This window comes from Anastrepha obliqua, chromosome 3 (assembly GCF_027943255.1).
Source record: "Anastrepha obliqua isolate idAnaObli1 chromosome 3, idAnaObli1_1.0, whole genome shotgun sequence".
Lineage (NCBI taxonomy): Eukaryota > Metazoa > Arthropoda > Insecta > Diptera > Tephritidae > Anastrepha > Anastrepha obliqua.
The window spans coordinates 121,702,344-121,774,432 of NC_072894.1; the positions used below are offsets into that span (position 1 = coordinate 121,702,344).

The 72,089-nt window shown below is 36.2% G+C and overlaps 1 protein-coding gene across 1 annotated transcript; it reads left to right on the forward strand.

The window, feature by feature from the left end:
* The first annotated feature begins 311 nt into the window (after positions 1 to 311).
* On the forward strand, positions 312 to 46,990 carry LOC129241456 (mitogen-activated protein kinase kinase kinase 13). Its single transcript, XM_054877784.1, has 7 exons — positions 312 to 1,047; positions 36,434 to 36,886; positions 39,236 to 39,427; positions 39,498 to 40,151; positions 40,224 to 40,386; positions 44,865 to 45,850; positions 46,006 to 46,990. Exons 1-7 carry the CDS (start codon positions 980 to 982, stop codon positions 46,511 to 46,513), a joined length of 3,024 nt encoding a protein of 1,007 aa, XP_054733759.1. The 5' UTR covers positions 312 to 979; the 3' UTR covers positions 46,514 to 46,990.
* Positions 46,991 to 72,089: the final 25,099 nt, after the last annotated feature.

Sequence of the window (72,089 nt, forward strand, 5' to 3'; positions counted from 1 at the left end):
CACGCCGCTTTTTATAACCTGCCACCAGTAGAAACGAAACCGAGCGTTGGCTGTTCTCCCGCTCAACCGAAGCACGAAACATATAATATCTTAGATACGTCTAGATAGTAACGCGTCAACCCCGGCTCCCAACGAACGATGAGGTGGAAGCAGCAGTGATACCACAATAGCGCAGATACCAAAAGCCAATGGCAAAAGCCAAGCAATTAAACGGCTCACATACATATAAAGGCAAAGAAATATTATATATCACATGCAAAAAATGTTATGCATAAAAAAAAAATAAAAATAAAAAATTATGTATCGTATATTAATACATATGTATGTGTGTACAAAAATAAGAAATAAATAAATACTCGTAATACAAGTGCAAAAAATTACAACTCTCCTATGAAAATAAATACCAACTTTGCCAGCAACAACATATCAACAAAGTGTTCGCAACTAAAAGTACAAATACCAATATATGTTTAATACATATGTACATACATACATACATACAGCAAATACATACTCAAGCTTTGAAGCATCATTAAAGTGGTTCTCACATCGCTTCAACGAATGTATGTTCCAGTCTAAAATTTATTTCAACCAAAAAAATAAAAGTACTAAAAAATGTTTGTTGCTGTATATCCCAACAAAAATGACACTTACTTAAAATTTAACAATGAAGAATCACAAAAAATACTAAAAATGTCACTTTAGAAAACAAGAGTACGTGTCTGCTGAAGAGAAACCACACCTTCAATAAATAAAATATATTTAACATTTCTCCTTCACATTCCAACAACTATAAAAGGCTTATTAACAAAAAACAAAAAACCAACCCACAGCTGCACGGGAACCCACGATAAGGCAAAGAAAAAAATCTCTCGCATACAATTTCAAGCAGAGAATATCGCATATATACATACTCGTACATATACATATATATTTTAATAACGGAAGCAGCCCCAACAACGTGCGAGTTTTGCTCAAAATGGTATTCTACATATCGTTTTTTGGCAAAAACATCGACCCACCGGACAAAGCGGCCAACGAAAAGAGGTGAGTGGAGCCTGCTCGAATAAGTTGCGATCGAACGCAACAGTAGTAGCAGAAGTCCTGTGTCATTACCCTCAATGAATTGCTAATTTTTATAGCACATATGCACACATACTTCTTTATAAATACAATGCAATAGGTATGTATATGAATGTATGCATGTGGTGGGGCGCTAAATATTGCAAACTACGTAATTCAATTAAAAACAAAAAAATTTGCTCGTAAAAGAGATTCCCGAAAACCACAATCCCCCGTCACAAAAAAATAGCAGAAAACAATTGCGACTTTTGTCTGCGACACAAGCGACATATTACAGGGTCAAAGTCCGTAAAAACGTTAAATTTAACTCGGGCTTATTTTTTTTTTTATTATTATTTATTGTTGTGATTCTTATTGTCTTATAAATGCGTTCATCTGTACATATTAGGGTGGTTAATACTCTTCAAAAATTAAAATCTACACTTTGTTAAAAGGATAAGAAGCAGGAGAAAGCTTGTCGCAGGATATTCCTTTGACAACTAGAGCACTTAAGCGAGTTTAATATTTCATTCGCCGTGCACACATCTAAAATTCTTATTATTTTAATCGATATTTTCTAAAATTTCGTAACGCAAAGTCTTAAGCAAATTATGAGAATTGATATTCAGTCTAAAACATTCATGGCGCGCTTTACGAAACGGTGTTCAGTGACGGAGCTCGCTTCTTTTTTATAGAATTTGGCAGCTAGCAAAGTTGTCACATGCGGAGTGACATTAAGTCACATGGACTCCTCAAAAATCGAAACACCTAAGCAATGACTGTTTATTGCGATTAGAGACATCATATTTTTCTTATTTTAAGTTCTTCTTTTAGAATAGCTCATGGGAACCTGTTAAGGCACACCTGTGTGCTATGGCTATTTCTATATAAATTTTCCAAGCACTACAGCAATATTACTCATAGCACCTAAGACCTCTAGAGAGAATTTAAAGGATAGGGAAAGACTTGCCAGATTTTTTTAAGAATCATAATAGTTTGTCAAGGGAAATAAAATCTAGTTCGTTTAATACACTCGTCCCGATATTGTACAATTAAAGGCCGACGAAACCAGGGTAGTGGCAGAGAAAATGCTCTGTACTATTCTCATCCTCCCAATAATATGTACACAATACTATATAAATACAAATAATATGTCCTCCCTATGAACTTTGGCGCGTAATTAGTCTTATCACTCCTTTGCTTGAGCAAATTTCGGCCACCCTGTCAGGTCTTTTCATCATTTTGCAGTGTTAATCCTGCAGCGAAGGCTCTCATTAACTTTATTAATAAATACTTTAATGTTAACGACTTCATTTCTCCCGTCCAGTAGGACGCCCAAAAGTACCACAGTTTTCCAATTCATCACTCAGTTCGTCGCTTTCAGTACCTAGTGCTCTAGCATCCACGTAAGTTCAAGCTCACTCCACCTTGCGGCAGAGTTTAACTCTAACTTAAGTTACTGGACTATTTTTGAAAAGGTTCGAACGGTTCCTAAGGCTTTTAGAGCAGCTTGGCTGTCACTGAATATCCTGATTTTTTGTTCTCCAGTCTTACTACTTTCAGTATTGGTGCTATGCTTTTGTTATTTTATACAATAGTTTGGGTAACAACTATTTCATGTTCAAAACTGATAGTGGTAGTCAGAACAGACTAGTGCCAACGCCCTTAAAATATGTTTAGTCCAAGCATCTTCTCGTGGTGGTTGCCAATGATAACATATCCGATGAAGCGTCTCTTGGAGTGTGTGAGAGAAAGATTCTCTGAAAGATTTTTGTACCTATGCACGCTAGTGACGGCAAGTACCGCAGACGATGGTAAGTAAAAAAGTAAAAAAAAAGTTTAGTTTTGAAGTTTTTGTTTTAGATGTTCTTCAGTAGAGTTTGTCTGCTTTAAATTTATATCCTAGTCTTTCAATTTCCATCAAAAATAATATCCAAAATTTTAGTACGATGCATTCCTCCTTGGACCGTGTTAACCCATCTTCGGCCGCTACAAGAATTCGACATCATTTTTCCATTTCCTTTTTAGTCAGTCCTATAGCCATAATCAAGAAAAATTAAAAAAAAAAAAAAATTCTGACCATCGGTGTTTTAGATATGGACTGGTCGAAAAATCGACCACTGGCCAAAAACCGTCAAATATATTAAAAAAAATACCACATTTATGAAAATAATTTAGCGCACGAAGTAAATTTATTTCATTTTATTTCAAATACAAATATCATAATCTTCAAAACATTTAGTATGTAAAGGAATATTGCATTTTTTGCAAGTAAAAATAATATGTTTCTTGCAAAATTTACACCGCCAAAATTTGTTTTCAATGCTTCTCATGACGGCGTGTACCCTTTCATTGATCCGAGGTAGGTTCGATGGACCTTCATCTCCATGTTCGTTTTCATACTCGTCCTCGACCTTGTCGTAATTCAATAATTCTGTTGTGACTTTTTTCTATAATTTGCCACCGCATTATCATGCCACCGCATCCACACCACTCATGCCATGATTATACTCTTGAATAACTTTTGGCTGCGGGATAGTGATACAGTACAATCGTGATAGTCCGACATTTCTTAATCCGTCACGTTCGGTAATCCGACAACCTCATAACGTCTATGGATGCAATTGGCATTATTTTATTTTGATCAGTCGTACCATAGCAGCAGAGGGGGATTGTGTTTTGTTTCCCGGTCACAACGTATTTGTCATTAAATTTGAACGACGCCAGTTCTCTCGCGATTTCTGACGGTGTTGATGTGATTTTTTTCTGTCTTTTCGTGTCATTAAATGGAACCTTCGGTAGTCCGGAATATTTGATAATCCGACAACGAGTCGGTCCCGTATGTGTCGGACTATCACGATTGGACTGTAGTTTGTTTTTTCTTCAGACAATATCTTTTAGTGCTAATAATTGGATTGACTGTGGAGCTATTAGTTATAACATTGACTACAGCATTATCATTCCATCGAACAGTAAATATTTCTTGCTGATGATCAAGTAGTTGGTCAAATATTTCTCGTATTTCTTTTTTTAAATTTCTCAAAGGAGAATCGCCCATTCTATTTTCGCGTATAGTACCAGTTGCAAAAAATCGACGTTCGTTCAGAAGGCACATTAGATGGTATGAAGAGAAAAAAATTATCACAGAAAATGATGTGGCACTCAGGGTCAGATACGTTGGCAAGCAAGTCTAAGACTGTTTGTGCGCCTAGACCAATAGTTTTATCGTGAGGGGTTGCTGCTCACCCGTACAATGAACTAGAAAATAAGTACCCACTTTCAGAGCACAATCACCATGTTTTAATCCCAAACCGGATTGGCTTTCCCTTGATAAACATTTTGCAGGAGTGGCATCTAAAGTATGGAATCATCTGTTCGTCTATAGAGAGATTATGGCTAAAGACTCGAAACTGCATAAACTTTTTGTTGAGAGCGTCAGTAATAAGACGAACTTTCGCAAAACGGTCTGCTGCGTTTAAATTCGTGTTGTCAGCGAGATGGAAAAACTGCTTAATTTTTTTAAACCAATTACGGCTCATAGCCTGCTTCACAATTGGAACTCCCATGTCGGTCGAACAGACCAGTGGTCAATGTGTGCCAAAGTATGGTACCCCGATAGGTACAATATTCCAATAAACCTACGTATTTCGATTGGCGTGATGTTAATTGGAGCATTGTGTTGGTTTGCATACTCATTTGTGAAAGTGGTAATATTTGTGATCAAAAAACAATGCAAAGAGATCATAGGGGGATTTTGAGCCTACAAAATAGTGCAATGATACATACGTATACAAAAAGGATTGATTGCTTACCAATTTCAGAAAACATTTCTTCCAATTTGATTGCTTCCACATTTATTGCGGTCATTGTGTATTGAAAATCGCCATATGGGATGGGCAAAATCCGATTTACTCAAGCGAAAAACTCTAGAACTAAAAATCTTAGCGGAATGCCAACATTCCGCCGCTGCATCCCTTTTAGGATAGTTCCGCCCTAGTTCGATATTAGACGAATGAGAACTAGTTCGATTTGTAGGTATTTTCTAATAGTCCCGTACCATCCAATATAGGACAGGTTCGATTTTGGAGGTAAGGTACTAGTGCTGAACTAGAATTTTGGTTCACTAGTAGTGATTTTCCCTGCAGGGGTAGTACCTGCAGTTCCTGGCCAGCGGCCGATTTCTCGACCACTAAAGTTTACGTCCATGAAACAGTAAAAATTATTGCAACATCGATATGTTACTTTTTTGATTCTCTTAATTTCATCTTTTCTCTTCACAATAAATTAGTAACAATTATTTGTTTTTTTTTTGTTTTTCATTATTTTTTCATCTGCACAAAAACACGTAAAAATAGTGATAATTTCATTCTTTTACAAAAATCTGCCCTGAACCTTTTTTTCTTAAAAAATTATGCTCTGGAAATTAACTAAATTCCAAATTTAAAACTTGTGAAAACTGATCAATAAATTTACATTTAGTTTCTGAGATATTGGAGTCCGAAGTTAGTGGTCGAAAAATCGACCAGCTGCCGGAAATGGGTTAAGGTCCGGCTTCCCTTGCATTTTGAGGTGTAAATTTCTATGCCTGTTGCAGATGGACACTTCTACTGTCTGATTCCGCCTGAAAAAGGCAAATGTTTTCTGAGCTTTCTTCTAAAATAGATACATGTGTTACATTAAAGATTCATAAAAATATCTCGAAATACAAATTTTTAGCCAATCTAAATCGTCATACAAGTATTAGAGAAAATCACAATAACTGCAGGTATTCATTTCGAAAAACACATATAAAAATAGTTTACTATTTTAGCAATTTTGTTATATAAATCGAGTGTTGAAGTATTCTAAAAAAGGAATTTTCCTATAATATTTGACCCATCTTAGTGCGTTTACACACTTAGGGTGAACAAGAGAACACGGCCTTAAATATTCTTACATTCCATTTGCATCATATTTCTTACAAAAAGCACTCGTTAAGCACTCCTCCTCTAACCCTATCGATGTACTACTGTTTGAAGCAGTGCCGGAAGTAATTTTCTGTTAGTTTCTTCAAGACGCGTGTCGCTTTCTCTCTCACAGTTTCCAGCTTCAACGGATCTCAATTTTTTTTTTGTTTTAATACAGTTTTCACAATACGTCGCATGACGTAAGATCGGATGATCCGATGGCTGCTTATTCATGACGATCTATTGTAATACCGGAATGCTCTACTTTTCTTGAAACCTGCGACAAAGTCAAATGTGCTGGCGCATTGTCTTGCTCCCTTGTTATATGTACTTAAAAGTTTTCCTGCGTAACAAAAAAATATCAAATGCTAACGAATGATGGCTGTTCTGATTGGTTTAAAGAAGCGAGAGGAACTGCATTCGAAAGGGAAGACGCTAAACAGCTGTCGCTGGTGTTTGACTCATGCGTACTTCTTCCACAGCAGCTTCAGTCGTCTTATTTAACAACCATACCTCCTATTAAGCACAAATAATTTCTTCTATGACAGCCTACACCGAGTTATAGGTCTCCGTATTACTGAGAAATTTTTAATTTCCCTTTGCAGCTGCCGCTTGGATTATACGCTTCTAGATGTGATGCTCCCCAGAGGCCTGTCTGGAATGTGGTTATGTATGATTATGAAAGCATGCGTTAAAGCGCACTGTTAATGCCGACTGGCTTTCCTTGGCGTTTAGTAAAAATCAACTGTTCACTGATCATGTAATTATTTTTTGTACATTTTTTGCTACACACTTTCTAGTCTAACTACATACTTCCCTGCCTTAGCTTATTAATAATTCTTACTTTGTTGTGTTCTAATTGGCTTAATCGAAGGTCAAAGTAAATGCTCGACACAACATTAGCATTTAATAATAATGATTTTTTACGCTCACTTTTAGAATAAATCTGTTACGTTAGCAATATTGAATTGTGACCATTGAACTTTTTGTATAATTGACGCCATAGTAGAACCGACATCTAAATAGGCGCTATAAAATTAAATCGGTTCTGGTTCGTTACATTTTATGAGATTTATTAATAAAGGGAAAGAGAGGATTTATGTAGTGTTATTAACGTTTTGTAGTCCACGTTTTCTAATTTGGACTTTCTCTTTAATATCCGTCTTGTATATTCAATAGTCACTTTTTCAATATGGATAATTTTTGTTTTTGAAACAAGTTTCTATCAAAATGTCAGAAACATCATCAAAACACCCACTAATACTATAACATCTCGGCTAAAGCCCACTCCGGGACCTAAAATTATTACATCAGAATGGAGCCATGTATGTGTCTACTGCCAGGAGCCAGGTGCCTGCGTCTAGGATCTTCTCCTGTGGGCGCATGGAGACTCCACGCCTTCCATAATAACCATTTCTTTCTCAGTGTTTTTGGAGTGAATGGCATATCAGAATTTTGCGATAGTGTGAAACTTACAAGCTATTGTCTTGTTTTCGTCATGATTGCGGCTGCAAACGCCCTTAATACGTCCCCTTTGACGCTGGACGAGCACATGTCCTGCACAAGTCCGATCTTAGATCCTTGCGAGCTCGATCTTTGCTAAATCGAATGCCGTGCATGTCCACATGCTCTGCGTTTTCTATTGAATTAGGGAGTAGAGGCTGTCTGTAAGCTGGAAGAGATGTGGATACTCCATCCGTGACCGGTGATTAGTTGAGTGAGGTAATAATCAATGTCGTCATGTCTTCTATTCACCCACTTCTCCAGGTTCGGGTTAAGTCTGTACGTCCAACGGCCTTTGGTAAACGCTTTTCATCTTCTTTGCCACTCGGTCATGGATCGTGGTCTTTCTATAGCTTTTTGTGCCGTCGGTTTTGCTCCTTGTACACCGTATACGCTCTTGCGTGGATATCTACCGGTATCTTTCCGGATACAGATACTTATGTAGTATGTAGGTAGGTACAACTGCTGTAAAGCCTGATAGTTGGACCGCGTAATCCTAATAATTATCGCGAAACATTTTTGGAACTCTATTTTCGGTATACATAGCTATCAGAGCCGCCTTCAATTTTTCCATTACTTTCTCTCGGCTGTTAGCACGCGTTCCCCGTACTGGTTTTTTGTCTCACGCTCTCCACTCACTTTCTTGATGTTTGAATTGCATGTCGTACTCCTAAACCCCTGCCTAGTCCCCAGTAATGATGCGTTTGATGTATGTCGGATTCAGCCTTGGAAATCATATCTTTGACGATATCAACGCGGTCCCTTATTTGTATGAAATTCAAGTTCTTTGAGACCAACTTTGCACCAACACGGCGCAAACCCAAATCATTAACTACAATGTCCTGAACGCCTCCATAAGCAATGCTCATGACCTCTGACAATAATCTGCCACAACAGCAACAAACTCTGCCAGCTCTCTGATGGCTAATTTCAGGTTATTGATCAACTTTTCCTTCCTTTTATTGATATTTTCATCAGTTTTCGATGTCGGCGGCCTGCGACTACGTTCCCTCTACGTCATCCTCGATGTACTGACGATCAGTATCATTACCGAAACAGTTTCAAAACATTTTTAAGGTTTACGACAACATTTAATTCAAACTCGTTGTTGCTAAACTTAAAAAAAAAAATCCGAAACACGTGCAGAGGTAGATTTACTCAAGGCGGCGCAACTTTTACAAATGTCAAGCAATTTTTGCAAAATTTTGCTTGGAATGTTAATCACAGATGTGGCAACCTAACAAACCTCAGCTAAATCGTCATCTGGAGCTTTTCGGGAGCTTTTTGATCAAGTAATTCAATAACAAGTGCGTGAGAATTTTATCAAAAGAGTCACTTAATTGACTTTTGCATAATTAAAAATATGCCATATGAAAATCTGACAATAAAATCATGTTTAGAGCTATCTTCAGACCATTCACCATTAATTATGACCTTACTTGGACCTATTGAAATAAAACAATCTCTGGGCCTATATAATTCTAGCACGAATTGGACTAATGCTTGCCAAATATTAGAGCAAAAACTCAAAATAAATATATCACTGAAAACTCAAGATGAAATTGACGCCGCTATTGTATATTTCAATGATAGCGTAATACAAGTAGTTGCTTCCTCTACACCCACACCGAAAATGACAAATAAAGAAAATATCCCAACTTACATTAAAGAGAAAATCGGCGAAAAAAGAAAACTCCGCAAAACATGGTAAACGACCAGACATCCAGCAGATAAGACCAAACTTAATAAAGCGACAAATGAGCTAAAAGCATTACTTACAAAACACAAGGAGAGTAAACTTCGAAATTATATGGCTAACCTGGGAACAGCAGCATCTACAAATTACTCCTTATGGAAAGCAACGAAACACATTAATGGCGCTATAATACATAAACCTCCCATCAAAACAGAAGCCGACACATGGACAAAAACAAGCAAAGAAAAAGCTGACACCCTAGCCAGACACTTCTTAGACACATTTACAAGCAAAATGGATAATCAAAACATTAACATTAAATCTGATAACATAATAAACGTTCCGCAAATCAAAACAAGAAAGACCACCATAAGCGAAATTAAAAATCAAATAAAACAGCTAAGCGATAAAAAAGCTCCAGGATATGATTTAATAAATGGAAAAATTTTAAAAAAGTTACCTGAAACAGCATTGCAATTCATAAGAAATATATTCAATTGCATGTTAGAGACTGAATACTTCTCACGACTATGGAAAATTGCTCAAATTACCGCCATACCCAAACCAGGAAAAGATGCCACCAAAACTGCCTCATATCGACCCATCAGCCTATTGCCAATTCTTTCAAAAGTGTTTGAAAAAATATTGTTCGACCGACTAGAACCAATTTTGACAGCAAAAAAAGTGATACCAAGCCATCAATTCGGATTTAGACGGCAACACTCAACAATCCAACAAATCCACAGGGTTACTAACAAAATACTTAACGATATGAATGACAAAAAATATTGTGTAGCTGTATACTTAGACATTGCAAAAGCCTTTGATAAAGTTTGGAATAAAGGACTTTTGCATAAGCTCAAACGAATCTTTCCACAAAACTACTTTGAACTTTTGAAGAACTACATAACTGATCGAAAATTTTATATAAGATATGAAGACGAATATTCCGATATTCTACCAATGACAGCTGGAGTACCGCAAGGCAGTGTATTAGGTCCTCTCTTATATCTAATATACACCGCAGATGTGCCAACTCCGACAACAGATAATACAATGATAGCAACGTTCGCGGATGATACTGTATTAATGGCATCAAACAATGACGAAAAACTGGCGACCTTTACACTTCAAAAATTAATAAACAATACAGTAAATTGGTTTGACGAATGGGGTATAGAAGTTAATAAAGACAAAACTATACAAGTTATATATACAAACAAAAATACATCAAAATATAATCTAACCTTAAAAAACAACAAAATAAAAATCTGCCCAGCAGCAAAATATCTTGGAATAACTATTGACGAAAAACTAACATGGAAGCAGCATATCATTAACAAAAGAAATCAAATCAAGAATAAGTACCGGCAATTAAGGTGGCTAATAGGACGAGCATCAAAACTATCACTGTATAATAAAGTGACTATATACAAAACAATTATTACTCCTATCTGGAAATACGGAATAGAAATATGGGGAACGGCTAAAAACACAAATATTCAGCTCATACAGCGAACACAATCCAAAATATTACGAAATATAACAAATGCTGGTTGGTTTATTCCCAATGAAGCCATACATCGTGAATTAAATGTAGATACTATCCAAGAAACAATCACAAAATGTAGCACTAAGCATATACAGCGACTGTCAGTCCACCAAAACGAAGAAATGCGGAAAATAGCACCGGCAGAAAATACCAAACGAAGATTAAAGCGACTCACACCGACTGATCTAACTATAAGATTTACAGTGTGATCGCAAAAAACAATAATAATAATAACAGATTCTTCTTACATTGGTAAAAGAACTTAATAGACCCTAATTGTACAAAAATTACATATTGTTAATATAAAACAGACTGTAATAAATAAAGGGAGATATAAAAAAAAAAAGAAAAAAGAGTCATAAATCAAAAAATCATTTTTTCCAACAAGTTTTAGAAATAATCCCAGAATCTTTTTCATATGATTATTTAAAGGCATTGCTTCCCGATAACCATGTTTTATTTTTCTAAAATATGTTATGAGGAAAAAAAACTGAGCCTTACTTGTTTAGGCCGAGGATGAAAGCAAAATAAGCAACGATTTCAAAAAAAAAAAATTATATTAATAATGCAAAACAAAGGTATACCAGTTTCCATCGCAACATTTTCCGTTCATACATATTTAAAAATAACAAAGAGAGTTGAAACTCTACATTAAATATTTAAATAAAATAAATATTTACATAACGCACACATGCATACGCATGTATGGACCATAACAATTTACAAATTTTATGTTTTACGATCACGCTATCATAGGCTATCACGTCAGAGTTTTGAGAAAAATTTACTCAGAGTCATCTTTAAGTCAGATATGAGAATTTATAGGTGTGTGAAAAAAAACTAGAAACGAAGCGAGGCTTCTGCTCTTTATCCAGATGAGAATAGTAATAGTAAAACCTCCATTTTCTTTGACTTCCGTAAACACTATTTGATGTCTTAGTCATCGTGTCGGACGTTCATAGTTTTATATTGACATTTGCTTGCTGTTAAAAACTTATGACGCTTTATTCCCTAATTTCAGCAACTCTTTGTTTATCCGCCATCAATTCTGAAAACTGAAATGAAAAATTTAATTTTTTGACGAACATTTCTTCTAATACATATGTGACATGGTATAGAACTTCTGACGGCGTACCAAATCTACCGAAACCAACTTAACTCTTTTTGGTGAAAGAAGCAATATTCTCTAGAGCAGAGTTGGGCGTAGTGCACTAAATAATTAATGCAATACGCGGATGAAGATTTAGTGATAATGAAACCCTTACTTGAACTACCATTAAAAAATTAGTCAAAGTGCGATTTAGTGGTTGTGCAAAAAGTCCAGCCTTGCTCTAGAAAGCTGACTTGCAGCATTGAACAATCACTCACTGGTCCCACTTGTTAGCGGAGCAGGTATTTTAGGTATTTTAAAGCCAAATTGTTAATAGTATTCGAAATTGTAGAAAAACTTAAGGTTATTTCGGCCGCCATAGCCGAATGGGTTGTTGCGTGACTACCATTCGGAGTTCAGAGAGGTAGGTTCGAATATCGGTGAAAGACCAAAATGAAGAAAAAGTTTTTTCTAATAGCGCTCGCCCCTCGGCAGGCAATGGCAAACCTCCGAATGTATTTCTGCCATGAAAAAGCTCCTCATAAAAAATATCTGATGTTCGGAGTCGGCTTGAAACTGTAGATCCCTCCATTTGTGGAACAATATATATACAGGCCCTTATTATGAGCAACATTCGATCTTCGACTGTAGTCGAAAGTGCTGATCGAACGAATTTTCATTTGGTATTATGGTGCTCATTCGGTGAAGAATAGGACTATTGTGAATTTCGATCGCTCGACGCATTTACAATAGATAATTTTTTCTCAGCTGATACAGCAAATCAAAATAAAAGAAAAACCGATTTTATTGAAATTCTTTGCTAACAACATTTTTAAAAGTTAAAAAAAGTATTTTTTGTGAAAATGAGTACAACGGAGTTGTGGTTCGACGATTTATCGGACGATGAAAGATTAGCGGAACTAGCTAGAAGTATAAAGCAGTTGAGGGGCGCATCCAACTCCCTAGAAATGGCTTCCACTGAGTACGTTTAGAATTTTCAAAATGTGTTGACGTACTTAATATTACAGAAATTTCCTTACAGATTTTTAAAGAACTTTAGATTATCTAAAGAGGCGTTTATGAACCTACTGCCTAGTACAGAAAACCAGTTGCAGCAGTGCACCCGAGCCAAATCCATTCCAAATATTTTAAAGCTAGCCACAGTTCTGCGATTTTATGATCAGGGATCGTACCAATTGAGTATTGGTATGCTAGGACTTGCTCAACCCACTGTGTCTGTTGTGATATCGGAAATAATATCCTGGAAAATTATACAGGGTTGGCCATATTAAACTGACCCATGTGATTATTAAAAAAATATGGAAAAAGAAACATTTTTTTGTGTTTCATTGTGAAAAACATTTAATTTAGTTCAAGGAGATTCGTTTACATCACTTTTTGAATATGATATCGCGCAAGTGGTCGCCCTTAGCTCGTATAGCGTAATGTGCCCGTTTTTCGGCGTTTTCCATAGTTTTGGCCAGCGTCTCGGCCGATATGGCGGCTATTTCCCGTCGGATATTGGCCTTAAGTGCGCCTAGTGTCTTTGGCATGTTGACGTAAACCTTAGATTTCAAATTACATTAAAAAGTTATAGGGTTACTCAATGGGTCAGTTTAATATGGCCAACCCTGTATTTGCCAAAGATGGAAACAATTTAGTAGTACAGAAGCTGATCTATAACAAAGAAAAGCACATTTTTATAGCAAATACAGCATAAGAGATGAAATCTCTTGAATATTATAGAAAAATCTAAAAAGTATTAAATAGAAACCTTTATGCCACAGTTTCTGTTTTATTTTTGTTATAAATTTTCTTTATTCAATTATTCGTCATTCGAAAAAAATATGTATTTCAGTTCCTCTACGTATTTCAGCCCATACCTGCCAAGGGAAAATAAAAGTGTATTTCTATAAACATCACAAAAAAAAAAAACCATTATTAACCTTAATCCATTTTGCTGCCGTTCTAACTGCCAAGCAATTCAGCTCCGCTGTAAATTCCTTCCATTTTTTTGCTGCTGGAACTTTGGTGCAAATCCCTTTTGCGAATTGTGGATTCTCTTCCATTAATGAAACTAGCCTTTCTAATTGCTGTTTGGTACTCACGACTTTCGACCTGCATAAAATTAACAAAATTAGTATATATTTATTATTTGGTTACTATAAAACCATAACGCAAACAACTTACACTTTAACAAGTTTTCCCACAATACGCAACACAATCGAAAGCAAAATTGCATTCGACTCTAAATTCGGTATTCAACGAAAAATTCGACAAGGCTGCACCGCTCATAATACCAAATTGACATTCGATTTTCGATCTTCGACAACTCAACGACCAACCATATATATAGAGTGGGCTATGTAAAATTTGCTGTTTGAATCGGCTATAAAAAAACTAATCAATATTTTTTCAAACTTTTTTTTTATTTTGAAGATTGAACATTGTCATTTATGAATGAAAAATAATATCGTTCAAATGACTGCCACGACTGGCTTTACAGTAGGCCATTCGATCAAGCCAATTTTTAAGCACATTTTCGATTGTTTGGGCTCCAATTTCATGAATGGCAACTTCGATTTCGTGTTTTAAAGCATTTCGTGTTTAAAAACCGCACCAAACAGTGACTCGTTGTGGATGCATTTGCTTCTCTACAGTAACGTGTGCATTTTCTGAGCCCCAAATCCGACAATTTTGCTTATTGACGTAGCCACCGATGTGAAAATCAGAAAAGAAGAAGAAGACTCACCACTTTGGAAATAGGTTTTCAATATTTCCCAATTTTGTTCAAGCGTATAGCGTTCCATTTCGTAAATGTCAAACCTTTAAGTAAATTATGAACACATTTGACATGCCATTTGTATTACCATTCTCAAAAAAATAGGTGGTTCAAAAAGCAAACGCTATATGGCCCACCCTGTACTAGCGCTATTTGCAGCGCATAGGAATTGAGCACCCCTGTCTTTCATTTAATTTGAATGGGCTTAGCTTCATTTGTGAATTTTATGTTGCAGACATAGTGGCAGCGAAGCCGAAGACAAGTTTCGCTACTGCTCAGTAGCTCAGAGCAGTGGCAAAAAATTTTAAGTGCCCTCTGTAGTTGGAGTAGTAAAAAGAACTTAGAATCGACCGTAGCGCTATTTGCGAAATTATTCATGTGTACATATTTTAGCAGATAGGCGAGTGATAATGCGAAAACAACAAAGGTTTGAAAATCTTGAAAATACAGGCTAGCGACTCTGGAAAGACCTAAAGAAATGTCCCAAATATATATATCAAAATGGAAATGTTTCGAAACCACTGTGATTACTTATACTTATACTTGTACTTGTACTTTTTACTATTAAAAAAATATTCGAAAGATGTTTTCACAGCTCCTAAAGGGTGATTTTTTAAGAGCTATAGGAATGTTTTTCAAAAAAACGCACGTAAAATTCAGAAAAATTCATGAAATTTTTATTTAAATCGATAGTACAGTCCATATAATTTAATGTTTGAAGATTATTTCATGCAAATGTTGACCGCGACTGCGCTTCAAATGGTCCATCCGCTTAGTCCAATTTTGGCATACTCTTTCCAATGTTTCGGCCGGTATCTCACTAATTGAAACAGGCTTGTCTGAATAGGCATGAGCTTTAACATAGCCCCACAAAAAATAATCTAAAGGCGTTATATCGCACGATCTGGGTGGCCAATGACAGGTCCCGAACGTGAAATAAAATGTTCACCGAACTCGCCTCTCAACAAGTCCATTGTTACGTGTGCTGTGAGGCATGTGGCACCGTCTTGCTGAAACCACATGTCATGCAAGTCAAGCTCTTGCATTTTCGGAAAAAATTAGGTATCATTTCACGGTAGCGCTCACCATTTACAGGTACGTTACGATTCGCAGCATCTTTGAAGAAGTACGGTCCAATGATACCTCCAGCCCGTAAGCCGCACCAAACTGTGACCTTTTCTGGATACATTGGTAGCTCTTGCAATTCTTCTGGCTGATCTTCACTCCAAAATCGACAATTCTGTTTATTTACGTACCCATTGATCCAAAAATGAGCTGCGCCGCTGAACACAATTTTTCGATAAAAAAGTGGACAATTTTCCAAGAGTCCATTCGCCAAAAATTCTGCGTTGCGGTAGGTCATTCGGCTTCAATTCTTGCACCAGCTGTATTTTGAAAGGCTTCACACCTAAATCCTTTCGCAAAATTTACCACGTTGTTGAGTAACACAGGTCCAATTGCTGCGAACGGCGACGAATCGATAATTGATGGTCATCATTAACACTGGCCGATACAGCTGCGATATTTTCTTCAGTTCGCACTCTACGTAAGCGTGTTGGTGGTTTGATGTCTCATAATATAAATTTGGTTCTAAGTTTAGTCACAGTAGCTCGAATAGCCGCTTCAGTGGGTCGATTAAACTGACCATAAAATGGAGGGAGCGCGCATTTTTATAATAAAATTCAATGATTTGTAAGCGTTGTTCGTTTGTAAGACGATTCATGGTTAAATTATAGACCAAACTGAAGTTGTTTGACAGTGAAACAAAACACGAAACGTGCGTGAGCTGTTTAAACCTACTGTTCAAAAAGATAATAGCTAAAAAATCACCCGTTAGTTAACATCATGATTCAAAAATGTATTATGAATTATTGAATATGGCTAACATCTATGTTTCCTTTTAAGAATTATCTGATTCTTAGTCATAGAAGTTCTCAAAGCCAAGCAACCTTTAAGACTATAAAGACAATCCGGATTTGTATGGGAGGAAGACGCAATTTTTGTCATCATTTGAACTGAACTTCCATGTACAGAATAAAAGTTGGATATCTTCTTAACTGCGGTTGTAATTAAATGAAGTCCCCCTAGATTGACAAAATCTGCCACTGTGTGGCGACCTCTTTTAAACTACTTTCCATTTATTTGTATGCGCGTTGCTTTCTTCCATCGCTTTTTGCGTTTGTAAAATTGTTTGTTCATTTGATTTATCTTTTAGTTTCTGATAATTTAAAAATCATTGTTAAATACTTATGAATGCAATAAATACAATTACGTTTCTAAAACATTTCTACTTCACTTCATACTTAATATTCGTGTTTTTGGTACGTGAATACTTTTGCATGTTCATACACATCCACACACATTTACTTACGCGTACATTTGTATGTAACCTCCTACTCGCCAGTCGAAAGTTTTGTTGATAAAATGCCAAACCGCTTGCTCACCTTAAACGAAATGTACTAGCAAGTTTTCTTATAAAAATGAAATGATGTACTTTGAAATGCTCAATGTTATATTACGCCACAATATATGGCACCTGTTCCTGTCCAGCTCGCTGTCAATCTGTGTACGCTATGCAAAGTGGAAAAGAAAAAGAGCATCCAGCGGATTAATGCTTTTGAAAATAGTTGCTTGCTGATAAGAGCTTTTAGAACCTAGCAAATAAATTAGTATTTGAGCTGTTAGCTAACACTTGGAAGGTCTAACAATAGTCAAGCGCAAAATAACAAAATAGCAAATAATAAAAATGTACAAAGCAAATGCTGACATATACAAAATACAAGTGTGTGTAGGTGCTTACTTCACCTGTCGCTTTTCTGTGTTGTTGTGATGTGCGAGTAAATTGAGTTTTTACTCGCATTGTTCAATTCCAGCATGCATATCTACATGCATGCCTGTTCATATACATACATATTCACTCCACCTTATCTTATCGCAAAAAATTGTTTCCTCCTCGCAGCCCCGCCAACAACACGCGTCGATTTCGTCACAGGCTCTAAACAATACATAAGCCAAAAATAACAATAACGTAAAAAATGCTCAGTTCACGCCACCATGCACGATTTGTTTTTTTTTTGTTTTTTATAAACTGGTATAATTTATAACTTGTATGCCATGTTGTTGTTTATTTACTTTTTGCGCTTTTCGGGTAATTTTTATATTTGTTAAAAAAAAAAAAAAATGGGGCGCACACTTGCAGAAGCAAAATAAAAATATGTAAGTATGTATGTGCATACATACAAATGTGAACATATCTATCAGTGTGCAGCAATATAAATCGCGTATAAAAATGCGAATACAATTACATATTATTATGTGTATGTATGTATGCATGCATGGTGGCCATAACTGAATGGGTTTTGTCTGATTACCATTCGGTTCCATGCGAAGCGAACGGATTTGACCCATTCGCTTGGTTGTGAGTTCGATGCTCACCATAGAAGTTAAAGGTCAAAAAGTGTTTTCTAATAACGGTAGACCTTCTGGAGAAGAGCCTCGATCAAACAACTAGGATGTAAGCAAGTATTACTACGTTCCCAGTTGAGTCTACGCTAGGGACACAAAACGCATTTCCAACCGGCCAAAAGCTTTCACTTGCACAGCGTTCCCTAAAAATGTATGAGGCATGTTTTGATCTGCTACAATAACAACAAAAGAAGATACTACAAAGCAATGAATCTATCTGTATAGGTACGATTGCTATGGAATAAAGATTTCTTTCACAAGTCTGTCTAAAAATCAAGCGGAATCACTTTTTCTGTGTTCAAAAATAGTTTGTAATATTGAGATTAAGGTCTCCCTCTAACCACTAATGAATGAATAACTTAAGGTGTCCCGGTGATCTAGAGCTCGAAAATTTAGGGTTGGTTGGTTTAAGTGGTGATTCTTCCAGAATCCAACTAGCGCTTCCGCACTATTTTGTTGCCACATCCTCGTTACCAACTTGTTTACCAGTTATTTACAGCATGGCTATGTCCAGTCTGCGCGGTTTAGGAACCTTATCAGGTTGTTGACATCTAAGCGAGACAGCTGTTCCAGACTCTCGAACAACGGTTTACTCAGGCTTAACATTCTGTCCTTCCATAGGGCAGGGCATTCGCAGAGGAAATGGAAGATTGTTGCCTTTTTCTCCGGCTTTTTACAACTGTGACAGTATGTGTTGTGAGGGATACCCAGTTTGGCTGCTTGTTCTCCCATAGACCAAAAGCCAGTTATGACTGCCGTTAGTCTCCAGGCGTCCCGTCGTTTCATGTTGATCAATGTTGACGATTGCTTAAGGTTGTAGGTGGGCCATAACGTTCTGCTAATTTTGCATTTTGTCTGGTCTCTCCATCTACAATCTGCGATTCGTAGGTATTTTAGGGAAATTGTACTCTTGACTGCACCTAGTGGTGTGAATACCGATTCTGCAAGAGCGTTATTCATGGTAGATCCACTTCTTCACATTTCATCCGCTTTTTCATTACCTTCGATGCTCCGATGTCCCGGGACCCAGATTAAGGTAACTTTATGGTTTTCGCTCAAGGTGGTGAGGCTATTCCTGCTTTGCTCCACCACTTTAGAGGTTGTTGTAGCCGAGTCCAGTGCCTGGATTGCAGCTTGGCTATCCGAAAGAATAGCGATACTGCCCTTAAAAGAGGGATCTGCAATTAGTAGCCTACAAGCTTTCCCAATTGCCAGTACTTCCGCCTGAAAGACACTGAAAGCATTAGGGAGACGCACAGATCTTTCAATTTTAAGTCTATGAGAATATATACCAGCTCCAACACCGCAATCCATTTTACTGCCATCTATATAGACTGTAGTGTCGAACTTGTTTAGTGAGAATCCCTTATTCCATTCTTTCCTAGATGGAAAGAGATTGACAAAATTTCTGCTGAATGTCACCGTCGGGACGATGTAGTCCGTCCTCTTCGAGGTATACTGGGCTTGTCACAGTAGTAGACCAGCATGGCCATGAGCTTTTTCCTTCCAGCGACCCGCTTCATTTAACCTAAATGCACTCATTGTTGCCATCTTCTTAATATGTAGTTCTACCGGAATAACGTGTGTCAGCGCGTTCAGGGCCTCCCTAGGACATGATCTGATCACACCGACTGTTATTGCACAGGCTGATCTTTGTATTCTGCTAAGTAATTTGATGTTGTATTCTCTCTCTAGAGCTTTCCACCAAACTACAGAGCCATACGTTAAAATTGGTCGTATAACCGCCTTATACAACCATAATGTATACTTGGGTTGAAGACCCCATCTTCTTCCCAGCATACGTGTACAGGCATATAAAGCGATTTCTGCATTCTTTACCCGTTCTTCAATGTTTAATTTCCAGCTAAGTTTGGAGTCCAGAATTACCCTTAAGTACTTTGCAGTGGGTGAAAGTGAGAGGGTTTGTCCGTTAATGCTTGGTAGAGTAAAAATTGGTACCTTATATCTGGTCGTAAATAGCATGAGTTCTAAATTTAGGGTATTTTCAGGAATTTTTTTTTACAATAAAAAAAATGAAAAACGATATTTAAAATTTTTAGGCTTTTTATTCTTTTACACATAAAAATGTAAAAAACTAAATTTCTTAATTTTAATAATTTTAATGTGACCCCCGAAAAATTGGACCTGAACGGTATTGTAGTACATTTTGGGCTTCTATTTATCTGAAACACAAAAACCAAAAAAAATTATTAATCAATATGACTGCAGCTATGTCCCGCTACTAGAATAAAAAATTGACAAAATGGCGCGGTTTTGAATTTGACACTCTAAAAATTGGGTTTTTTCAGTTTTTTAATAAAAAAAAAACGAAATAATTGAAATACTCGTAAGTATATGATTCTAGTACGGGCGATAGCCATTGATGTTGTGAACAACATATTAAAATTTCAGACGATTCGATTGAATAGTGTGCTTTTTTTTACAACGCCAGGCCGAAAAAAGTCGTTTCGAGATAAATGAGTTTAAAGTTTGAGGTACAGAAGTGCGCGGACCGCTCTGTATCTAGTTAATGGGCTGTAAAAGCTATAATATTGGGAATTCCTGGATGAAAATTTCACAGTATATTCTTAAGGTACTATACTTTCGAAATATCGAAAAAACAAAGAATCGATTTTTTGAACTTTCTAGACTACCTTAAAAACGAATATCATGCGGAATCTTTCAAAGGAGTGCAACTTACAATAATTTTGTGACTGATCTGACAGCTATTTGAAACACCACCTAATGAACATTTTTGTGCAAAGTGAATTTCTTGTGCTCTTTAAATATTAGTTTGGGGGAAAAAGAGATCCATTATTTTCTCCGTACATAGCTGTAGTGATCGATAGCTCGTAAAGAACCGATCAGACATTTCACACTAAAAAAAATTATTCTGCTTTTTTTGTTTGTTGCATTCAGTTGTGAGTTACAAAGTGTTAACAATGGATGCCAACAAAACGACATTCTAAAGGATTTCTTTGATAAAGGCTAAAACACAAGCCACTTTGAATGCCACTGAAATTGTGAATGGTGTTTATGATGCTGTCACAGTAAGCTAATTACGTCCGATTTGGGCTTCGTCGATTCCGTTCAGGAGTATTTGATGTTAAAGAAAATATCGGAAAATGTCAACACAATCACAGAAATAATCGAAGTTGAAAGCATATTAGTCATCGTATCCTCGCCCAGGAGCTAAAGAAGCGTAAAAATTTTACGCAAAAATAAAATTTGGAAAAAATCGTTTTCCCCAAACAAATATTGTATTATATTATTTTTGGTTGAAAAAAAAAAATCCAACATGCAAAGAAAACAAGGCCTAAAAAGTTGTATACTCGTAGATCTACTGTTGGTTTATTACCGCCACAAGTACTCGTACCGTTGAATGCTCTACCCACCCATTTTAAGTATCCAGAAAATAAGTGATAGGAATTCGGACGATCAGCGAGTAAAGATGTGCAAACTTAGAGGGGCTAAAGTGGGTTCAGTTTTGATAATTACAAAGAAATTTTGAGTCCTTTCGTAAATGTAGACGAAACATGAGCTGATTGCAATAAACCAGGAATCAAGAAATACTCACGATAGTGAATTTCTTTTGGTAAATTAAAGCGGAAGCGTCTCTCAGCCAACAAGGTCTACGGTAAAAATAGGAAAGTTTATTAAAATATTTTGTCGGCTGTGGGAATTTTATAAATTTATATATATTTTCTTTCATATTTTTTTTATTTGTTTACCAAACACACAACCAAAAAGTTATTTTACAGTGTGCGAACTTATGGCTACTATTCTTAATAATAACATAGTGTAAGTTCACATAAAGGTAATGTTTATGGAGTTAGCAGAGGGACTTAGTAGGATATAAAATATGAAATATAAAGAATGTTAAAGTTATGAAAGTATAGAAATAGAAGAGAAGAGAAAAGTTAAAAAGAAAGATAGACGTACATATTAGCAACTATTGGCAACAAAGTAATGTATCAGTTCACTTCTAAAGCGCGGTGTACTTCTGATAATTTTGATTTTCAGTGTTAGTAGGTTCCCAAAGACAGCAAGGGCAAAGGACTGACGTTATGATCGTTCCCACGACAGTCGGTTCTATGTTATCGAAACGACCCGGATTTATATCCGGCCAAGGACTGTCACTTCAGCAGCATTTCCCATATACATATGTATGGGGAAGGTTTATGCTGCTACAACAACAACAACTGATGTTCTGATACTAGGCAACTATATTTCATACTAAGTAAGTTAAGAGATCGAGTCGGTTTTGCAAATTAAAATCGGTCCATAAGGTATTTGGGCTCCAGAGGAGTAATGACTTTGTGGAGAAGTGTTAAATATTTTATCTTTCGCAAACCGTATAGAGAATATTAGTTTAGAAAAAGCGAACTGCTGCTCGTGGCGTTTTATACAATACTCGTATTTAGCAATATTGTTAAACAAAAATAAATAAAAATATTGTTGTAAAAGATATTAAGCTTACTACGACATAGACTATCACAATCGGCATACAGTTCGCAACCATAAAGCAACGTTGGTATTAAGAACGTTTTTGCTAAAAGCAGTCGATTTTTCACTGGGGTAAAATGCTGAGTAGTCCATTATGATCGTAGCATACCATAGACTTCCCTATAGATGTGGCTATTCTAATTTCTAATTTCTATACTAGTCTTCTCTACAAATTTCAATTTCAATAAATTCAAAAAAAATGGAACAATTGTTACATATAAATTTATTTAAAATATAATAACAGAATTCTCAGTTGGTCGAATGCAAATACAATGTAATGCTACTGCTGTATTTTGGAATTTTATACTCTAGCGAAAGCAGCAATGCGGTGACACAAATATGCAAAGTGAGCGTTCCCAAGACAGTTGCATCTACGTTTCTGGAACGCAATTGTCATAGCTCAAATTATTTTTATCGATCGACTGTTTTGGTCACACATACATGTTAGGCCGGGTCGATTTGTGGGGAGACAAAAAAATCGCCCATTGCTCTGTGAAAATCATATTCTAGGGATCAAAATAAGAAACTTTGCCGAGGGTACCATACCTCTAAAACGAATTCTTATGTCCCCCAATTAAGGAAAAAATTAATAAAGGCCAAAAATGGTGATATTTTGAAATGATTGTATGGGGAACCCCCCAGGGGAGTTCCAGGGGGTGTGCCACTGGCATGGGTGGATCGGCCGTCCAAAGTTAGTGGGGGTGGGTCATACATTTGGACTCGATTGGAGCACTCTAAATGGGTCAAAGTGGGATTTTTCGTTCGACCCAAATTGGGGGACATCAGAATTCATTTTTTAGGTATAGTTCCTTCGGGAAAGTTTCTTATTTTGATCCCTAGAATACGATTTTCACAGAGCAATGAGCGATTTTTAAATCGACCCGCCCTAATACATGTAATTGAGTATGTAATTCATGTAATTTCTGCAACTTTCGATACGTTTCACAAAAGCTTTGACAACATATATCTATATTTATCCCATTTCAGAAAACCCCAAAAAAAAATAAAATAAAATTTTTTTTTTATCTGTAGTGTGCCCAATGGCCAACACTTCGACATAAAAGATCTCTTGCATCCTACTACATGTTGTATATATATATGTAATATGTATATATATGTATATATATATATATATACGTACACCCTTTTTGGGTGTTTGGCCGAGCTCCTCCTCCTAATTGTGGTGTGCGTCTTGATGTTGTTCCACAAATGGAGGGACCTACAGTTTCAAGCCGACTCCGAACGGCAGATATTTTTATGAGAAGCTTTTTCATGGCAGAAATACACTCGGAGGCTTGCCATTGCTTGCCGAGGGGCGACCGCTATTAGAAAAATGTTTTTCTTAATTGTGTAGAAGTAGTTAAAACAAGTCCTACAAGGCACTACCACCATTAAATGTATTACACCAGGTTCTATTTAACCTAAGTAGATGTTCTCTGTTTGTTGAGAGCCAAATTCTTTCAGTAAATGTTCCGCCTTGAGTTGAAATTTTTAAATATCTGCAACGGGAGTATTTCTAATTTCATTCGGATCTATTTGATCTCGATGGAAGATGTTCAGTCTTATCTTTGCCAAGGCAATACTGTTGCACAAGACCTGCTCTGTGGTTTCACCATCCTTCAGACAGTGTCTACACTCTGTCTCATTCCAAATCTGAATTTTTGAGAGATGATATTAAATAATAGTGACCTGTTAGAAAACCTACTATTTTCCCGATGCCTACTTTAAGCGTGTTTGTAAAATGTCTTATAAGCCTTTTGTCTTGACGGAGTTCTTATACGACTTCTCAATGGGTAATTCTTTGAATATTCTCCCACTATAGTATTTACTCTACACTTAGCTTCTGCCCAGCTGACACATGCGCAGTATGGTTCTGGAGCGTGCAAATCTACTGCCGACCCCGTCCTAGACAGTTCATCAGCAATTTTGTTACCTTTCTTATATTTATATATACTTATATTATTTACTTTTATTTATAAAATCATGGGCATCTTTGTTAAAATCTTCACCGAAGATTGCTAAGAAAAATTAGTGTTTCGAATGTTTTCCTATATATGTAGTACCTTAAGTATAAGTAAAGTATTCTAAAAGTATCATTCCGTTTTATTAGTTTACTTAAAAATTAGTTAAAATTATATTTTAAAAAATTATTTCACGAAAAAGTCTTAAGCTATGAAAAACAAAGTACTTCAAGAAATTTCTTTCAATTTATTTACTTTCCACCTCTCTAAAAGAATTTGCAAATAAAGAAGAAAACAAATATTGGGCTAGTAAAACTATAATTTACTTAAACGGTGTTTTTTTGTATTTTTTTTTTTCTTTTTTGGAAATTTCAAATTGCTCCTGAGAACACTAAACACGTTTCTGTGATCAAAAGATGCTGCAGATGCTGTTACAGAAATAAATGAATTCTTGTTGCTTGCGTGGCTAAATGTCAGCTATTTAAAACTGGGCTCTTTCGATGCTTTCGTGGCAGCAAAGGGCTCTATTCAGACGCCGTAGCGGAGTGGGTTGATGCGAGACAACCATTCCGAAGTGCGCAGGTTCAGATCTCCGTGCATTAAACAACAAATGATAGAAAAAGTTTTGACGTGATAACGTCTTATAATTCGATTTAGCCGGCTGCACGCACGAAAAAATGTGTCGTTACCTTGCTCATTGCCGTTACCTTGAATGAACTGCAAGCAAAAGCGCGGAACGAACGACAAAGCAAACGAAAGGCAACGTTCGACATCTTGCTCTCTCCTATTTAAGTGAGCGTATATATGTATGTATATGCGCATATGTACATATATAAATTCACATACTTGTATTTGCATATGCCTTCTTCCTGTGTGCATGGTAATGAACCATTTCTCTGTTGAGAATAGGACGATGATAGGAAAAGTAGGAAATGTAAGGGAGTGTTTCGAGTGTAAAGTGTCTTGAAAAAGGCAAATCGATGATGTTGCCTCTTAGTGTTGTTGACTTATTAACGTCTGATGCACAATCGAAATTGAACATATCTTTCATGAATTTGATAAATGTTTCGTCATTTTTCACGTTTGTGTAAATGTAACTTGACCTATTCCAATGTAATTCCATTTACCTCCTCCTGTATATCCATAAAAAATATCTATCAAACAAATAAAATTTAAATTTTGTTTTGAAAATTGCAACCTTTACATCAGTATTTTCTTATGACGTTGTCACCTTAAACTATCGTCAGTAAACCGACTTTACAGATAACCTCTTTTTTTTATCATAGCGATCGCACTTCGCCAGGCAATGGCAACCTCCAAGTGTATTTCAACCATGAAAAAGCTCCTCATAAAAACATTTCGTTTGCAAATTTTCCCGAAGCTGTGAAATTTTCGCACAAACGAATGAATCGTAGGAATTTATTGGACTCTAGCAACGTTACTGCCCTCATTGTCAGTATTTATGTGTATGCTGCCAATCAGAATTGCACGCTCTATCAACCTTTTTTCGAGTGCAGCGAATGATAGCATTTTTTTCTCTGACCTTATTTTCACCTCATTCTCTTCTTTTGACGACATCGAAAGCAACCAGACGCAATATCAATCAAGTGAAATCTCGTTTAAGACTTCTTGTGCCGCACTAAATATAGTTGTAATTAAATTAAAACTGATCTCAGTATTTATTTAATAAATTATATCGAAATGTAATATAGCTCTCCAAAAACTTTTTGAGTTTTTTGGGAAGCTGACTCGCATACAAACTACCACAAATTCAAATGTTTTATCTCATTGGAGAGTTGTATGAAGCAAAAAAGAAACACAAACGTTACAAAAAGGTACATATCTACATATTAGATATTAATAAATTTTAATATTCTATATATATATCCAGGGCTTAACATTCACGAGTACAAACAAACATATTTTTTCGGAGAACACTTGCTATCGCTATTTTATTAAAAGTATATTTTTTACTAAAGTACGCCCTCATTAAATGTCAATGTGATCAGAAATAAAAGAATTAAATGAAGCGAGGGCAATTTTTTCTTTTTTCCTTATCATTTATTATTTACTTATGTATATTATATTCCATACCCACTCTGCTTTTACTCTTCTCTCCATAGCTTTTGGTGGTTCCCCAGAGGACTATTTTTTCAGCAATTGCGCACTTATCGGTAGACGAATTACACAAATATTAAGTAGGCTTTAGTTTTGGTGCATACACATGTACATAAATACATTTTTGACTAAAAATTCGATATTAGGGCTTAGAGTATGAATATATTGTACATATCTATGAATGCTAGTTTGCTTGCGCAGAACAGCCAGCAGGGAAGAAGTATTCAATCTAACTTGAGCTCGGATTTTTGTCGCCTTCAAATTACTTAACCCTTAACTATCCACAATGCTTTGGTAACGTACCTGACTAGTAGTGTCCGACTAACAGGGCCAAATGAATGAAAATTTGAATGCAACAGAAGTACTTATCGTTTAATATTAAACTTCCATTACATGTTTTTTTTTATATTTAACGTGTACGAGGGGTACCTTTTATGTGTCGGGATTTGGCAACCCTGGTGTTGCAATCTGGCAACTGACAGCTGTATCGCAAAGTTTGACATTTTTTGGCTTTTACGTACTCAGAACGTTTTGAAATACCAGCGTTATTTGTGTTGTTTACAGTAACTTAAAAGATTCATCTCGGTCCAAAAATGGAATTAAATCGTGAACATTTTCGTGCGATTATTTTTTACAACTTTCGACGTGGATTAACTCAGCAACATTGCATGGATGAACTTAATTCATTTTTTGGCGATGAAGCTCCATCAAGGACCAGTGTTTATCGATGGTATGGTGAATTCAATCGTGGTCGTAGTTCACTCCAAGACGAATTTCGTGAAGGTCGTCCAAAATCAATTGTTGTTCCGAAAACCATTGATGCTGTGCGCGAACTGATATTGCAAGATCGTCATGTAACCTATCGTGAGATTGAGACAATCTTAGCCATTAGTGGGACCAGCATACATTCAATATTGCATAAACATTTGACTGTCAAAAAAATTTGTTCGCGTTGGATCCCACACAATTTGTCAATCGCTCAAAAAAAGGCTCGTGTCGATTGGTCGAAGGAAATGCTCAAAAAATACGATCGCGGGGCTTCTAAACACGTCTGTGGCATCGTGAAAGGTTATGATTCATAGATTTACGCGTATGAGCCCGAAAGTAAACAGCAGTCGACTGTATGGGTGTTTCAAGATGAGCCAAATTCAAGAAAAGTTGTTCGCGTACGAAGCACTTCCAAGCAAAACCGAATTGAAAGCTTGTAATGACTACATAGTAGATATACTTATTTAATACATATGTAAATACTCCTTTCTGTTTGTTGTTGTTCCCGCAATGCGTATTTAACCGATTCGTCAAAAACCGCAAATTTCCAGATATCCACGCATATTTTGAGCTCGGTGCATTCTCTCACATTGTCCCTGAGGCGAGTACTTCAAGGAAAAAATCAAGATCTGGGAGAGGCTATCAAATTGGCTGATGCAGCGAAACAAATTTTGATGGAAAGAAGAGAAAACGCTGAGGGTGAGTTTAAACAAATTTTCAAAAGCGTGAGCAAAATTAGCGAACAATATGAAATTGAATTGCGAAAGCCAAGGATTGCGTCGAAACAGACCCAACGTTCCAACGTACAAACTGATTCAGCTGAAGATTATTTCCGCATAACAATCTACATACCGTATATTGATTCGTTTCTGGTACAATTGCAATCTCGATTCTTAAATCACCGCAATATTTTATCAAATTTCGCTTGCCTTTTTCCCAACAAAATGCAAATTTTCGAGGAAGAGTCCTGCGCTCAACTATTTCAACCATACTGTTCAATTTTGCACGACGATTCCCGTGAAATCTGGGTGAACGAAGTACAACTCTGGCGGAAGCTAATTGCGGGAAAGGAAATAAAAAACTCACTTGAAGCACTCGATATTTGTAATGAAGATGCGTTTCCAAATGTTAACCAGATGCTACGCGTGATGGCAGTTTTGCCTGTGACAACAGCGACGAATGAACGATCCTTCTCAACTTTGCGACGACTGAAAACGTATTTGAGATCAACAATGTCTGAAGATCGCCTGAACGGCTTAGCCTCACTCAATGTACATCGCGATGTCAAAATCGATCCGCAAATAATTTTGAAAGAGTTTTTTTCAGTACCTCGAAGAGTTGATTTATTACATACCTAAATGTAGTTAATTATTACTTTTGACAATAAAATTTCTGTACTCTAAAAATTTTTTTTTTCTTTTTTCATTGATTACGTAACTTGAGTTAAACTCGGAAATTTTCTGCGCACGGGCCTGGTTCAAACGCATGCAAAAGTGTATAGATCTTCATGGAGAATATTTTGAAAAACAATAAAGTGATTTTCTATGATTAAAATTTGTTTTTGTTCTCTAATCCCGAAATATAAAAGGCACCCCTTGTATTTAGTTCTTTTTTTGCTTACAGATATTATAGATAATTTGTATTTCAGAATGTTCACCGCACACATTTCGGTTGCATTTATCTCAACACTTGCATGATCTGGATATATTCCAACTACAAATGTGACGTTTCTTTCTTTTTGCTACAGCTTCAGATGATTGAGCAGCTTCTTGATTTGATCCTACTAAATTTTATATCGCGGCTTGTCCTGTCTTATTTGGTTTCCGTACATGAGATGTAATCACTTCGGTTACAATTTCTCGTAGAAAAAGTTTACTTTGTGAATTTTTCCCGTTGGTTCTATTTAGTATTTACATTTTTCAATAAAATTAGCGATGCAATGCCAACAACATCAACAATATTTTGTAAAACTCAATCGGCCATCTATTTGTTTTTCGCCAAACTGAATATTCATGAACCATCTATTCGAGGGTGTACTCGTATTCCCTTATTGTAATTATAGTACCAATTTACTGCAGATTTATTTTTATTGCTCACATTTGTTTCTTTTATGCGCCATAGTACACCAGAAAATTACTGCACGATTTTTTTCGGTACATACGAAACCAATGTCATATTTTTATTGTATAAAACCAAAAACTTCAGATTCGATGCAACGATTTCTGTTGGGTTCAAAATTTGTTGGCATAAAAGTTTTTTTTTCCTCAATGATCAACAACTGTGAGTCCATTTTGTGTGAAAGATTTTGCAACTTCTAGACTAATAAAATATTATCAAAAGTAGTATTTCTGTTACTTCGGAAGTAAGGTTCACATAATCAGTTGAATATTTTATATGCTAAGTTTTCAGCTCTGTTTTGTCCTTCTTTTCCAAGATATGGTATGCCATATAGAAGGTAGCTAGTTTTACTGTCGCAGATCCACTAAATTGTTATACCATATTTATCAGGTTTGTTGGGTAGATATTGTTTGAAAAGGTATAAGGTCTTCATCAATAGTCAGATTTTCTCCAGGTAAATACAGCCTTTTTAGATTTTGGTTTATGTACGCCAATAACTGTCATAACAGCTGCGAAAGCATATTTTGCCGCCCTTCCAGATTTTCGCTTCAGGGATGGAGTTCTTAAATTGGAGTCTCGTTGGAACAAGTGTATTGATGTTCAGGGAGACAATACTGAATAATAAAGTGTTTTTCAAACCATAAAATTGTGTTTTTTTTATGGAACCACAAAACTTAATGAACAGTCTAGTACATACATATTTCTCCGCAACTCCGGAATTTGAATTTTAGTATAAAAAACTTTAAAAGCATTTTTCTCGAAAATACATTTTCAAGTCGGTCGGACACAAAATTCGAACAAATCATAACCGATTTACTTGATTTGCAAGTGTATTGATGTTCAGGGAGACAATACTGAATAATAAAGTGTTTTTTAAACCATAAAATTGTGTTTTTCTTATGGAACCACAAAACTTAATGAACAGTCTAGTACATATTTCTCCGCAACTCCGGAATTTGAATTTTAGTATAAAAAACTTTAAAAGCATTTTTCTCGAAAAAACATTTTCAAGTCGGTCGGACACAAAATTCGAACAAATCATAACCGATTTACTTGATTTGCAAGTGTATTGATGTTCAGGGAGACAATACTGAATAATAAAGTTTTTTTTAAACCATAAAATTGTGTTTTTCTTATGGAACCACAAAACTTAATAAACAGTCTAGTACATATTTCTCCGCAACTCCGGATCAAAATAAGAAAATTTGCCGAAGGAACCATACCTCTAAAACGAATTCTGATGTCCCCCAATTTGGGTCGAACTTTTTAGTTTCTTTTCTCAAGTAAAGGCCAAAAATGGTGATATTTTGAAATGATTGTATGGGTAACCCCCCAAGGGAGTTCCAGGGGGTGTGCCACTGGCATGGGTGGATCGGCCGTCCAAAGTTAGTGGGGGTCGCTCATACATTTGGACTCGAGTCGAGCACTCTAAATGGGTCAAAGTGGGATTTTTCGTTCGACCCAAATTGGGGGACATCAGAATTCGTTTTAGAGGTATGGTTCCTTCGGCAAAGTTTCTTATTTTGATCCCTAGAATACGATTTTCACAGAGCAATGAGCGATTTTTAAATCGAGCCGCCGTAATAAGGACGCTTTTTGATTTACTTAATTGTGCCGCTGAAATAAAAAAGCTTATTTTTTCCGCTTTTTTTCACAGTAGCCCAACCTCTCAAACTCGTTCACAATTCACAATTTATATTTCTTACGGATATCGGGTATATCTTACCGTGACCAAATAATTGTCTTTATTAACCATCTGTCCTTTGCAAGTATAGAATTTTGGCTATGAGGTTCGGCTATTAAAAAACTAGCCTGACACTGTAAAATATTTTGTTTGGGTCTCCTACATATTTACTCATTATCACAGTCTCCTCTGATATTTGTTTGGATCTCCTACATATTTACTCATTATCACAGCCTCCTCTGATATATGTATATAAGGTCTTCTAGCTCCTAATTGGAGCATAGGGAGTCCGACGATTCGTTAGAGGTCTAGGAGATATGCAATCACTTGAAATGATATTTGAAAAAGGCGAGCCAAGAAGCAAGGGTAACTCCTAAAACACTCGGGCTAAAAAGCCCATTGCATTCAAAGGTCAAGAAAGTAAAAGGGTAGATAGTCAAGGAGGAAAGGAAAGAAGTAACAGTTGGGCAGATAAGTACGAGTACGAGCTTTTTCCCTCTTGCAACAGAATCAAGCTTCTTTTTACATTCCTAAACAAGTTTTAAGGGCCTTCAGTGCAGCTTGACTGTCACTAAATAACCTGTTTCTCGCTCCACATCCTCTCAATTATCCATTCTACTACTTCTAATTGGAAAACAGTTGTCATTCCTCCCATAGCGTAATTATAATTATTACCATCGTTTAAGTACCATCTGTTTTCAAAACTTATTTCATTCTTATAAATATGCATAAATTTAAGTTTATAATGGGTGGAGACTTCAACGCGAAAAATACCATCTGGGGGTCGCGCTTAACTACGACAAAAGGACGGGAATTATATAAAGCAGCACAAGAAACGGACTGTGAGTTTCTATCAACAGCTAAACCAACTTACTGGCCAACAGATATCAACAAAACCCCAGACTTGATCGACTTTTTCATAGTAAAAAAAATATCACACAACTATGTTCACATCACTGAGCGAACTGATCTTAACTCAGATCATTCCCAATATATCTAACAATCAGCGAAGCAATTGTCGAAAAAGACCAACCACCAACTCTATACAATAAACACACAAATTGGAAACTCTTTAAAAAAGTCATCCAAGGCAATGCATGCAATAATTCCTCGATCGCAACAGAGGAACAACTAGAAGTAGAAGTTTTCAAGTTTACCCAATATATCCAACAAGCAGCGTGGAGTAGCACACCTTTTTTAAAAATGAAAGTATTCGGATCCTACTATCCCAAAGAAATAAAGCAACTCATAGCAAGGAAAAGACAACTCCGGCGAAAATGGCAACACACACGATTCCCTGGAGCTAAGGCCACTCTTAACAAAGCTTCTCAGGAACTAAGACGAGAAATAAATAATTTAAAAAATGAGTCAATGAGTCGATATTTATCTGAGTTGACAGCTGATAAAAGAAATGACTACTCTCTTTGGAAATGCACAAAATATTTAAAAAGACTAAACTGTCACGTTCCGCCAGTAAAAAATGCAAATGACACCTGGATGAGAAGTGATAGAGATAAAGCTATAACACTTGCAAATCATCTATCCAACACCTTTCAACCGAACGAGAGCCAATCCGATGACTTATATCCCTCCTTAGATCAAGAAACAACTCTAATCCCACATATAACTGTGAGCGAACTGAAAAGAGAAATCAAGCAACTAAAAGACAAAAAGGCACCTGGATTTGATTTAATCACAGCGGAAGTATTAAAGCAACTACCCAACAAAATTCTAGTAAAATTAGTCAATCTATTCAATTCGTCGATCCGACTCCAGTATGTTCCAAGCCTGTGGAAAGTTGCAGAGATGATTATGATTGCCAAACCAGGAAAGGATCCACATATTGTTTCTTCACATCGCCCAATCTCCTTGTTGCCACAAATTTCAAAACTACTAGAAAAGCTCATTCTAAATCGCTTAAAACTAATAATTGAATTTCGCAATCTGATACCTTCACACCAGTTTGGATTCCGCTGTAAACACTCCACCATAGATCAGGTGCACAGAGTTACAGCTGAAATAGAAAAATCGTTCGAAGAGAAAACATATGCTCAGCAGTCTTCCAGGACGTCGCGCAAGCATTTGACAAGGTTTGGCATGAAGGCCTTATCAACAAATTGAACTCATGCCTGCCACTTCAATACAGTGCATTTATAAAATCGTATATAACTGAACGGTATTTTCGCGTAAAACAAGGGAATTAGTATTCCAAATTGCAGAAAATAAACGTTGGCGTGCCGCAAGGAAGTATCCTTGGACCCCTTCTTTACCTTATATATACAAAAGATATACCAATACCTCCAAGCACTATGATCGCCAACTTTGCTGACGACGCAGCAATCCTCGCAACTGGAAAAACCGCCGAAGTAGCTGCAACTAAACTTCAAATCGCTATAGACGCAGTAGAAAAATGGACGAAAATTTGGCGAATAAAATTAAATAGTAACAAATCAATTCATGTGATCTTTACCAATAAAAAAGTAAACCATCACCCAATAATGCTACTAGGCGCTCCAATCCCATACGCAAATACTGCCAAATATCTTGGTATAACCCTCGATGCTAAGCTACGTTGGAAGGAGCATATAAAAATAAAACGAAGCGAACTTAATTTGAAAATATTAAAAATGAACTGACTCATTGGACGGAATTCAAAACTCTCCATATATCTATAACAAAATAATGGTATACAATCAAATTATCAAACCCGTGTGGTCTAATGGCGCTCAAATTTGGGGCTGTGCCAGTCAAAATAATATTAACATAATCCAACGATTTCAAAATAAAATTATCAAAAATATTGTCAACGCACCTTGGTACGTTCTCAATGCAGATATTCATCGTGACTTCTGCATTCCTACGGTTGCTGAAGTTATTAAAATACAAGCAGAAGCCCACTCTATCAGGCTCCAGAGGCACATTAACGAGGAAGCCAGCAAACTTCTCAACACCGCAGGCCTAACCCGACGACTCCAGCGAAAAAACCATATGATCTTATCGGTAGTTAATGTAAAGAAGAGATTTAAAATTCTCTTCATAAAAACCCTACAAAATTGTTAAAATCATACTGCTTGTTAGTTTCCCTTAAACTACTTGTAGTGTCAACAAACATTGTATACCTATATCGCACCCTAAATACAAAAGGGTCACAACTCAAAATGTACTTCTGCTGAAATATGAACGAGACGTTATCAATAAAACGGTCCGCGGATGACATATGGCAAAAATAATTTTTTTTGTTTTTTGGTAGGATTGTTATAAGCTTACATGGCAAATTTCAGCGTGATATGTCACATAGTTTGTTTTCTGTGCTACTGTAAACAAGTCAAGCTCGAGTGTGGAAAATTTTGAGTTATGACGCTTTTGTATTTAGGGTGCGATATATAGTTAAATGTTTGTAAAAAACAAAAAAAAAATTACGGATACTGCTCAGATATCATCTTAGTGATTTCTATTTCATATTTTTTTGCTGTTTGTATAGTTCCTGAAGTGTGAACTTAACCATGGTCCGTCGCCACCAATCCACGGAGGCATAACTGATGATTGGACAGATAAGTGCTGTGTATGTCCTAAGGCCACAGCAGGTTTCAGAACTCAGCTTTTATCAAAGGCTCTACGGCATTGTTGAAAAATCTTTACACGCGATCCACCCTCAGCGAAACATGTGTCTTCCAAGTCAGTTTCTTATCCCAGATTACTCCTATATGTGTAATTTCGTCAGTAAGACTGAGTGTTACACCTTTCAGTGCTGGAAGACTAAGCTCAGCCAATTCTCGTTTTCTCGTGAGCAAGACTAAGGTAGTAAAAAGTCGTAAGGTAAAGAGACGATAGTTTCGACACTATTCCCACTCTTCTAGTACTTGATCTTTGCAACAACGATATATGTAGAGCATAACTCTTTTAACATCGTGTGTTCCACCAACCTTGGCATGATAATACTTATACATGCCCGCGGTCTCACACTCCCTCCGCAATCAAGGATTCGTCTGCACGACATAGCACCTAGACCACAGATATGTACGCTGGTGATATAACATACCCATGGCTCTTGTATTAGTATTATGTGTGGACTTGTTTGCAATTTTGCATGTCTACGGCAATGGAGAGCCGTAGACACTTTGCTATGCTGCAGGTATGCAATCAGTTAAACTCAATGTTGAGCACGCTATTGCGGAAACATAGATCAAAACCATTAGAATTGTTCCGAAAAATGTATTTGTGGTCTTAGAGGGCAAATTTTTTAATAAAAAAAGATTAAGAAATTGGCTAATAAAAGTCGAAGATCCTTTTTCTGTCTTAACCACTAAGCGATAGCAAAACCTTCGCTATTGTTCCCCCTTTGCTATGCCACCTCCAGCACTATTATTCTCATTATTATGAGGAGATTTAGCACTGTGACCTGAAAGAGCTATTATTCCCACTTTAGGGATTTGGAATATTTCCCTGCTTCCTGAATTCGTCCTATTTTATATTGTAGAGTTATGGTAAACTATGTTTACGCTGATGTTTGGGACGTATACGTTGGGTATAACGTCTATTGGCGTAACTGAAACTGTTAATTTCAAAATGTCATAACTTTTTTTAAAAAAATCGTACAATAATTTAAAAAAATGGGTTTTAAAGCTAAAGAGTTGTACTATGCGACCTTTTCGTCGAAAATTGAAAAAAAAAATTTTCTATCCCAAAAAAATTTATCAAAAATGTCTAAAATGGCCATTTTTTGACCTTTTAGGCTTCATTTACCAAAAATCCTGACGTGGTGGAGCATTTTGAAGGTCAGATTCGTTTTCAGCGCATAAAAAACTACAAGAAACAAGTACAGCCATTCTAGAAACTGAAAAAAGTTAAATTTCGCAGGCCTGTGTAATTCAATCTACAATGCCCTGTTAGAATTTCTGCAATAGTTTTAAAATTATTCTTATTTAATTCCATACAATTATCATATTATATATCGATTTCAGTAGCAATATTTATACGAATATTAGTCCCACCATTCATATAACCAATAATTCGATGTATGGAATTTGGTAACAGTGGATGCATCATTTTTGTTTTTTAATTATGAAATGTCTTGTAATATCTCAGTACGCAGTTTTCTCTACAGTGCATGCATTTATCCTACACATATGAAACTATACGAGTATACAAATATTAATACAACTATTTCTATTACCTATTCCAGCATGGCCTGCATTCAAGATGGATTGGAACAAATGAAATTAGGTGCGGGAAATCTCTCATTCACAACAGACATCGACTTTCAACGACCGCAAGCGAATAACAACATCACAGACAGCAGTTCGGACAATACCTGCCAACATCGATGGACCCCCACGCATGGCTACCGCGACAAGGGAATCGGTGTGATGACAAGCCTGCTGGGTTGTATGAAACCGATACTCTCCTTTATGACCAAGACTGGCGTTATCGAGATCAAAGATCCAAAAGATTACGCATGGGAGATACCATTTGAATGCATCACAGGCTTGGAGTGGCTGGGTAGCGGTGCACAAGGTGCCGTTTTCAGTGGCAAACTGAATAACGAAATTGTGGCAGTGAAGAAAGTGAAAGAACTGAAGGAAACAGATATTAAGCATTTAAGAAAGTTGGATCACCAAAATATAATTAAGTTCAAGTGAGTATCCAAAGGATAGTTTTTAAGGGGGGAAGCTGGTCTAGAGCGCAAAAAATGGGCATATTTTATGAATTTATTTTGACTCAACAAAGGAATCAATCGAAAATCTGTGAAATAGGTTTAATAATATAGCTTTCATGGTACAAATACAAAATTTTTCGTCTGAATTAATTTCAAAATGGCCGCTGTCCAGCAGTTCTCCTAAGGCGCCTCTTTTTCTAGTGGGTCCATTGCCGAAGACGTAAACTCCTTAATTTTTGTCCTGGATCAAAAAATAAAATTTTTTTAGTTTCTATATAACAACAGAAAGAGACGTACGTAGGATTTTTTCGATATTTTGTTTTTTCGCGAAATGGTGCACGTTTGAACAAAAAGTTACAATTTTCACTATAAAGAACGACATAAAATTGTTGATTAAAAAAAAAACTATGTAATATAAATAAAAAATCCTACGTACGTCTCCGGAGAAAGGTATTTCGAATGTATTGTCAAAATTTCGTAAGAATCGGTAAAGATTTGTTCGAGTTATGTCTTCGGCCAGTTTAAAAAAAGTGATTTCGAGAAAAACGCGTTTAAAGTTGTAAATAGCGTTCGGGGCATACCTGCGAGGCACTGTCGTCGAATGAAAAATTTGGGCATTTAGACATTTTTGCTGGCATCCCTCATTTGGTATATTATTTCTAAGACCCTAAAGCACCTTTTAAGACAAAAAAATTTTTTTCGATTTTTTCAAAATTCTAGACCAGCTTCCCCCCTTAAGGGGGTCTTCTGGTCTCCAGCGAAAAAAAAAATCGATTTTTTTTTTTTTGCATAATTTTGTTGTATGTGTATGCGAGAATACGCCACAGAAAGGATTGTTTGAAAATCGCATTTTTTCACATTTTTCTGGGCACCGAAGTGTACCCTCCTCCGGCCGTTTTATCATAAACTTTATCTTTTTGTGTTTTTTAAGCATTTTGGTCACACTTTTCATAGTAGTTATACTCCGATTTCAATGGTTTTGGTCTTAAAAGGTTCGGAAAACTTACCGCTAAGTTTCCCCGTGTACGATTTTTGAAATTTTTTTTCATTCCATTTTTATAACCTTTTAAAGTTCAAAAAATGAGCAAAAAAAAATTTTTTTTGCAAATTGTTGCATAACTTTTGAAAAAAATTTAAAAAAAAAAATCTGTCACGGGAAAACTTAACCAGGGCAACTCTGAAGACAACGCATATCTAATTTTTGCTTTCTGATTACCCAGGTGGAAAAACCGTGACCAAAATGGAGACCTGTTTCGTTTGGAGGTGGACGTCTTCAGCGCCATTTCAAGGTCGCGGGTGTTAATTTTTTTCAAAGTCAAAACCATTTTTTAAAAGCCAAGACATGTACCTTTAAAATAAAAAAAAATTTTTTTTTAAATATTCACAGGATTTGTCACAATCAATCCCCAAAAAAACCCTTCATTTCAGGGCCTCGAGACCAGAAGACCCCCTTAAGGGGTTAGGGGTAGTCAGAGGCCCGAAAAAATGATGATTTTCACGAATTTTTTTTTGCTACTTAATTAATTTATTTAACAAAAATAAAAACATAGCATAAAAACATCATGTTTTAACTTGACTTCACCAAAATTTCAAAAAAAAAAATTAATAATTGCAAAAGTTATCGCTGTTTGTGTGAAGCCCGTTTCTCCAGAAGTCCCTTGCGGTGAACATCACAAGTCCTTGCAGATTCATCTAAAACCAATCGGACAAGAAAAATTAGTTTTATTAATAGATAATCTTGTGCCTGATCGAAGCTTTTTTTTTTTCAAAATGAACAAAATGGCGGCCTCAGAAAATTTTTTCCAGATTTTAGAAAAAAAAACCAACAGTTAATTGTTAAAAAAAAATCGAAATTTTTGAAAAAAAAAAATCCTTCGATCAGGCACAAGTTTTTTATGTTTTTCAAAAGCTGTATAAATTTTATTGAAATCTACGTAGCGGTTTTTAAGTTACAGTGTTCACCAGTTTGAAAAACATAGTTTTGAGAAAAACGCATTTAAAGTTTTGCTATCGGCTCCGGAGCGGCCGAGCGCCCTTTGTTAATTGTTGAATAACTTGAAAAGTATTTGTCGGATTCACTTCAAATTTTTACACAATATTTTTAAAACATTATACTTTAAGAAAATGCAAAAAAAAAAAAATCGATTTTTTGAAAATTCTGACTACCCCTAACCCCTTAAATGTTTCGCTTTTTCTACTCGCGCGCACTAGCCACTTGGCCAAACTTAATTCTAAATACTAAAATGTGCACGGGTATTAAAAGTTCGTTCTGAACCGAATTTAGCACTTCTTTTCATTTTACTTCCTTACATTTATAAATATTTGCAGGGGTGTTTGCACACAACCACCTGTATATTGCATAATCATGGAGTTTTGCCCCTATGGTCCATTGCAAAATATTCTGAAGGAGGAGAAAGTGATGCTGCCATCTCGCCTAGTGTCATGGTCGAAGCAAATCGCACACGGCATGCAATATTTGCACTCGCATAAAATCATACATCGTGACTTGAAAAGTCCTAAGTGAGTAGAAGCGTTTGAAAATAGTGGAATACCTATATTTTTATTGTTTAAATGACGTTTTCCTCGTTAGTATTCTGATCGGCCAACACGAGATAGTGAAGATCAGTGACTTTGGTACAAGCAAAGAATGGAATGAGATTAGCACGAAAATGAGCTTCGCCGGCACAGTGGCTTGGATGGCACCTGAGGTGATACGAAACGAGCCGTGCTCGGAGAAGGTCGACATTTGGTCATACGGCATAGTGCTCTGGGAGATGCTAACATGCGAGATACCCTACAAAGACGTTGACTCATCAGCCATCATTTGGGGTGTGGGCAATAACTCATTGAAACTACCGATACCGTCCAGTTGCCCAGAGGGTTTCAAGTTATTGGTGAATTTATGTTGGCATACCAAACCCCGCAACCGTCCCTCATTTGGGCAAATATTATCGCATTTGGAAATCGCTGGCCCGGAGCTATTGCGTAAAAGCGACAAGGTATACTTCGAAGCGCAACAGTCTTGGAAGGAGGAAGTGCGATCGCATCTTAAAGAAATTACACAAAATGGCACGAGCATACATAAATACGAACAGGATTTGATTAGACGGCGCACGGCCGAGTGGCAGCATGCGCAAGATATACGACTGGTCTATGAAGATAAGCTGGAGAAGACAAATCGACTGTATTTAGAATTAAGTGAATGCATGACACAACTACAGGAAAAAGAAAAGGAAATTGCAATGTAGGTTTCACAAATAGGTTTTTAAGAGAAATGTAATTGATAATTTAAAAATTTTTAATTTCATATTTTAAGGCGTGAAAAACAACTGCCAGGTTACAAACCAACAAGACGCTTGGGCAGCACACTGCGAAAAATACAGAATTATCGTAGACGACTTAATCCACCCATGACAACACCAGGAAATGCTCAACAACAACAACAGTCATCGACGCCTGATCCTGAGACAACGCCAGAGGTAAATTATGACATTTATATCGGCATTTCAAAATGCTGGTTCCCAAAACATCGACCCTCGTAGTGACATTCTAGATGAAATTTGTGTTAGGTTAGGTCATATTGTTCGGTCGAACAGGCTCTTTGTGATACGTGTGGGTTTCGTACTCAGGAATAATTTTAATGGATTCAATATCCGTAAGTTCCTTAAGAAGTTTGAGCACTTCGCTTGACAGATGAGGTAATGTATGGTATGCTCCTCCTCCAGATCCCGTCTATTTCTAGAGAAGGACTCACTATCTGACAGCGTGTAAGGCAAGTGTTCTGTCTATTAAGCAGTTTACACATTTTAAGAATAATTTTTTTATGAGGATACCTGGTGTAACTGCCATGTAGCTTCCCTTTATGTCGCTATTGACTGAAAACAGACAATATGCGATCGAAAAGCTTCAGTAATTTCTGTGATTGATCTGCTGTGTTTCACGGCCGCTGTCACACACTGAACGGCTTTTAAAATAGCTATAAGCACGGCCTGAGATACGAGGTGTGTTGAAAAACGAAATTAAGTGCGCGGATGTATTCCGAATGTTGACTGTGTCATACGGAGACGCTACTTTGGACCAAAGCAACGTTTATCGGTGGTACAATATGTTCTCAGAAGGCCGAGAAGATGTGAACGACGAAAAGCGTGCCGGACGCCCGAGCACTTCAACAACAGACGAAAAAATTGATGAAGTGAAGAAAATGGTATTGTCCAATCGTCGAATCACCGTTAGAGAAGTTGCTGAGGACCTAAACATATCGATTGGCTCGTTCTATTCGAATTTTTTTGAATGATTTGGGCATGAAACGGGTCGCTGCAAAATTCGTACCAAAACTGCTCAATTTCGACCAAAAGCAACATCGCATGAACATTGCTAATGAGATTTTGGACTCTGTCCGCGACGACCCAAATTTGCTCCTGAGGGTAATAACTGGTGACAAATCGTGGGTTTATGGTTATGACGTGGAAACAGAAGCTCAATCATCTCAATGGACACTGCCGCACGAACCAAGACCGAAAAAAGCGCGCCAAGTTCGGTCGGATGTAAAAGTTTTGCTTACCGTTTTCTTCGATTGCAGGGGCGTTGTGCATCATGAGTTCTTGCCACAGGGTGAAACGGTCAATAAGGAATATACCTGCAAGTTATGCGCAATTTGCGCGTAGCAATCCGCCAGAAACGCCCGGATTTGTGGAAGAATAAAAATTGGTTCTTGCATCACGATAACGCCCCTGCTCACACATCATTGCTTGTGCGCCACTTTTTGGCCAAAAACAGCACACTAATGATGCCACAGTCACTGTATTCCCCAGGTCTGGCCCCCTGTGACTTTTTCTTATTTCTTGTTCCCGAAACTGAAGAGGCCCATGAAAGGAGGACGCTACACTACGGTTGACGAGATAAAGAAGGCATCGAAGGAGGAGCTGAACAAGATAAGAAAATGATTTTTTGAAATGCTTCGAAGATTGGAAAAAACGTTGGCACAAGTGCATAATATCTCACGGGGATTACTTTGAAGGGGACAAAATAGATATTAAAGAATAAATAAATAATTTTTGAAAAAAAACACAAAAATCGCGATACTTTTTGAACACACCTCGTATGTTACGGTATTCCGACTAAATTATGATGTACCGAATACACCGCCCGCTGACCTGTACAACGGAATCAATATTCCTCCAATCTTTAGCGGTTGGGTCATAAATTTAATATTTTATGTTAGAGTAATATTATAATTTTTTTTTGTCCGCCGTAGCCGAATGGGTTGGGAGTGCCCAGGTTCGAGTCTTCGTGCATGAAAAATCAAAATGATAGAAAGCGGTCGCCCCTCAGCAGGCAATGGTCTCCGAGTGTATTTGTGCCATGAAAAAGCTCCTCATAAAAATATCTGCCGTTCGGAGTCGGCTTAAAACTGTAGTAAAAGGTGGAGCTCGGCCAAGAACCCAATAATTATAAAATTGATATCCAAACAAAATAGAGTCGGGCTGTCTGTAGTGAAGTGTGTAATTTGGGAAATTATCATTGTCCAACAAAATCTTGAGTTGAGTTGAATTGCCCTCTTTAGCTCATAAAATCTCTGGAGACAATTGAAATATTATATACAGGGTGGCTGATGAATTTTGCTACATTAAGAAACTCAAATAACTTTTTTTTTAGTGTATGGAATTCATTTATTTTTTTTTTCAAGTTGAAGGTCATTAAATTTTATTAAATGTAACTTAACTAGTTTTAAAAATAATTGAATTTAAATGCCCCCCATGCTCGTTGACGCAAGTGCGGCATCTTAGTAAAAAGTTGTTCATTGTTGCTTTGAGAGTTGCGACAGGAATAGCCGCAATTGTTGCCCGAATGGATTGTTTTAGTTCATCCAAATTTGTTGGCTTTGTTTTATAAACTTCTTGTTTACAAACCCCACAAGAAAAAGTCAGGTGCAGTAAGGTCAGGCGACCTGGGGGGCCAACGAAATTCGGAGTTTCTTGAAATCAGTTTATTGGGAAATTTTCGTCGCAACTCTGTCATAACAGTCTGGGCTATGTGAGACGTTGCCCCATCTTGTTGAAACCACACAGAGTTGAAAGGAATTCTCTTTCGGCGTAGTTCTGGATAGAAAAATTCTTTCAGCATTTTCAAATAACGGTCTCTAGTAACCGTAACGGTGTGACCATTTTCTTCAAAAAAATAAGGCCCGACAATACAGCGTGAAGAAACCGCACACCACACTGTCACGCGAAGAGGATGCAATTCCGTCTCGTGGAGTATCTGTGGGTTAGAAGTACTCCATATTCGACAATTTTGTTTGTTCACATTGCCGTTTAAATCGAAATGGGCCTCATCAGACATGAAAAGGCAGTTTAACATGTTTTGGCCTTCTTCCACCATTTGCAGGATCTTCTGGCAAAATTCCAAACGAATCGGCAAGTCTGCTGCATTCAGTTTGTTAACCATTTGAATTTTGTAGGGAAATAAGTCTAAATCTTTGTGCATTATTGTTTGCAAAGACTGTCGGCTGACACCAAGTTGAGCAGATAAGCTTCTTGTTGAAACCCTTGGATTGCTTTGTATAGCTGCAGCTACAGCAGCGATCGTTTCCTCCGTCCGAACTGGTGGGTTTCGATGATAAGGCCTTCTTGCGACTGTTCCTTGCTCAGCAAAATTATTCACCAGTCTCATTATGGTCCATCTGCTCGGGGGATCGCCGCCAAACATCCGCCTGTACTCTCTCTGTACCAAAACTACGGACTCCAGTGCGTGATAGCGGCGGACTATCCAAATTCTTGTTTGCGTGTCCCAGTTATCCATTTTAATAAATTTTAAAGATCAATCTGCAAATTAAAACAAAAATGGAACAGATAACTTAAAAAGAAAAAAAGTTATTCTAAATTTTTTTGGTAGCGGCTTTCATCAGCCCCCCTGTATTATTTAATATTTTTACGATATTGTCTTCATTTAAGGGAAGTATGATCCCTCAAATTCTATTTTATATTGTGCCAAAATTTCTTATGAATCCATGTTGCGTTTTACAAGTGCCGCCTACTAAGTGCAAATTTCCATTGACTCGAGGGTATTATTGACTACAAAACTACCATTTGCCTTTGGGGTATCGATCTTGTCGCCCAAATCTCGCCGTATTTTTAAGAGTGTAACAGATCCAGAGCAACAGAAGTGCAAAATTGACGAAACTTTCAAAAACTCAAAGAAAAATTTTCCATTCGCATCAAGTTGATTTGATTAATAGGAGCGAGCGTACTCGTATAATCTCGTATCCTTCAGCAAGCTCGATCACCAGGTTCTATTTGAGCTCTGTTAAAGCCAATAAGGCTGTCATCTTTACATTGCCATGAAAATCTTCTCAAAGTGCATCTAGGAAATATGCAGTTTTGGCAAGATCGGGTCAAACGAAGAGTGGTATTGGATACATGAATTGGTTGAAATGAAGAAGTTTATGTCGGGTGAGATCTCTCCTTTTGCAGCACATACACCTGTGTTCACAATAATAGCAGCGCAGCGTGTTGTAAAGTTTTGACTATTTATTTATTTTTCATTTATTTACCTATTTTTTTCTTATCTTTTTACAAAAATATTGTCTATACTACAACAAAAAGTATATAACTCAAAATTAAAAAAAAAAAAAAATCAGTAAATTTTCATCAAAATTTTAAATCTTTTAGCCAGATTTTTTAGAACGATTCGAGGTATGGAGTTTTGTAGGCCATTCAATTATAGTAAGACTGCTGCAAAATCTAGAATAAAACTGTGCCCATCCCTACGATAGCTCGTTCTAACTTTATAAATATCAACTTGATTTGGATTTTACCAGCTTAAGAGTTCTTGTTGTAGGATCTTCGATAGGTAAATCCTGTCACAATAAATGCTTAATAATCCCTTTTACTACAGCTTTACAACATAAACTCAATTTTTTGATATATTTTGACCTATATGCATATTTTCCCAATCACAGAGTCCTCTTAAAGCCATGCTGTATGCGCAGGTGATTAGCTTAAATCAGACCAAGTCATACTGCGTTTCCACGCAGAAGGCGAAGAAGAGCAGACACCGACGAGTTGGTTCGGGTAGTTTTGCAACTGCACCCAAATATAGTCCAAGTCGGGACCGACGCTACCAGAGCGAGCCCGACAATCGTAAGAACGTAAAGCTAGTGGACACCGAAACTCAGACAGATGCCATGGATATTAGTGAGACGGACATTAGTCCAAGTGCGTGCTTTGCAATGCGCGATATCTCAATGACTCTTGCGCCCGACACCGAGCTGCCCTCCTACGAGGTTTTGTATGCAATGGATCGCATTAATCAGCGCCAGCCAGCGGAGCCACAAACTGCTATGCAACGTGCACAACAACCATCACAGCACCTAAAGGAGCAACAACCACAGACCGATGTGCCAGTAGAAGCGGCGACGACGCCTACTAGTCTAAATGGTAACTCCATGACACCTTCAGATGTGACTTTCCAAGATGCATGCTCTAGTCCTGACCAATTGCTCGACGATGTGATCAACAGCAACGAAAGGCTTGACATACCCGATTACTGCAGTTCCAATGAACACCTCGATCGACTTGGCGAAAAAGTGATCAAGTTTATCAATGAGAATCGACTGAGTATACAAACCACAACAACGCTAAGTAATCATGGTGAGGTAGCGACAACCCGTTTACAAGCTGACAATGGCAATGAGAATGTGAGCGAAAGCATTGGCACGACAACGCAAGATTTGAATCGGCACAGCTCGACGGAACGTATGACACCGCGAACGAGTAGTGTACGACGAAAACATCAACACAGTTTAGAGAGGTCGGTGCCTGCCGAAGCGCATGCGCAGGCGCCCAGCAATGCAAATGGCGAGTCTAAGGAAGATCTCTTCGATGATAGTTGGTCGGATGAGGAGGGCGAGGATACAGATTACAATTACGGCCTACGACGGAGAAGGTAAGTGAAATTAAAATTCATAATAGCTCAAACAGAATCTTAGAATACCCGACAAATTTAGATGTATTCAAAAATATTTTAAAGCAGTCGTAAAATCAGCGCGATTTTTGAAAAGAATTACTAATGAAATAGTCTCCTTTCTCCATTATTCGCAGCATTGGACGCCTTCCCATAGGCCGTGGCATGCGTGCGCGACGTTGCTATAAAATACCTATCATTCCCAAAATTCCCATCCACAAACGAAACGTGACTGTCGTTTCGGATGAGGAAAATACCTCCGAGTATAGCCACTCACCATCCAGCCAGCATTCAACGCTCGAAAGTAATCCTGATGAAGTACTCAAACAAATGAAAGCCACACAGAAGTGCGTCGCCACAACCGCTACAACGGACACCGAGGAAGAGGTCTCGTCTAGCAGCAGCAGTGACGATGGCGATGACGTGAAAACGCAGCATGAACGTCGCCCAACAACAACAGCAGCAACACAACGACAAAGACGTGAACAACGACAACATCAACAAAAATATGCAAATGCACCAACAACACGAGCAATAAGTGTGACACTTACAGCGCCAAGCAATGCGCTGCCCATTTTGCGCAAACGCAGTGATGTAATTTCCATACCCACGTATGAGGCGGACGGTGCTGTGGATATGGTGTAAGCTAATGTACCATGAAGTCACGTACAAGGCAGGCTCAGGGACTATGCCTTTAACATACTCGTACCATGATGCATAGGTATTTGCATGAGGCTATAGTTCCAACTACTTAAAAACAAAAATTATATATATATACATAGTTCGTAAAAGAATAAGAGAAAAATTATAAACGCAAACAAATTTGCTTTAGTTCAAGTATCTCACAAAATTTAATGCCCTGTATTTAATATTAAATCTACCAATTTATTACTTAAGTAATCGATACGATAAGTGTACAACAAGTCAGACATCTTGTCATAGTAATTAGTCATACATGAATGCATACATACATACACACAGGATTACATTAAATTAGTACTCATTACTTCATATTTATGTAAATGTTAAAAATGAAACAAATTGTGCACGTCACATACACACGTACTTATAAAGGGTTACATTATTTAAATGTTGTATGACTTGCAGTAAGATTCCGAAATACAGGGTGGCTGATGAATTTTGCTACATTAAGAAACTCTAATAACTTTTTTTTTAGTGTATGGAATTCATTTATTTTTTTTTTCAAGTTGAAGGTCATTAAATTTTATTAAATGTAGCTTAACTAGTTTTAAAAATAATTGAATTTAAATGACCCCCATGCCCGTTGACACAAGTGCGGCATCTTAGTAAAAAGTTGTTCATTGCTGCTTTGAGAGTTGCGACAGGAATAGCCGCAATTGTTGCCCGAATGGATTGTTTTAGTTCATCCAAATTTGTTGGCTTCGTTTTATAAACTTCTTGTTTACATAAACCCCACAAGAAAAAGTCAGGTGCAGTAAGGTCAGGCGACCTGGGGTGCCAACAAAATTCGGAGTTTCTTGAAATCAGTTTATTGGGAAATTTTCGTCGCAACTCTGTCATAACAGTCTGGGCTATGTGAGACGTTGCCCCATCTTGTTGAAACCACACAGAGTTGAAAGGAATTCTCTTTCGGCGTAGTTCTGGATAGAAAAATTCTTTCAGCATTTTCAAATAACGGTCTCCAGTAACCGTAACGGTGTGACCATTTTCTTCAAAAAAATAAGGCCCGACAATACAGCGTGAAGAAACCGCACACCACACTGTCACGCGAAGAGGATGCCATTCCGTCTCGTGGAGTATCTGTGGGTTAGAAGTACTCCATATTCGACAATTTTGTTTGTTCACATTGCCGTTTAGATCGAAATGGGCCTCATCAGACATGAAAAGGCAGTTTAACATGTTTTGGTCTTCTTCCACCATTTGCAGGATCTTCTGGCAAAATTCCAAGCGAATCGGCAAGTCTGCTGCATTCAGTTTGTTAACCATTTGAATTTTGTAGGGAAATAAGTCTAAATCTTTGTGCATTATTGTTTGCAAAGACTGTCGGCTGATACCAAGTTGAGCAGATAAGCTTCTTGTTGAAACCCTTGGATTGCTTTGTATAGCTGCAGCTACAGCAGCGATCGTTTCCTCCGTCCGAACTGGTGGGTTTCGATGATAAGGCCTTCTTGCGACTGTTCCTTGCTCAGCAAAATTATTCACCAGTCTCATTATGGTTCATCTGCTCGGGGGATCGCCGCCAAACATCCGCCTGTACTCTCTCTGTACCAAAACTACGGACTCCAGTGCGTGATAGCGGCGATCTATCCAAATTCTTGTTTGCGTGTCCCAGTTATCCATTTTAATAAATTTTAAAGATCAATCTGCAAATTAAAACAAAAATGGAACAGATAACTTAAAAAGAAAAAAAGTTATTCAATTTTTTTTTTGGTAGCGGCTTTCATCAGCCACCCTGTATATTAATTTTTTTAAGAGAGTTGGTTGCCAATTTTGCATGTCTTCTACGACAAAGTTTGAATGGAACGTATGAGTGTTCCCATATAACGGAAAAATTGTTAGTTAATCTAAACTTACCATCGGCGTTAAGGATGTGACTGCCGAAGAAACACCATTAACTTTAGCAATTTTTGTTTAAGGTTGCAATTAGACTGTAGTTACGGCTAATAATTGCTTTAAGGGTGTTTTAAAACCCAACAAACATACTAATATACATAGCACAGAAAAAATCTTTAAAAAAATAATGAATAATTCTAAGAATAACTAATTGGGTTATGTTTTTAAGAATCCTTTTAATTTTTTGTTTTTTTTCCATGACCAGCAATCAATCATAATTGGCAGTAATCAAAATATGATTATGATTTCTTACTATTAAAAAAAAAAAAAATTAAAAAAAAAATGTTATGCGATGCTCGTATTTGATCATTTTTTACCCTTTTTTAATCTAATTGAAAAGAAAACATATTAAATTGTTCACATCAAAGGTTTTACAACGAAGGCAGAAAATCAAAGAGCATTAAAATTTTATACCTCCGGTTCTTACTAATGGTGCTGAAATCTGGACACTGAAAGTTAATGATATAAACCAGCTATTACGATTTAAAAGAAGCATTATGAGAAAAAACTTACGGTCACATTCGGTTTGAAGACGGCGCGTATCGATCCGTTACAACGACGAAATTGAAAGCGAACGTAATACCTTTTATTAAAGCGCGGCGGTTTACATTATAAAATAGTCAAATTCAAACAAAGTATATATTTACTTTACTTTAGAATGAGGCCGCCCAAGAAAGAGATGGCTTGATGACATCGCAGCAGACTTCGTTGTGAACGTTCGTAATTGGAAAAATGTAGCAAAAGAAAGTGAACTGGAAGAAGATTGTTTATGAAGCTTTGGTCCACCACAGACTGTGAAGCTAAGAAGAAGAAGAAAAGAAAACATATCGCACCCTAAATACAAAAGGGTTACAACTCAAAATACACTTCTGCTCAAATATGAATGAGACGTTATCAATAAAACGGTCCGCGGATGACATATGGCAAAAATAAATTTTTTGTTTTTTGGTAGGACTGTTATAAGCTTACTTGGCAAATTTCAGCGTGATATGTCACATAGTTTGTTTTCTATGCTACTGTAAACAAGTCAAGCACTCGAAAATTTTGAGTTGTGACCCTTTTGTATTTAGGGTGCGATATGTTAATGTTGAAATAGAGCACAAATGTATGTTTCTTTTCGAGCGAATTAAAAATAAAAATAGTAATCAAAAATAGCAGATATTAGTTTAATACGTTTTTAGTAGTTTCAGATTATTTGTTTTGATGGCAAATAGTCTTAATTACACTGATCAACAAAAAAAAACTTTCGGAAAATATCTTGGAAACCAACACTTGTTTTAAGACAAGTAAGACATGCTGATTACAAATATAGAAACCGTTTGTTTCTATCACCCACCGTTGTTGAGATATTTGGCATTGACCATTTATATATGTTTAATATTGTATCAAAGCAAACAACTCGCAGGCAAGTCACAGTAGAGCATATATCGCTGAATAGAGTACTACTTAACATAAATACACATAGTTTAAGATATAATACACTTGTAAAACACATAGGTATAACGTAAAGTTCCTTAAACTAAAAGTTAGTTTGGTTTGAATTTCTTGGCTGTAGACTTGCGTTTGTGCTGACAATTTGGCATGTTGCGCTGAAGCATCCAGCAATAGTCGGCTAACATTGCTGCACTCCATCGACTGTGATAGCGTGACTCCATCACCGAGATGTCCTGATGGAAACGTTCACCATGTTCATCACTAACAGAACCTAGGTTTTCTGGAAAGAAGTCGAGATGTGAGTCGAGGAGATGAATCTTGAGGGACATGTTACAACCCATTAACTTGTACGCACTAATGCACTTCTGCACAATATTTACATAGTCAGGAGATTTATTATTTCCAAGGAAATTGGCTACAACAGAATTAAATGCAAACCATGCTTTTTTCAGTTCTGCTGAGTAAATCTTCGAAGTGACTGTCTGCTATGATCTTCCTTATTTGTGGACCTATGAATACACCTTCTTTCACTTTCGCATAACTCAACTCTGGAAACTTGTTGCATAGGTACCGAAAATCATCTGAGTTTTTGTCTAGTGCCTTCACGAAGTTTTTCATGAGCCCCAGCTTTATATGAAGTGGAGGCATAGTAACTTTTTCACGCTCAACCAATGGCACACGCAGGACGTTTTAACTACCTGGCTCCATTTTATCTCTAATGGGCCAATTCTTATTTATATAGTGGTGCTTCCTATCCCTGCTGTCCCACTCGCAAATAAAGCAGCAGTACTTGGTGTACCCTATCTGCATTCCCATGAGAATAGTGATCACTTTTAAATCACCACACATATTCCAATTGTAATCGCGATAGCAAATTTTTTCAAGAAGTAGCGACATGGTTTCGTACGTCTCTTTTAGATGAGTAGAATAACCAACCGGTACTGATGCATACATGTTTCCATTGTGCAATAATACAGCCTTCAAACTTGCCTTGGAGGAATCAATAAATAGACGCCATGCTTCAGTCTTATGTTCTACACCGAGGCTTAACATAAGACCTTGGATGTCAGTGCAGTAGCACATATTGTCACTCATTGCAAAGAACTGCACGAGTTCTTTGTGTCTATGTCGAAATTGTGAAGTTCTTGTACCTGGTGATAGCAAATTAAACTCTTTCAGACGTGAACCTAGCAGTTCAGCTTGACCTTTTGTTAGTGCCAGGTCCCGTACAAGGTCGCAAAGATCATCATTATTAATCAAATGAATTTCATCATCATCAGGATTGTAGTCAGAGTCTGCCATGTTGCTGAAAGACGAACTTTCTTCTAGTGTTGCATCATCGACTCTGTATTCTGTAGGTGATGTTGGTATTGGACAACTGACTGGATCATATGGAATTGGTTTTGAAACCGAGGGAATATCTGGATGCTTCACAGATGAACGAGTCTTTTATGAGAAACATGTGACATTTGTCAAACAGAAATAACAGTCAGTGATGTGGTTGCTTGACTCACGCCATATCATAGGAACTCCAAATGCCAGATGGTTGTTATTTTTAGCCTTCCTTATCCAACCCCGTAAGTTGCATGCACATGTCAAACAAATGAACTGTGGTGCCCATAACTTGCCGCTGTCAACCTTTGAATCAAAGTATAGTTCATAAGCTTTTCTCAGAAATGGTGTAAATGTCTTTCGGTGTGAGATAGCCACACACATAACAAAACAAGTCTGGTGAATTGATGCAGCCTCTAGACGCCAACTTAGTAAACTAAACTCTATTTTCTTATTCATTCGTAACAATAAGGGATTAAAAAATGTATGTTTATGTTAATATCTTAAAAACCTGACGTGATAGAGAAAAACGGTTTTCAGATTTGTAATCAGCATGAAAAACTGCTTTAGAAAATGTAATCATCAAACAAGATATTTTTGGGTTGTTATTCAGTGTTATTTTTAACCACTTTGAATAACAACCGATTTCTAATCTCTCACCAATAATAGTTACAAACCATAATCTAAATTCAACAGATCTGCGCTGTAGTCATAAGAAAGGAAAGTTTAATTTTTATTATATTTTTTTAACTTTATTCCGAGTGAAAGTTAAATCTTATTTATATACTTCTTTTTCAATTTTTCTACTTTTCATTTAATTTATTTATATTTTTTTTCATTTGTGAATTCCTGAAATCCTTAAAAACACAGTTTCGAAAAACTAGTTACTCGAAAGATGAATGAGTTTTCATTATTTTATATAATGTCGGGTGTTTTATTAGCAGCATGAGAACTATCGATATCGATAACTATGGTTTGACAGCTGAGAATGACAAACTGTGTTGGCATTTCTATTCTGTAAGGTTTGGCATGTCATCATGAATCGTTTAACGCCAAAACAACGCTTATAAATTGTGCAAATTTGCTCTGAAAAAAAAAAATAAAGATGAATCTGCGTGCGAAGTTCATAGAGCGATGTGTTGAAGAAGACGCCGAAATGTCAATTCGTCGTCGTTCTCCACTTGTTGGCCTTTATATGGCACTTTGTCTACGTGGAAAAATTTCCATAAAGATTTTAGCTTGGCTATAAAATACAGCTCGTGCGAGCATTGAAGCCAACTGACCATAGTTTGCGATGCCTTTTTACTGATTGGTCTAATTTTTATTTATGATTCAGATTTATTGGACTACATTTTGTTTCAACAAATTAATCAGCTAAACATTGACGACATTTGGTTCCAACAAGACGGCGCAACTTGCCATACAAATCGCTTAACAATCGATTTATTTCAATATTCGAGCCACCACCATTGATGCCGTACGGCCAGATTTTTTGGAAAAAGTAGTCAAAAACTTAACTGATCACATGGACCATGTAGCTCTAAAACTAAAAACTAAGTGCTATGACATTATATACCAAATTATAATAAAAAAAATACCAGTCTAACGGTTAGACGCGATAGAAGTGAAACCTTCCGTAAAACAAACTGTGAGAGAATGACATGAAAGCAGCATTAGGAACGGCATAATTATAGGTTCATTATAATATTGCTATAAAGTTCATATTTTATTTTCTTCATTTTATTGTTATTCATCCTCAATGTTTTCAATTTCGACACTTTTCTGCATTATTTTTCGGCATAATTGCGGTAAATATTTCAAAATGATAATATTTACGAATATAAAAATACGGACGCAATACAGCACACGTGGTTGCTATTATGAGCGTCGTGACGCGTATAATACACAGACGTACTAACATACACGCAAACATTCGTAGGAGGCTTGGTCTAAGCAAGTATGTATTAGGTAGTGTAGTATAGGTATACATAATGCCTCTCGCTCACCGTGGCTCCGTAATACGCAGGCGCGCACACATACGTACTAGCATACATACAAACATACATACGTATGACGCTTGAACTAAACACCAAAGCAAGTAATATACTACACTGTATACATACTACAATACTCTCTATACTAGCGTGGCTCAGCAGTACGCAGCCACACACATATACGTATATCAACATATAACGCTTCGTAGCCAAGAGTGTCGCTTTTTCGTTTCATCGAGTCTCAAATCACTCCCAACGATTCTAAAGAAGTTTTCACTTCAAAAATTTATTCGAAAATTATTTCTGCTTTGTACTATCATTTTCAGTTCTCAAGCGCATAAAAAACACCCACTATTTATTTTTTTTACTATGGTTTAACTATAATACATTATTTTTTATTAATTAATTTTTCAATGTCCACTTTCAACGTTTATAGTAAAACAGTAGAGTAAAAAACAACATTTTTCAAAAATCAAAAGTCAGGAATATTCGTGCGAGTGACTATTTGCTTAGAATTGAATGTGAAAAGCCTAATGAAAATAACAAATGACCAGGTTACTAACAGCCCTATTCTTATGAGGTCACAAAATTCCACGCGTGCACAATTGAAATTTTGATCGCAACTCAATGTCGTCAATTCTTATAAAAGCTAAAAGCACATCAGTTGAGAAAAACAAAATATTTGCACCTCACTAGCGCATCGTAAATAAAAATAGCTGTTAAAAACAAACAAATAAAAAGTATAAATCTAAACTTTTTTTTATAGTCTCAATCATAGTAAAATCTTATATGCGTGCGGGACTGGAGGTGAAATTTCAAACTAACAAACTAAATCAGCAAATAGAACAACTCGGCACACAAAAATCTGCTATTCCTTTCAATGTTCCTTTTTCGCACATTTATATTTTGTGCACATAAATCATATCAAAAGAAAAAGCCTAAACCGCCATTTCATAGCAAAAGCTTACTGTGCGAAAGTTTGTATGCCTTTTCTTTGAGAAAGTTTTCCAAAAATGAAATCAGAGAACCTGATCATAAGAACAAACCTGGGAACCTTTATAATGTAATTACTCCAGACGTATAAGTCGCTTAAAAGACTTAAAAGCAACCTGCAAACATGTATAAATGACTACTGCAGCCTTAAGAAACTTAGAGCTCTGTTAACCAAAACTTAGACATAAATTTACATAATTTAGGCCAACCCAACATACCAGCAAGATGCCTCCGATTCGCTACTCCTCTGCTCGCTATTTATCGATCAAGATTCGATTCGCAAGCGAGCGACCTCTTAAAACGGGTATAACTCACTATTTTCACAGGCAAATGCACTTTTTGGCAGCTGTTTTATAACGCTACCACGAAAAGTTTATTTATACCAGTTGCTTCATCTATTCGCCACTTACTACCGCTTAGCGAATCGAAGAGGTCTACGAGTATACTCGAAATTTTCTCTCACAGAAGAAGAGAACGAATGAAGCAACTGTCAAATATTGTTTTACAACCAACTTTAAGTTTGACAATACGAATAAGAGGCACAAAGCGTGTCGCCAGTATGGGAGATAAAGTCCCCTCTCTCTGCCGCGTCCGTCCTTCTCCCACCAACAAAATGTTTCCCTTCCAAATGTTTTCCTGTGTAAATCGGCACTAAGTAAAATCTAATTCTTGGCTAACAGAACTCTTAAGGGGGGAGCCTGGTTTATGAGGTCTAAAAATTGCATCTCTTTGCGATTTTTTTTAAGGAAAAAATTAATTTAGCACTGCAAAGTTTTTTCTATATTTTAATGAACATTTAAAAAGTATAAAAAATTTTTGTACTGGTTAAAATAAGTTAAAAAAAATGTTTAACATAGAAATTAGTCGAGCACTGCAACGCTGGAGTTTCCAACTGGCGTACAAGATACAGCTCGTAATTATTATCTAAAGCAAAAAATTCATGATTTTTTCTAGATGAACTAAGAAACCTGAGAGAAATTCCAAAATTTCAACATTTTGGAGGCTTTAAAGAAAAAAATGCCTTTCTATAAAAAAAAATCACTTCAACTTGGCATAAAAATCTTGAAAATTTTTTTTATCTATTTTGTTAGTTCAAATAGAAGAGAATTTAATGGGAGCGTGTCATTATTCTGTATTACAAAATTCTGGATTACAAAATTCTGTAAATTGCAAAAAAATTCTGCTTTCTAAAATTCTGCCTTTTTAAAATTCTGCTTTTTAAAATTCTGCTTTCTAAAATTCTGCTTTTTCAAAATTCTGCATGTTTAATGCGAAAAATCTGCTTTACTCAAGTTATGTGATTTTCGTCATACAAGAAGTAACAAAATAAACATTTATTCCATAAATATACATATGTATATGTTTAAGCGATAACAATTAGTTTAGCCAATTACAATATTTTTTGGAATTCTTTTTAAATATGTAGTGTGACTTAATTCATTTCTTTTCTTAATAATTCTTCGCAGCTGTTCGTTTTTTTTAGAAGAGTTCTACGCAAAAATACTGTGGATTGCGTAGCCGGAGTTGAACTGATGAGGGTTATTTTTTTGAAGCGCGGCCGAAGGCCGCCCACGCGAAAAGGAGTTCTACGCAAAAATACTGTGGATTCTATCGAAACTGAAGAAAATTTTTTTTTATTATTTTTTATTTAATATCTCGAATAATAATAAAAAATAATAATAATAATAAATTAAATAATTACATTACCTCTTTAACATTGTTAACATTATATTTTAATACAGAATTTTGTAATACAGAATTTTGAAAGCAGAATTTCAAAAAGCAGACTTTTAAAAAGCAGAATTTTGTTTTTAGAATTTTGTACATACAGAATTTCGACACCAACCCGAATTTAATACTGAAGGGAACAAGCTATGATTCATTTCAAAAGGTTCATTAGTTTTTTTTTTCATTCATGTACGCCAATTCAAAGAAATCATAAAAATGAAAAGTCGAGAAAAGAAGATAAAGTTTGTACTATAGCTGTCCGGTCACAGCGTAACTACCTAACGCTCGCCTACCTTTGGCTTTGTATCTACGGAAATATTGAGAATTAGGCTCTGTAACTTTGTGTGAATATTCTGAAATATATTAGGAATCGCTTAAAACGAAAACAAAAAATTGATTTTTTTGACCTTATAAACCAGGCTCCCCCCTTAAAGAGCTGTTGATTTAGGATTCTTAAGCTGCGTAAATTACCGTTAGGCGAAACTTGCTATCATATGATTAATTTCTTATTAATTCAATAAGTCTTCAAAAGTTTGCATGAGGTATTAATTTTCGTATAAAATTATTTGACGTATCACCTTTAAAAATTCCATATGGAGTATCCTGTAAAATTATTAGGTCCAGGCTACCTATATAGCGCTCATAGTTTACCATTTTCTTTATCTTTTAAAAGTATTGCTTAGCTGAGGGAGAGCACGTGACCAGATTTAGGGTTAGAATCAGGTTATAGGAGGTAGGCATAACTTTTTGTTAGGCGTATTTATCGAACTCAATGAAACTAATAAAGACTGGGCCGCTTTGTTTAAGGTTACATACGTCCAGCAACGCCAAAAATGCGCTAAAAGAAAAACTTTTTAAAAGGGATAACAATATAAATAAATAAAAAATTTTTTTAAATTTTTCTTTACAAAAATTAGTATATAAAAAATCACGTAACCCAAAGTGCAATGAAAAGAAGTTGCTCCACGGTTATGTATAGTACTGTCGAGCCGGATCTTTGAATTTCGAAAAATTTTCCAACTTACGGCATTTAAAACAAGTTGTGGAAACACTTTCGTATATTAAAAACAAAACGCATCAAAAAATATTAAAAACTGTATGAGTTATCAAGCAGACCGTGCCGGAAAAAGTAGTTTCGAGAAAAACGAGTTTTAACTTTCAAGTGCATTTCCCTCGAGGCAGTCGGGCAGTTACATTTTCTACATAACTTTATATCTATGGGGAATTTTTACAATCGATTTTCACAGAAATACGCCTAAAACTATAAAGAATACGTACGTAACCCCTTAACTCGGCCAAAATCGCGTAAGCGTTATCCCGCCAATCAAGAAGTAGAAGAAGAATGAAACTGAGAAGACAAATATATAAAAAAATTACGTGCTATTATTTGTTTGGCGTTAGGCTGTATACGTGAGCAGATTTGACAGCTTTCGTTCTTTCTCAGCATCTTTAAGTGCTTACGTAACTTAAGTTAAGTTTACGTTTAGAGTAATTACGCTATACGATTTTAGGTGCCTAAGTTGCAGCCTTACGTAAATTGAGTACGGTGAAAAGAATCTGACTTGCCAGGTGCTCACTTTCAAAAATCTCAACAAAAAAATGGATTAATGATAAAAATGACTTTTCAATCGAATTTATTAAATGTCTATAAAAAAGTTATCGTTGGAAATAACTCAGACATTTGCCATGGGGTGACCGCTATTCAATAAACTGTTTCTTTAGCACTCGCAGTGGAGATCGCTCACAGGGCTACTAGATGTACTATATGTCACTCACAACAACACTGGGCCACATTAGCCGCCAACTTAGTGTTTATACGTTTTTACCAGGGGAATTGTGCAACCACTCTCGTAAAACATATTTTTATTTAATATGTACCTATCGGAAACTTCGCCATTTATCAGTCGCATGCATAACATTAATTGATGTACTTTGCGTACTTAATTAAAACTTGTTTCATGTGAAATGAATTTGCTTCACAATGCTTTCTGAATACAAAGAAACGTTTTGTTGAGATGGTATTAGTTAAGAAAATATTCCCAAATTGTGCATGTATTTTAGTTTTTAAGAATAAGGTTCTTTAGGTTATACACTTGATTTAAGATACAAATATATACATACATATATTTATTATGTGTTTGTAATGCGAATAGACGCGATGTCCAATCAGTTAAATTGTATTTAAGAAAAAATTGTGTACTTAGTTTCGATATGGAAGCGATGAGATTGCTTCTCTGTGCCTGCTATTCCACGAATACAAACAAACATACATACATACTTGTGTATGCCTTTAATTATTATATATGTAATATTTTAGTCGATATGCATATGTGGCTTTATGTATTCATATGTCGTACACGTATTTCAAAAGCATACATACACACATTTGTGGCTATTATTATGTAATAGAATATTGCCTAATTAAGTAATATAATAAATAGAAACATATGGATATTCAATTTAATTTTAATTTAGTTTTATTTACATATTCATACTGCATACAGTTGGTCTCACATGAAATGGGACGCATCCTTTGCAGGCATACATTTTGGATTGTAATTAATTGTTTCATTAATTTATATTTTTTCGTTTGATTTTTTTGTTTCGTTTTTGTTAAAACAGCAACCAAAATTTATTTGAGCATTAATTACTAAACTATTACTGGTGTGCACACACATAATAGGGCACCAGCACCAGAAATTGGTAAACAAAATTTTAAATGTGTCATTAGGTCTGTTCATGTAAAAATTATCCAGCAATTTGCAGTAACTTAATTTTCGAGAGTTCGAGAAAAAAAATATCATGAAAAATGATCAGAGAAAAGTACACGAACGCAAAAGCAATAACAATTTGCAAGTTTTATGACCAGCTGATTAAATAGTCGGCAGAAAAAATCACAAAAATTAAAACTCTTTTCAGTTGAGCTACCTCGCACTAAATTAAAAAAAAAAACAGCAAATAAGGGGGCGTCCATAAATTACGTGAGGTGTTTTTTTTAATTTTCTATACCTCCCTCTCCCCCTGGTGAGATGTCGTGAGATTTTATTCAACCCTCTCCCCCATCCCCCAATCTCACGTGAAATTTTTCAAAATGTGGGTTTCTTATGTAAAGGTGTTGGATTGTTATTGTAAAAAGAGAAAAAAAAAATTGTTTCGTGCTTTTATTTACGACTAGTTAAGACTAGTAATCAATATTGCTGAGAGTTATAAGTGTAATAAAAATTTAACAATAGAAGACTTAAATCGTAACTACTGCGATTAAAAAAAGAATATCTACTCTAATTCAGTCCATGGAGAATCATGCGCGGTTTCCAGAGAGACTATTGGGACCAACAAGTCCATATGACTTTCAGTAAAATCATCTGCTCCTTCAACTTCGTTCTGATCTAGCCACTCTAAGCCGTTGACGCTTGCGCACAGTAACTCATTAGCTCGTCTTGTGACAATCTGTGAGTGTCGCACTTTGCGGAACATACGCGCTTGCTTAGCTGGTGCAATGTGAGCTGCTCGCCTGTGCTCTGCAGCTCTTGTGATAGATGCGAAGTAAATACCGCATGTACTGCAGCATCTTTTCTCTAAATTATCACGTATACTTGGGCAATAGAGATTATAAGGCGTGCTGATGAAGGCATTAAGCGGTTGAATCGGTAGGCGTATTCGAAATGGAGCGAATGACTTTCCGTCATGTTCTTTAAAGTCCGAAATTGTCAAACGTCCTGACAACCTGAGTGATAGGGTATGGAGGTGGCAGAAAACGGTCGTGAAGAATCATATGCAGATCACTCCGGCGTGCGCTGCAGCACTTAGGTCAAGCTCCATATGCAGCTTAGAAATCTGTTTCTTCATAGTATCTTGTGCTGGAGTGGGACGTACGTTAGATGGTGTAGTGCTCGACATAGCTTCATCCACATCATCGCTGATCACAAGAAGCTGATTTTGAATTATGTGAAAACAGTGAAGGAACTGACCGCGCTAATATTTTGTAGTTATGATTTTAGCATATTTTATCAAGAATTTCACTGTTTGAGTTTTTTTTATGCTATTAATTGTAACAATAAACTTTATATAAAAAAAAGTATTTTCTTAAAAAAATATATATTTAACCTACATTTTGAAGGAATGCTAAAGTAGACCGAACTTTTCTCTCAGTGGATTCCCTGAGAAGCCGTTCAATCTCATGTTTAATGTGATGTATTAACTCTTCTTTCTTCGGGAATTTTTGCTTCGCAGTATTTCGCAGGACTTCTTCGCCTTATAGACGTATCTTTTAACGTATGCGTTATAAAAATCTTGATAACTCATTTTAAATTAGTAAGAGCGAGAACTGAGTCGAGTAAAACATTTACAAGAATAAACAAAGAAGGTTGGAACCTGTCCATGTGTCGCTGCCACTCAGCTCGTGCGCTCTTGTTCATTGAGTCGCGCATTCGGCTGATAGTGGCGCGAAAACAAACGACGGGCTACACTGTACCGTAAATTCAGATTAAATTGAGCTATTTGGTATAAAACAAATATGGTGGTTTGACAGTAGTAATGTACATACGACGTCGAAGTATTAATGAAATTATTTTCTTTCGAACGAATTAGTGAATGATCTTAATCATACTACGATTACGCTTAAGATTAAATCTTAAGCATGTACATACAATCTGGATAATGGACCAAAATAGTATAATTTTTTTTGTTTCAATCAGAAAAAAAATTGCGTGATATTTGCCGAGACCCCCCCTCTCTCCAACGTAAGATTAGATGAGATTTGACTCGACCCCCTCCCCCCTTAAAGATCTCACGTAATTTATGGACGCCCCCCAAAAATGCGAAATAATGAGTTTAGCATAACATGATTTTATTTTGCCCACAATAATTTGTTTCATTTCATCATCGCTTTCAGTTGAAAAACATTACATTAGCAATCGTTAATTCTTGCGGCAATCACAGAGTTTTTCATATTTTCCTTGCTTCCGTCTATGCATGTATGTATGTATAAATGTATATTGCCAAATTGGTTAATAACAAGCATAAAATCCACTAAAGATACCTTCAATGTTTTCGATTATTATATTATTGGCCGATTGCTATTTCAAATAAACTTTATAAATTTTATCTAATATGTATTTGCTTACATTCTCCAATTCAATCAGCATTTTTATTTGAATTTAGAACTTTGACTCAATTTTCCAATTTATTTCGTGTTTATTTTTACTTTGCGATCAGTTGCTTTTCTCATTTACAAATTCTTACAAGTACAAATTTATCCAGTAAGAACTTGCAGCTTCCTCTCAAAATGAAATACCATTTCGCTCTGTCACTTTCCCCTACTTTACAAGTTTTTTTGGATACATGAACACCAAAACTTGATAGTTTGTAAAAATTGTTACATATTATTTGCTTTATAAATAGAAATAAAGGTCACAACTGTTAGGGAAACGAGAATTTTTCAAACGAAATTTAAATAAAAGTCGCATCTCGCGGTGATGTGAACAATTTTTAATCGATTAGACATTTACATGCATATGAGTGGATTTGTGCCCGACAACCATTCGGCTGGCCCAGATTCGAAACCTACTTTGGGCATGAATCATCAATTTTTCATTCTCGCCCCTCGACAAGCAATGACAAACCTCGAAGTGTAACTCTGGCATGAAAAGGTTTCGGAGGCGGCACAAAACTGTAGGTCCCCCCATTTGTAAAACTACATCAAGACGCATGCCACAAATTGAAGAGAAGCTCATCCAAACACCTATATAGAGGTATTCAGCTATATATATAAATATTGTATATATTATATAAATATTCAAAACTGTGTTGCTGTGTTAGATTAACTTATCTTACAATAACTGAAAGTGAAAAATTGTAGTGCATCGTAAAGTTACCTTTACTTGGTTGATGTGAAACCCAAGCATGTGCATATGGAGCCGATTTTGCGGCATAGAATGGAAAACCCCACTTCAAAAAACTCATTTTTGCATCCTAGCACGACACACTTCATTTTAATATAATATAATTTTCACTCACAATTTTTCGAAAAACTCAACCACAATCAAAAATAAACCGATTTGTAAAGCAATGGTAAAATCTAAACAGGACAATTCAAACAAACAACTCGCTTTGATGCTATATATTTTTTTCTAACCAATTATAAATGCAAGGCCTCGTTCAAGGCGAATATATTCAAGGGGGTGGCATTCGAGGAAGAGAAACCTTTTTTTAAATTAGAACTGTCAAATGAAAAAATCCAGAAGAATTCAATGAATGACAAATAGACGAAACTAGTTTATCGCGCATCCACAACACATGCGTCATTCCGTTTTAACGGCATTTCTAAATCAAAGGCGAGTTGAAGAATAAGAAATCAATTACTCTAATCACACCACCTTCTATAAATACAACCAAGGCGCATTCATTAAAGGTGGTGGCACTAGACCAGTGGTCGCCAACCTTTTCAATGTGTTGAGCTACTTTCAAGATTTTGAAATAAACAGCGAGCTACTTGCACAAGCCAACATAAATTAAATAATACACAGTTATGTATATTCGCCATACAATACATGTATTTATTTTACTAATATACGTTCTATATATAATAAACTTATGACTTATAGTGCTTATACTTATGCATAACTACATCCATGTTCACACCTATCAATCGTAACAAAATTTTTTGCAGTCATAATGGCAAATCACAAGCGACTTAAAAAAACAACAAAACAGTAATAGTACATTATTATATAAATAAAATATGGGCAGATAAAAAGAGCATATTTAATGAGAAGGTTGACATTCTGACTCATCGATAATTTTTTTAATATTTGCAGTATAATTTGATACAGTCATTCGAATACAGTTATCCAAATGTATATCTGTAAGCCGATTGCGGTATTTATTTTTAATAAATTTCATATTGGAAAAAGAAGATTCACACAAATAAGTTGAACTGAATAACGCTTTCACTTTCAACGCAACACGACATAAAACTGAATACCTATCTTTACTTACTAAAGTCCATATACATTTTGTATTTGAACCTAAAGATTTTAAAGTCAAGTCACTTTGAAAAGCAATCAGTTCCATTTCTGTCACAGCAGTGTCTTCGCCAAAGTTGTTCATAACACAAGTTTCAGTTCCATTTCTGTCACAGCAGTGTCTTCGCCAAAGTTGTTCATAACACAAGTTGGGTGAAGGCTGAAACAACAAATTGCGTCACTAAAGCAATTTTGCTGAAATCCTTGTTTTCCTTCAAGTTAGAAACTATTTCCATATGATATTTACTGTCATAGGGCTCTAATAGATTTTTGGATATCTTTTCGGAAAGAATAGGAAAATGCTTAGTATCGCGGTTTTTTAGGTTTTGTTCCCAAAATTCAACTTTTGTAATAAATGCATTTATATTAGAAATCATTTCCGCTAATTCTTTATCCCTGCCTTGAAGCTCCAAGTTAAGCTCATTTAATTTCTCTCTAATGTCCACAAGAAAACCAAAATCTCTGAGCCAAGTCGAATTTTCCAGTTCAGGAATCGGTTCATCGCGTTCTTTGAAAAATTGGAGTATAGCAGGCAGGACATCATTGAAACGTTTGAGCACTCGTCCTCTGCTTAACCATCGCACTTCAGAGTGAAGAAGTAGCTCTCCGTATTGACAGTCAATTTTATCAGCCAAGGTTTTAAATAATCTTCTTTGCAACGCTTGAGCTCTAATCTTGTTCACAATTTTCACCACCAGTTTCATAACGTTGTTCAAGTTTAGAAAATTTCCACATAATGCTTGCTGATGTATAATACAGTGGTAACTAAGAAATTGTGGAAAACTTTCATCCTTATGACATAGCGCCACGAGCCCCTTATCACAACCCACCATATCTGGAGCACCGTCAGTTGTCAGGCCTACCATTTTTGATATTGGAATTTTCTCAGAAGAGATGAGATTTTTTAAATGAGAAAACAGCTCTAGAACAGTAGTATGTCCTTTGAGTGGAATAAACTTCAAAAGATCTTTTTGAAGTGAAAACTTCTTTAGAATCGTTGGGAGTGATTTGAGAAAAAGTGAAACGAAAAAAGCGACACTCTTGGCTACGAATATTACATATACACGTAGCGACGAACTAAATAACTTTTAGGCCAGCGCCGACAGCATGGCGCGATAGCCGAGCGGCTAGCAATGTGAGCTTCCGATCCAAAATTCTTGGTTCGAATCACAAGAAAAAAATTTTTTTTATACAGTTATTTTATTTTATTTTATGATATGTTTATGAGGAGCTTTTTTTCATGGCAGAAATACACTCGGTGTTTTGCCATTGCCTGCTGAGGGGTGAGCGCTATTAGAAAAATAGTTTTCCTTAATTTTGGTGTTTTCACCGAGATTCGAACTGACGTTCTCTCTGTGAATTCTGAATAGTAGTCACGCACCAACCCATTCGGCTACGGCGTTTGTTTAATTTTACTGATGCAAAAATGAGGAAAAATATATGAATAAAGTTTGCTTACTGTTTACACATTTTCCAAAGGTGACGGAGAACCAAAAAAAAAGTCGATTTTCAAACAAATACGAGTGCATATGTGTAATTGTGTTAGAGTTTCGGTCACGCCCCAGCAAAACCTGCGTGCATATGCGTTTGTAGCATTCAAAAAAATGTAATTGTGTTAGAGTTTCGGTCACGCAGATTTTGCTGGGGACGCTCATAATAGCAACCGCGTGTGTATTTTTATATTCGTAAATATTTTCATTTTTAAATATTTACCGCAATTATGCCGAAAAATAATACAGAAAAGTGTCGTGAGTATCGACAGAAAAAAAATCAATAAATAGCATCACGGAATTCATTCACGAAAATTTAATAAAGTATACACCAGAAGTATCGCGGATACTTAGAAAAGATTACAATAAAGTTCCAATGATTTTAAGTGGCGATTTTAACGTAAATTTTGCATTGGGCACAGCGGTTCCTTCAATTGACTTTCTCAATACAACATTCAATTTAAAAATGTGTAACAATCGCACTGAATCGACAACACGATCAAAAACAACCATTGACGCGGTATTTCAAAGATATGTTGACAACATCGAAACCAAAGCATTTGTATCATATTTTAGCTATCATAAGCCACTCGTATCATTTGTTGAAATTGAAAACATTGAGGATGAATAATAATAAAATGAAGAAAATAAAATATGAACTTTATAGCAATATTATAATGAACCTATAATTATGCCGCTCCTAATGCTGCTTTCGTCTTATTCTCTCTCAGTTTGTTTTACGGAAGGTTTCACTTCTATCGCGTCTAACCGTTAGACTGGTGTTTTTTTAATTGTAAAATAACTAAAAGCCATCCTGACAAATATGGCCATCTGTGAGGTGTCAACTACATCTGTTGATTCATCCAGTTGCAGTGAAAAATAAATACAGTTATCTAAGTCACAACTGTAAAAAAATATCATTGCTCATTACTTCTACTCGCCTCATCACTGTATTAGCTGAAAGTTGCATAGATTTTATAGCAGACACTATTTCGTCTTTATTTCTAAAGTTGGCGAATAAAGAATCTGCAGCTTCCAAAAATGCTTGTTTTATGATTTCCCCGTCTTCATAAGGTTTTTTTCTTTTGTGCAATTATCTGGGAAACACGATAAGATGCTTCAGATGCAGCCTTATTTTTGTCGATTGTTTTCAAAAATATTGACTGTTGTCCAATTAACTGGATTTTTAAATGTTTCAATGTTAAATGCCTTCTCAAAAGACACAGATGTATTACATAACAAACAAACACTTTTGCCTTTAACTTCTGTGAAGAAGTATTGTTCTTCCCATTCCGAATGGAAATGGTATGTCTTCGCCTTCCTACTACTACTTGCCATAATGTTTCGAACTCTGACCCAACCCCTGCACGCAGAACGTTGATAATGCCGTTCAGTATTAAACTGAGGGCAATGTCGACGAGCATTGCGTATATATAAAGCCAAAAAATTCTCGAACACGCTAATCGGTTCCAGCCGATCCTAGAACGGAAACGCGACTTCGCGTCGTGTTTGTCGGCGCGAAATCGCTTACCGCAGTGTTGCCGCTGTTTATCTATTTATTATGAAAATTTCTAAAATTTGCTAATACTGGTATGATTTTCAGACTTTTGGATTTTTTGCAACGTGAGCAGCGCGAGCTACCAGAATTGCCTTTGCGAGCTACCGGTAGCTTGCGATCGACGGGTTGGCGACCACTGCACTAGACCAACAATATTGTTCTGTACGTTTGATTGTCAAAGCAAAGTATTGAGGAACTAGAAAACAAATAATGAATTCGCTTTGTTTCATTCCTGACAGCCACATGGACACGACGAAAAAAAAAAACAACTCAGCTGATTTACCAACACCACCTTTAATATTATAGATTCACCTTGGGTTCAACTTAGCCTCGGTCATTCGTGATTTTGTATATTTGGTTCATGATTGCCACCTTAGACGCCGTGAAACATCAAACTGGAGTGGCAGCTTTAGATTTTTGCATTAAGAGGTTTTCCTACCGAAATTTAAAGTTTTTTTTACCCTTGGATAAAATGAATTTTTGTGGGTTGTGGATGTACAATCAAAAATAAACAATAAATAAATAAGGAAAAAAATACGTGCAATTTTATAGCAATAAATTTTTTCTTTAACTACGCAATCGTCTCCAAATATATGTATTAGCTCCAATCTTTCATCTCACACTAACGGTTAAGTGCTTGAAATAGCCTGAGTATTGCTTACACAAATTTTTTTTTTTAATTTTGGTAAAATTTAATCTATTGCGGTAGACAAATTTTTGTAAGTGGCCACATTATAGGGTTATGCAATGATACAACTGATTTAGTAATTTCCAAAGCTGCAGTATTTGTAAAGGCAGGAAAAAAAGTGTATGTTTTTTGTTGAAATTTTTGTATATTGATGCGCATACTTATATTATAGCAATTTCAATACTTTTTTTAGTTGAAAAATAAGTAGCAACGCCATTCAATTCTAATCCTAATAATTAATTCATCTGTACTCTTATTTACTATTTTTCACCTAAAAGTCAGATTCTTATGTAAGATTTCAATTCAAGATTGGTTCATTATTTTCAACATGGATTGGGTATCAACATCCTAAGCTCTAATTTAATTTTTTTCTTTAAACATAGATGGCAACGCCTTTAATATTATTGAATTACAGCCATACTTACCTTTACCTTAATATGCATATGAATATTTTTATGTGCATCTATTTTTTACACTTAATATATTTTCGTAATCAAAAATAGGTGGCAACACCAAAAAAAAATATTTCTTTAAAAACCCTTTATTTGATACCTACACCTTAATATTCAACTGAACTGTGTGATAAATAGCTATTTTTGCAATAAAATTCAGGTGGCTACGCTATCAAGCGCTAGTTTTAGGAATAGTTTTTTCTTAGAAATATTTTTTTTTTTTTGATATTATAATATTGTCCGTTATTATGAAATCACTTTTTTCAAATACAAATAGGTGGCAACACCCTGCTAAAATGAATGTTAAATACAAACTATCTACCACTCATGAACTTTCCAACTATGCAGGTTAGCTTGAGCTGTCTGATCTGTAAAGAGATCTCACTTAGACCTCTAAGGTCCATTGTTTTTTCCAGATCTATGCATTTGGAGTCGAAGATATTATTTTATGTAATTCTTAAGGTACCTCTTCGCGAGTATTAACTAGTCCTTCAGCCTATTGTCAGCCATATCCTTCAAGGATGCAAAATATGCTGATCCTAGGCACATTTGTCGAGTCCTGCAAAGAGCAGAACAGTGGCAAAGTAGGTGTTCCAAAGTACTCTTAACATTCGCTTTGTTGCATGTGCTACACGCATCCCTCTGGACTAATCCCATTTTGACTGGGTGATGTGGGAGGAGACAGTGTCCCGTCAGTACTCCAACCAATTTTTTGCAGTATTTTCTATAGAGTGATAAAATAAAGTTTGTGGTTTTCGTATTCCAAGTCTTTAGCATAATTTTGACAGTTTTGTGCAAAGTTGAGTTCAGTTTTCAGAACATTTAGTTCAGTTTTCAGAAAGGAGAGTGCAATTAGTGTTAAAACCTGGGCAGCAGTTTTTGAGTGATGTTCTTTCGAAAAAAAAAATACCAGTCTAACGGTTAGACGCGATAGAAGTGAAACCTTCCGTAAAACAAACTGAGAGGGAATGAGACGAAAGCAGCATTAGGAGCGGGATAATTATAGGTTCATTATAATATTGCTATAAAGTTCATATTTTATTTTCTTCATTTTATTATTATTCATCCTCAATGTTTTCAATTTCAACAAATGATACGAGTGGCTTATGATAGATAAAATATGATAAAAATGCTTTGGTTTCGATGTTGTCAACATATCTTTGAAATACCGCGTCAATGGTTGTTTTTGATCGTGTTGTCGATTCAGTGCGATTGTTACACATTTTTAAATTGAATGTTGTATTGAGAAAGTCAATTAAAAGTACCGCTGTGTCCAATGCAAACTTTACGTTAAAATCGCCACTTAAAATCATTGGAACTTTATGGTAATCTCTTCTAAGTATCCGCGATACTTCTGGTGTATACTTTATTAAATTTTCGTGAATGAATTCCGTGATGCTATTTATTGATTGATTCGGTGAAATATAAATTGCCACAATTAAAACTGTTTTTCCATTGCTCAATCTGGTTTCGCATGCACATATTTCTCCCACTTTAGAGAGCTGAACAGACAGTGATTCTAGTTACTGTGCATTCAGATCTATCTGTGGAGTTACAATACGAGCACCGTCATTTTGATTGTGGAATATTGCAACACCGCCTGCAATTGCGGTAAATATTTAAAAATGAAAATATTTACGAATATAAAAATACGGACGCAATACAGCACACGCGGTTGCTATTATGAGCGTCGTAACGCGTATATTACACAGACGTACTAACATACACACAAACATTCGTAGGACGCTTGGTCTAAGCAAGTATTAGGTAGTGTAGTATAGGTATACATAATGCCTTCTCGCTCACCGTGGCTCCGTAATACGCAGGCGCGCACACATACGTACTAGCATACATACAAACATACATACGTATGACGCTTGAACTAAACACCAAAGCAAGTAATATACTACACTGTATACATACTACAATACTCTCTATACTAGCGTGGCTCAGCAGTACGCAGCCACACACATATACGTATATCAACATATAACGCTTCGTAGTGTCGCTTTTTCGTTTCATCGAGTCTCAAATCACTCCCAACGATTCTAAAGAAGTTTTCACTTCAAAAATGTTCTATGTTTTTGTATTTGTATTTGTAGGTACTTACTATATGTAAGTGTAGAAATATAAAAATTAGGTTTATGTTTTTTTTTCGTTCTACGTTATTTTACTATAGTTTTCATAAAGAAATTTTAAAGCATACCTGCAATACTTGGCAGATAATGCTTGCCTATGCGGCCTCCCATTTTAAATGTGAGTAACTGTAAATATTGTATATCAACTAATAAATACAATTCATAATTTTGTAGTTGTTGATCGAAGTTGATAATTTGAATATGAATCGCAATTTTGTGCGCGTGATTAAATTTGAAAATATTTTTAATATCTGTTTGATGTTCATGAACTACAAACACTTAACTCCATACATATGTTTTCTGAGTATATCATTTTTACACATACATACATACGTACACATGTATGATTTATATCACAGACCCCAGATATTTTGTATTCATATCTTAAATATTAATTAGTATTTATTTTTATAAGTAAATGGCTACCTTGCCTGGTTTGATTGATTTACCTATAGAATTCGATGTTTATTGTAAGTTATTTGAAGTGTTATTTGATGGTGTGTGTAAGTGCCTACTGAAATTCTTGCATATGTGTTATTTTATAGCGAAATTAGTTCTTATCACACACACATATGTACGTCCTTTTTACGTCTTTGAATTTTGTTATAAGTAGAATCAGGAATTTTTCGCGTTTGTAATTTATGCTGCAGCTTTAAAGGCAACAGCAAATTTAAAGAAATATTGGCCAAATAGGTTAATCGCTTATTGATGAGGAGTATCAGTGGCATTAGTAAACTTTTTAGCGATAGTTCATTGCCAACTTATTTTTCCCATACATGTATATTAGGGCGGGCGAATTTAAAAATCGCTCATTGCTCTGTGAAAATTGTATTCTAGGGATCAAAATAAGAAACTTTGCCGAAGGAACCATACCTCTAAAACGAATTCTGATGTCCCCCAATTTGGGTCGAACGAAAAATCCCACTTTGACCCATTTAGAGTGCTCCAATCGAGTCCAAATGTATGACCGTCCCCCACTAACTTTGGACGGCCGATCCACCCATGCCAGTGGCACACCCCCTGAAACTCTCCTGGGGGGTTCCCCATACAATCATTTCAAAATATCACCATTTTTGGCCTTTACATGAAAAAAGAAACTAAAAAGTTCGATAAATGTTGATATGCACCATGCACTAATGGTGAATGTTGAACATGTTGGAGATTTATAAAGGGTGTTTTTTTTAGAGGTTAGGTTTTCAAGTTGGCACTACTTTTTTCGTAGATGGTCTTTTTGACAGCTGTCACTTGATTTATGCTCAGTTTGGTTTGCCATTTCATAATGCATAGACTTACACCTGAACAACGTTTGCAAATCGTGCAAATTTATTACGAAAATAATGGTTCGGTTCGCGCGACGCATCGAAGAAAATTTTGTTCAGCGATGAAGCTCACTTTTGGTTGAATGGGTATGTCAATAAGCAAAATTGTCGCATTTGGAGTGAACATAATCCACAAGCCATTGCTGAGACGCCGTTACATCCTCAAAAAGTCACTGTTTGGTGTGCTCTATGGGCAGAGGGAATCATTGGTCCATATTTCTTTAAAAATGAAGCCGGCCATAATGTTACAGTCAATGGAGAGCGCTATAGAGCCATGATTAATGACTTTTTCGTGCCTGAATTGGACGATGTTGATGTGGACGACCTTTGGTTCCAACAAGACGGCGCTACATGCCATACAGCCAACGCAACAATCGATTTATTGAAGGAAACTTTTGGTGAGCGCATTATCTCGCGCCGTGGACCTGTGGCGCGGCCTCCAAGATCGTGCGATATAACACCGCTAGACTATTTCTTGTGGGGCTATGTGAAGTCGCTTGTCTACGCAGATAAGCCCGAGACGATTGACGTCTTGGAAGAGAATATTCGGCGCGTTATTGCTGACATACGGCCCCAATTGCTGCAAAAAGTGGTCGAAAATTGGGCGTCTCGGCTGGAATTTATTCGAGCCAGCCGCGGCGGCCACTTGCCCGAAATCATTTTTAAAACATAATGGCAAACCCTTATCTTTATAATAAAGCTAAATTCTTGGCCATAACATTAAATTATATACGTTTTATTTCATCTTGAAAACCTAACCTCTAAAAAAACACCCTTTATTTTCTTCTCCGTAGTTCAGTCGCTCTTAAACGCCCCAAGGATAACGCAACTTTTTCGCCTCCCTTTCTGAAAGGAATGACCAAGAATTTAAAATACACGGTACATTCTACATGAGAAAAGAAAATAATAGTACAGTAGAAGCCCGATAAGTGCAATACCGATAACTGCAATTTCGCGGAAAGTACAATTCGATTTGGAGACCATAGAAAACTCGAAAAGAGCAATAAAAAATTGCAATTTTCGGGCGCAAAAGAATTCTTGTTCGAAGAAATTTTTTACTTAATACGGCAATGTAGTTTGTGGTGAGATCGAAGTGATATATTTTCCGGCCAATTGCACAGCGATTTTACAGCCAATGGATCAAGGTGTTATTAACTTGACAAAAATTCAATACAAAACATTGCTAATGGAAACCATAATTAGTAAAAAAAATTCTTCATTACATGAACTATTGAAGAAAATTGATTTGAAAACCGCCGTGATCATGTTGAGCCAAGCATGGGGGAAATTGGTCCCTGAAACGATCGCTAAATGTTGGAAAAGCGTATTGGGTACAAGCCCAACAGTTGACGCGATTATTGAATCTAATCCAGACGATATGCCATTGGATATCGAAATTGACGACCCCCTTCTTGTTGGAGGATTACAACGGTTAAATGAGATGGTCGAAAACTATGTGGCAGACACAGATGAAATCC

Bases quoted from the DNA above. Each gene is read 5' to 3' on its own strand.
- LOC129241456 (XM_054877784.1), top strand. From the start codon at position 980: ATGGTATTCTACATATCGTTTTTTGGCAAAAACATCGACCCACCGGAC. The intron at 40,387-44,864 runs GTAAATTATGAC...TCCCAATCACAG, and splicing joins ATCCTGAGACAACGCCAGAG to AGTCCTCTTAAAGCCATGCT. The intron at 45,851-46,005 runs GTAAGTGAAATT...CATTATTCGCAG, and splicing joins TACGGCCTACGACGGAGAAG to CATTGGACGCCTTCCCATAG.